General features: G+C 37.2%; 1 protein-coding gene across 3 annotated transcripts; it reads right to left on the minus strand.

Annotated features, from left to right (window-relative positions):
• Positions 1 to 498: 498 nt before the first annotated feature.
• Positions 499 to 32007, minus strand: LOC131153624 (pentatricopeptide repeat-containing protein At1g26460, mitochondrial). Of its 3 annotated transcripts, XR_009136289.1 has the most exons (8): positions 31175 to 32007; positions 8945 to 9167; positions 8368 to 8850; positions 3484 to 3690; positions 2857 to 2994; positions 2550 to 2738; positions 980 to 1030; positions 499 to 853 (listed from the first exon to the last, which is right to left on the minus strand). XR_009136289.1 is itself a non-coding variant. In XM_058106056.1 (7 exons), the coding sequence occupies exons 1-6, from the start codon at positions 31789 to 31791 to the stop codon at positions 2553 to 2555; spliced, it is 1854 nt and encodes a 617-aa protein (XP_057962039.1). In that variant the 5' UTR covers positions 31792 to 31989; the 3' UTR covers positions 499 to 853; positions 2550 to 2552. The 3 variants fall into 3 exon arrangements, 2 of the variants coding, with proteins under 2 accessions (XP_057962039.1, XP_057962038.1); XM_058106056.1 differs by lacking the exon at positions 980 to 1030 and having other exon boundaries at positions 31175 to 31989; XM_058106055.1 differs by having other exon boundaries at positions 499 to 1030; positions 31175 to 31989.
• Between the last annotated feature and the right edge of the window lie 40082 nt (positions 32008 to 72089).

Below are 72089 nucleotides of genomic sequence, written 5' to 3' on the forward strand. Positions count from 1 at the left end.
TATGTTGAGGAAGCAAGGATTTCAAATCTGAAATTTAGATTTAAGTAAATTTCAATACAATTTCATATTATATCTTACTCAAATCTAATATAAATCCAAATTCAAAATTCCTGCAAACATAAGATAAATGAATATCTTATATTTTGCTATCCAAATTCCTAATGCTCCAAATCTCAAACAAAATATAAATTAATTAAAAATAGAAATTTGAGATGGGTTCCAACTATATTGCGTGCCATGCAAGCATATGCTTCATTCGTTTTCCTAATGGCAAAAGAAACACAAGCATTTGCAAGCTTAAATTCCATTCTGAACCCTACAAATAGGACCGATGGTGGTTTGCCTGGTTGACAAAACTGTTCTACAAGGTAATGCAACCTTTTACAAGCTCATTATAACATTAAAGCTGAAATAAAATGGGGGAAGCTGGAAAAACACCAAGACTCCATCAACCATTCATGTACTGTTTCCCAACCATTACAACATAGCAGGATAAAATTGAACCCAAAAAAATAAGTGAGCTTAAAATTAAATTATGAATGAAAAACTACACCAAGCATCTTTGGTAATTTTTAGCATCGTACATATATTCATTCAAATATCTCATGCAGATTGACATTTCCCTGCAACTTTTTCCCCCTACGGAAGCACAAAAATGACTACACAAATGAAAAGCGAATCATCATACAGCTATGAACTGCTAGGATCCTAACACTCGTTCACCTTCCCAAGACTCAAAATTCAGTAGAATAAAATAATTTACAAAGGATGAAGGTTTGCTTCAAAACATGGGGCCACAACATGAGAAAACTTGAGTGTTGTATTTCTTTTTATGCTCCAGACAGACGCAAACCTGCTAGATTAAAATAAGATTATTGCTGAAATGTGTAGCCGATGTACTCTAATATATCCTGTGCAGAACTCGGCACTCTAAATGCATATATGAAATTAAAATAAAACAGTGGCGTAATCGTTTTACCAGGGTCAAGCGCATTCAATCTTTTTTTCATCCACACCATTATGGCCCCATCTACATAGAAATCAGCATTTTAGTTCAGACTTCTTCTAATGCCACAGAAAACAGGTAGACAGAAAATCTATAAGAAAAATCTTCAAAGCTGGGAAAAGGGAAGAAACGGATGATTTTAGGCTCCATTTGTTTGGACAGTAAATATTTTTCAATGGAAGATTGGGAAACTAATTTACGAGGGAAAAATTGTAAAATTTCCTTTATCTTTCTTTGCTTGGAAAGAGAATTAAGACATAGGGAATGTTATTTTCTGTTGAAAATTTATTTCTTTTATGTGTGGCACCAACCTGAGGATAATGAAAAATTTATTTTTCAAAAAATATATACATCCCTCGACCAAATGGAGCCTTAAGCATCATACATTCATCCAAACAAATACTAAAGATGGCAATTATCGAACTTCCCGGCCTAGTGAACCTCCTAAATAAGGGATGGAAAAACGGGTTCACGGGCCGGATCCGGGCGGGTTGGAAACGGGTTGGGTCATAAACGGGCCGGGTCATAAATAGGTCACAACCCTATAAACCCTAACTCGTCTGTTTAATAAACAGGCGGGTCACGGGTTACCCGTTTAAAAAAATCAATTATTTTAAAATTTAAAGCAAAAAAAATTAAATTATCTCTCATCACTCATCACTCATCACTCATCACTCATCTCTTGTCTCTCATCTCTCATCAGGTCTCTCTTAGTTGGAGGAGGAATCAAAATCAGATTTTTAAATCTTGGGGTTTAAAACATTAAATCAAAATCAATCCGAAGGAGACATGGAGAAAGAGGAGGAGGAAGAGGACCTCTGATCCATCCACCATGCTCTATTCTCCTTTTGTTGTTTAAAGCCGTCTCTGTTCTCTTCAACTATTCGACTCGTAACCCCTACCTTTCTTCTACCTCGCGATTTGATTTAATGCCAAATCTAGGGCTTGCTTCCTGCCACTTCCGGCGATGACAATGGCGATGGCGATGGCGATGGCGATGGCGATGGGCGAGTGGCGCAGCTCTTCCTACCAGAGCCTCCTATCCAAGCACTCGTCGGCACACTCGAAGTAAGCTTTCATCATGGTCGTCACTCATGGAGGGAGAGATTGAGGAGGGGAGTCTGGAGCCTCGAGGAGGCAGTCGCAGCGAGGATTAGGAATTAGGAATAGGATTTAGTCATTTAGGGTTTTAACATCAATAGTAGCCAAGTAAACGGGTCACCCGGCAGATGACCTGACCCGACCCGAACCCGGGTGACCTATTTATAAACGGGCGAGTCATGGGTTGACCCGTTTATAAACGGATTGATTTTCATAGACCTAAACCCGTTTTAACCAGGCAGGTCACGGGTGACCCGTCGGGTCTGGGCCCGTTTTGCCAGGCATATACCTAAATGTACAACATAACCCTAGTTTTCATTTTTCTGAAAAAAAAAAAAAATGTTAATGTATCATGCATGACAACAATTAAGTGGTACATGACAATACAGCCATCTTCCAATTCTTTTGTTATTTATTTGAAGAAGATATATGCAAATTTTACCTATCAAGAGTAACCAGTGCTATATTCAAGAGTAAACAGCGCGTCTCTACGAGCCTCTATGCCCAATCGAATTTTAAACTTTTTAGCCAAGGAATCCACCCGATCATCACTATCATAGTCCATCTCACGAATACATCGCCTTCGGACCTTCTTTAATGTCTCTCTCGATGGAATAAATCCAGCAGATACCTGCCCCATGGTTTTGCATGAGCAGAAATCAAAAACAGGGAAGCAGAGCAATATCAATAATAATAGAAAATGGAAGAAACAAAGATCAACTTAATAATAATCGGAACAATGCCATTACCATCTCATCAATCACAGAAAGAGCTGCCTTTTGGTCACGGTTAATGAGATGAGCATCAACAAGTAATGAATATGATATTGCATTTGGTTTAACTCCCAGACTTGTTAAGTGATCAAACACCCTTGAAGCCTCATATGTCTGCCACAGGAAAATGTCAGGTAATGTGGCTAATTTAACTGTTTCAGAGAACACAAAGTTTGCGCTTGTGCATGTTTCCTTGTGTGCTAGTGCGCATGCACGATACACATGAGGACCCTTGAAAACGTATGTTCCAACCCAATCCTTAAGCAGCCCCCATGCCAAAAATCGCTCCCTAGGACCACTCACAATTGCTAATAAATATTTTTTTTCCCCAGGTCAACAATGATACAGTGACATGGCTATAGGGCAAGTTTTTGGGGTGGGGACAAAAGAAGGGGTGAGTTATTGCATGCATCATTGCTAGGAGAACCATGTGCAGGCAACAAAATGGCATGATGCACATCAGCACATGTAAGCAAACAGATACAAGCATATGTGCATAGAACACATGTGCATGTGCACGTGTACATGTGCATTTTGTGTGTGTGTGGTGCATGTTGAGTTGAGAGAAGAGAAGCAAGAGGAATGCAGTCACCAAATATCCACCTTCCTGAGCTTCCCAAATGCATACATCAAAGCATTGTATGAGTGAATATTTGGAGTCGATCCAAATGAGGCACTAATTGCCTCAAAAGTTTGGTATGCACGATCAAGATCCCATATATTTGCACAACCTAGAATAATACAATTAAGTGCAGCAACAGACTTGAAGGGAGGATCAGCACAGCTCAAATTTTCCAGCTGAAAATAGACCTGGGAATTTTAAAATGGAGATCAAGTCAAAAAATTACAGATAAATAGTGGGTAAAAGAAGTTTCAGAATGCAAGACCTACACAAGATAAACAACAGATAACATTCTATCTACTCCATAAAACAGTATATCAAGGTAAAGGAACACCATAATATGCTTCTTGACATGCAGAAACTACATTTTTCTATAAAAGAAAAACTTCCATAAAGGGAGAAAAGATAAACAAGATACAATGTGGAAAATACATCCTCCTAAAGCATGCAGAAGAACAGAGAAAAATAAAAATAAAAATAAAAATAAAAATAAAAAGCATATAAACAGATGCAAATCAATCAATAGCAACTGCCAGTCCAGCTAGAGATCTGAAAAACAAGTTTCTTTCAAGCAAACAGCAGAAAAAACCCATAAGAAGGGATGAAAGAAAAAAACCACACAATGTAGCAGCAAAAGGTAAAGAACGATCTTGAAAAAGCAGAGCAATCCTTTCCAAGCAAACACCCCCAAAAACAGTAAAAAAAACGCACAATCCACAACACAGTAGCATCCCTAGCCCTTCCAAATCCTCCACATAAGCATACAAAAGCTTCTATCAAATCCAGGCAGTAACAATTTTAAGACGTGAAAATGGTCAAAGATTACTGTAACGCAAAGATCAATTGAATTGTATATTTGCTGCATTGTATATTTTCAACAGCCATGGTCCATGTGTATGGACATAAAGGCAACCAATGTCAGATAACACAAACTCTCATTGATTTGCAGCCAAGAGATAATGTAGGGAAGAGAGTGGAAGAAGAAAGAAGGGAAGGAGATACAAGGGAGAAAAACACATGTTCACATTAATTGAAATTTCATCAATAACCAATTCCAACATGGCTTTCACACTATTTATAAGGCAATAATACAAGAAATTACACATACCCCTAAAACTACATGAAAATACAAACAGAGTCCTAAAAATACACAAATATTACAAGCAAGCCCCCAAAATACAGAATCCCACTACAAGTAAACTAAACACACACACAATAAACAATTAATTAAACATATTTGGGTTTAGGACCCAATAATCCATTGACCTTGTTCTTGGACATAGGCCTCCAAATTGGGTCAAAATGATCCATCTAGTACCTGCTTCTCGTCCTACATTTATTCCCTCCTTCCGAAAAGAATAGTACCGATAAGTCCATCACCATGAATAAAATCATCTCCCTTCAATTTGGCGAGTGGGGGCATTAACTTATGCTTCTTGTCGTTGGAGAAGGAATAAGAATTTTAATACCCACCATGCTTAAACCTCCTATCAAATAACCATGGACAGCCCAAAAGGATATGACAAATCTTGAGAGGAAGGATATCACACTACGTCAACTCCACAATTGAAGGTGACCAAGCAACTTCTACAACAATCATGGACCTTCAATTTTAAATTGTTCACCCCAGCAATTTTGTGTGGTTCAATTAGGTTCAACTCCCAAATTCAACTTCTTCACAGCTTCTTCAGAAACTACATTTATATAACTACCAGCATCAATAACTAAAAAGTACAAAGCTGCTCTTGACAAATCACCTAAGTCTAAAAGATGTTAGTATGCCTCCAATCTTCTTTTTCTTCAACCTTGCGGGAGAGAGAATATGTTGAAGCACTAAACAAATTTTCATGTACCCATCATCATTCAAGCCACTTGAGATTTATATTTCACTTCCAACTACTTGAAAGCCATCACCATCATCTTCTTTTTCTGCTACAGCGATGACTTGGTTAGGACATTGTGAACCTGGATGCACAAAACGTTGACATTTGAAGCACTTGATTGATGATTGCACCTTAGGAGATGTTCCCGAATGCTCAAGAATCTTCCAAGGGGTATTAATACAAACTCCTTAATTGCCCAATTGAGTTCTCTCGACAGCTTTGCTACTCATCTAAAACCAAAGGATAAACCTAGCTCTAGGAGGATTACTCTGCATATCCAGCTCAATCTGAGTGGCAACCTGTACTGCGTCCCCAACTATAGTGACAACATGCAGCAAGCTTGGAGTTAATGGCTGGCTTCAACCCTTTCTGAAACAAAGCTATCATTACATCCTCTTTCCATTCTACGTTGGCACAAATAGCCAAATGATAGAACCTACAAGTTTGCTTTGTCACTGTCTTTTCTTGCTTCAAATCAAAGAGTCGCAGATAAACATGTTGCTGGTAATTGGGAAGTACAAATTGCTAGAACATGGCTTGCTTCATCTCATCCCACTACTATATCTCACCAAATATCCTTTCTCCTAAAGGCCTCCTGCTGTTAAATCCATCAAATTCGAGCAGCTCCCTTCAATTTTGATTCAGCCAAATACAACTTTCTAGCCTTGTTCATGTCATACCAAAGAATACACCCAACTATCAAATTCGTCAAGACAATCATCGCCATTAAATTATGAGACTTCTACTTAACTCCATACTCAAATGATCATTTCAGCCTGTTAGATTACCATTTTACCTAAAAGCTTAAGCTGTTAAGCTGTGGGCCAATGATATATATCAAGCTTTAAGACTACCCAACACGTGCAGCCCGACAGCACGTAGAGTGATACACATGATAGATAACACCCATTAAAGGGAATATAATAATTTGTCAGTAAATGCAGCAATGAGACTAGAACCCAGGACCTCCAAGTAACCAGCTCTGGTACCATGTTAGATTCCCACTTTATCTAAAATCTTAAGTTGTTAGGTTGTGGCCAACGATGTACATCAAACTTTAACATGACCTTCACGCAACTCAAAACTATCACCAGCTATACCACTTTCTTGTTTGGTAGGAAAATCCATGGGCCACTTACCTAAGGCTGCAACTTCAAATGTTAGTCTATTCAGAACATCAGCACTAAGTCTCCAAGGCATTCTCCATGTAAGGTTTCCTACTGGACAACAATTCTACCTTTTGCAGACAACTCAACATTAGTCACCATGTTGCAATTATTTACAAAAGACCTTTAAACAATTTCCTAACAATCCTCAATATACTCATGCAAACCACAAACTACTCCCAATTTTCAAGGAACCATCTCTATCTCACCTTTAATCCTGAGTAGCATGCAGAAATGAAACAAATTCACTTAGAATATTCACAAAATGCAGCAAAAAACCCTGATTCTTGATGCTGGCCGTGACAATTTATAGCTTTTCTAGTTTTCCTAAAAATTGTCGTGCTTGCTTGCAAAATATCACGTCCCCAATGAAAATATCACGTTGCAGATCAAAATATCATGGAAAAACCCAAAATCTCGCAGCTAGAGCAATTTCTTGTGAAACTGGAAAATGCAGGGGAGACTGGCAGTTTTCCTCACACATGTTGCTGATGCATTGGGCGCATGAGCCACCAACAAGGATCCTCCGGCAATGAAATTTCAGGCAAAGATAGATCAAGGGGTGCGGATTGCAATGGTGGTGGTGGTGTGCAAAAACAATCCCAGGAACTAGGAATTTCAAAGGGAGTCTTGCTCGAAAATTTTCAGGTGCATGTGGGCCCACCATGCTCACTGGATGGAGATAGAATGTTGAGAATGGGCCTTTTGGAAGTGTGTCTTTCTAATAGTGGTAGTGGTTTTGCAAGCTGATGTCTTGAAATTAGGGTTTCAAGATCAGCGGCATGACCAATTTTTTTATTTTCTGGCAATGAACAGGGCTGAATTGAGAATAGAGAGAGAACTGAGAATTGAGAGAATTGAGAGAATTATGGAAAAGAGACAGAAAGAAGAGAAGATAAGAAGAATGAAAAACAAGGGAGAAGGGACGAGACCTGTTGATAGCAGTGAGAAAGAAGCAGAAAACAGGGAGAGAATAGAGAAGAAACTGAGATGGAAAAGAAAAAGAAAAATTAACAAGGGAGGAATTGCTGTAGGATGGAAAGTGCTGCAACAGAACAGAATAAGAGACAAAATAGAGAAGAAGAAAAGGAGATGAAGGAAGAAGAAGAAGAATGAGTGAGAGGGGGAATGGAGAATTTAAATGGAAGAATGAAGATCGAATTCAGGCTCTGATACCAAATGATGCAGAACGGCATCATGTATTTGCAGCCAAGAGAGAATGTCGGAGAGATAAGCGAGGAAGAAGAAAGAAGGGAGAGAAAGGAGATACAAGGGACAAAATCACACTCACTTCATTTCAAAATTCATCAATAACCGAATCCTATATGGCTCACACACTACTTATAACAAAGCCAATAACAAAGAAATGACACATATACCCACTAAAACTACATGAAATTACAAACACACCCCTAAAAATACACAAATATTATAAACGGGCGCCCAAAATAAATAATCCTACTACAAGCAAACTAAACACAAATAATAAACAACCAATTAAGCACATTTGGGTTTAGGACCCAAGAATACACTGACCCTATTCTTTGACAAAGGCCTCCAAACTGGGTCAAAATGATCCATCCGAATATCCGATTCTCGTCCTACCTCATCATGACCCAGAATTTTTGTTTATGGGACAATGAAGGCATTTCAAAATCATAATAATTGGTGAAATTATAGATCTATATCTACACTATTATTGATGTCTACAAATGTAAAAAATCCACAAATAAATCAACAGACAAATCATTATATATTTATCTGTTTCTTAAACAATATGATCAGATAAAATCATATTTCACCAGAAAGGACATACCGAATCCAAAGTCTCAAAACCCCTCTTGGAGGATGCCACAACCAAGGGATATAAAGAGGTAAAGGGAGAAAATAGGTCCTCTTCTGCTTCACTAGTGGAATTGCCATAAGCGGTCTCAAATTCACGCAGAGTACTGAAGGCCCTCTGCAAATTCCCCAATGAAGCATAGGCATATATCTTCCCAAGGTAAGATTCTGGATTAGGGGCTTTCTTTTGACGCAACGAACGCCGTAGAATTGCCCAAGATGCATCCAGAAGTGTAGAACTGTAGGTTCTACAGGCTGTTCCAAGTGCTGAAACAACCAGACCTTCATCCACAGAGTACAGAACTGGTGGCCTGGCGTTCTCACCCCGAGCAATCAATTTGGCCATAAATTCCAGGGCATAAAAAGCTAACTTGCTATTATCCCCTTGCATTGCAATATCTGCAATGTAGATGCACAGATTCCAGTTTGGGCAGAGAGCTTTGTTCTGATCCATTGTCTGATAACACCAAGGCCAAAAGAAACAAAGTGATATATAAAGGATAAACAGAAATTCGCACATCAAGAAAAATCTTTGAAAAACAAATACATACCTTGCACCTTTCTATAATTGATACCAAGGCATCCAGCCTCCCCTTATTAACACAGCTTTTCACACATTCAGTAAAAATGCTCATTGACAACATATAACCAGATTTCAGAGTCAAGTCGATATATTTCAGTGCAGCATCAATCTGGTCTGTTAAAAACAGCATGCCAACAACCAGGTCATATGATTCATCATCAGGAAGAGATTCTTTTCCTGTCTGCAGCATCCTGATATCAATAAATCGAGGATCCATTCATCATAAAGTTAATGCAGATTTCAGGACACATACAAACAAGGGAACATGAATGCGCACATGGGCCAATTCATACACACACATACATTGATATAGACAATAAATCAAATGCTGCTGTTTATCAGTATTACCTTGTCAGTACAACAACGCACCAACCAAGCAGTGCCACTATCATGTTTTAGTACCATGTATCTTACACATGCATGAATACCCTGTTTCACCACTACCATGCCACACATGTATACGCATAGATGCGCACACAGGGATGTCCTGCCTCAAGGCTCTATCCAATATCATGCACATGGATGCTGTTAATCCTGCCTCCAGATTTCATGGGTTCTCCCTTCTGTGGCACTGATTGTTGGCAGCCAATTAATATGATTCAAAAGTCTAGCTGAAGCATAGGCACATGAGAGTCAAATTTTTGACATGTTGCCTTTTAATGATAAAATACATTATATTTGATTCTTGATTCGCAAAATGGAATAGCTATTGTACGCGGATACAATAGTTTACAAAACAAGACTGTCATTTCGAGACACATCACGGCACAAAAGTTTGTATCATTCCAACCAACATAAAATGGCACAAATATGCATCACAAATCCCGTTGTCTATTCCATGTTGATTGGAACAATACCAGACTTTGCAAGATCACCATATCTTTGAGAACTATTATATTCCTTCGTAATGATGAAATAGCATGGGAATAAGCAATGTTTCGAAAGGCAAATGCGTAAGACAAGGCATCGGCCCTAAGCTATTGAGGTGTAAGCCTTGGGAACTTAATTTTTTAGATAAAAATAAGTAAACAAATTATTATATTTTTTACAACTACGAAAATTACAAAAATTATACTTCTATAAACTACTTGTTAGCCTAACTTGAATTCATAAAGCACATCATGCCAAAAGGGAGTAATAATATTACAAAGTTCAAATTATTTTAATAATCAAAGATACAACATTCAAAATTATGAGAAGGTGAAGGTTCGGGAGTCGAGATTTAGGGATCAACTCATACTAGGACATTTCTTTCATATAAACAACAACAAGCCTTTAGTCCCACAAGGTGGGCTCAGCTACATGCATCCTTTTTTTGCCAATTCACCCAATCGAGAGTGTTTTCCTCTATTAGATTAAGAGCTATTAAACTCTTCCTCACTACCTCATTCCAAGTTATTTTAGGCCTACTCCTACCATTTTTCATGCTAGAAACAATAACTAACTCACTCCTTCTCACAAGTGCTCTACTAGGCCTACGTTTCAAATGCTTAAACCATCTAAGTCGCTTTTCCTTTATCTAGTCTTTAATTGGTGTTATGTCTAAATTATTACATATATGCTAATTTTTTACTTTATCTTTTAATGTTATACCACTCATCCACCTTAAAAATTTGTATTTCAGAAACTTTTACTTTTTGTATATGCTTCTTAGTTCCCCAACATGCTAAATCATAAAGCACGGCCTTATAGTCATCTCATTAAACTTTTCTTTTAATTTTAAGGATATTCTACGATCACACAACACATCTAACGCACTCCTCCATTTTACGCATCCGTTTTAATTTTATGTACTACATCTTCTTCAATTTCCCCTTCTGCTTGCATAATGGATTCAAGATATCAAAATCTATAAGTGTTATTAATCTCCTGATTATCAAGTTTAATCTTCTCTCTAATACTACTCCTTGCATTACTAAAATTACGTTTCATATATTCTATCTTAGTCCTACTTATCCTAAACCCTTTAGACTTTAATGTAGCTCCCCAAAGTTCTAGCTTAGATTCTATTCCACTCCTACTATCATCAATCAACGCAATATCATCTGCAAACAACATACACAAAAGGATCTCATTTTGAATATTTTGCCTAGTAAGTTCATCAATCACTAAAGTAGAAAGATAAGGACTCAAAGTAGAACCTCGATGTACACTTGTTGTGAATGGAAAATCTCTAGATTCCCCTCCTATAGTCCTAACATTAGTCACTACTCTATCATACATATCCTTAATGACCTCTATATCAACCGCAAACTCCCTTCTTTTCCAAGACCCACCAAAGAACTTCCCTAGGTACTCTATCATAAGCTTTCTTTAGGCTAATAAAAACCATATGTGTTGACTTTTTGAGTCCTATCTCGTTTTTTATAATGACAAATACAAGGTATTTAATGTTTACCATGTTCATGTGCAGGATAAATTGGCAGTATTATATAGTGCACACGACCTTAAAGAAAATGAAGACCCAGCATATTTATTTGTTGTAACTTATATTTCATTTAATTTGGATCTGTAACATTAATTATCTATCAGTCTGTAATAATTGGTGCATATCATGCATGTAAGATCTATAAGTTCAAGACCATAGATGGACCTTAGGGATGGTCGACCGATGCCAGGTTTTTAGGCGTACTTGAAAAGGCCTTAGAATAACCTTAGGTCCTTGCACTTACATGTAAAATAGTCCTCAATATCACATATACTATCAAGGGAATTAATTGAAGTAAAACAGGACTTAGAGGGATAAATCAGTGAGGCTTCAGGCGACCGAATAGTTGTGTTCAAAACACTTCGGGCAATCGAACCATTGACCAGTCAAAGTGTTGACTTGGTTTCGGGCGACCAAACCAAAAGGAACGTAGCGTCTCCGGTCAACCAAACCACAATTCTGACTTTTCCCACCAACTTGGCGGCCAAACTTCACGTTCAAATTACCCCCAGGCTACCGAATACATGAGTTCGGTAAACCAAACTCAGGACCAGGCGACCGAACCTCAGACAGAATGGAAATCGTCTTTGGTCGGCAAACCGAACCATGATTTAGGCACCCGAACTTCAATAATCAACTTTTTTCTATTGTGTCTGTTCGGGCGACTGAACCATGGGTTAGGTGCCCGAAACTCTCGAGTTGTTTTAATTTTTACCGTGGTTATTTTAAGTTAAACAGGATTAATTTTCTTAAATGGTTTTAAAACAAATTTAATAATACGCTACATTTCCCCAACGGTTATAATTTTAACATATTCAATATAGAGGCTCATTTGCTTGGATTAGATGACAATTAGCAAATATATTAAGCAAAAATCCTCTGAAATTTCTTAAGCTCTATTTCCTTATACAAACCCCATACACTCATATACTACCATTCTTTCGAGAAATCTAAGCTCTGTGAATGTTTATTCATTGCTCTATTGTAAGAACCCTCGTTTTTGTATCGCATATTTGATTTTCAATTGGGGGTTAAGCAAAGATTTTTCCCCTTAATTTCATTTAATAAATCTTTGGTTGGGAAAAATCTTATAGCTAAGTGAGTCTTTGCATTATTATTGCAAGACTCATTGGGCTTGTATTTTTGTGTGTGCAAAAATATTTTTACAAGTCGGTCCCAAGCCCAAGTTAAGAAGGAGGGTTGCGTTAGGTAGCTGACAGCCAGCATAAAATTTTTCAGATCACTATGATATGAATCCTTACCGAATATTTGTTGGGGCGACCCTTACGAGCGACGCGTTGCACTTAAACCACCCGGGTGTAGCGAAAAGTGGGTGAGGGTGGGCTAGGTCGTCGCCCCGAAGCGACGCGCCGTGTCAGCGCCTGGGTACGGTGTCAAATATGCGAAGCTTCTTGCATCATTTTGGACGTGGGCAGGTAAAGACATTAGTTCGGGAAACTAGGATTAGATTAGCAACTTGGAATATAGGGACACTTACAGGTAAAAGCATAAAAATTGTGGATACAATGATTAGAAGAAGAATTAATATAATTTTCCTTCAAGAAACTAAGTGGGTGGGGGAGAAAGCTAGCGAAATCGATAAATCAGGATTTAAACTTTGGTACACTAGAAAAGAAAAACATAAGAATGGAGTAGACATTATTATAAACAAAAACTTAAAAGATAGCGTTGTGGATGTAACTAGAGTAAGGGATAGAATTATAAAAATCAAGATGGTATTAGGACAAGAGATAATAAATATCATTAGTGCTTATGCTCCTCAAGTTGGCTCAGTAGAAAATCTTAAGAGACAATTTTGGGAAGATATGGATAGTATTATACAAGGCATACCAGTGACTGAGAAAATATTTATAGGAAGAGATTTGAATAGACACATTGAAAGAGATAATAAAAATTATGTGAGGATACATAGAGGACATGGATATGGAGACAAAATGAGTCTGGGGAGATGATCTTAGACTTTGCTATGTCATATGATTTTAGTATAATGAATACTTGCTTTAAGAAGAGAGAAGAATACTCAATAACTTTTAAAAGTAGACAAAATAAAAGTCAAATAGATTTTTTTTTAGCTAGGAGGGTAGATCGTTTATCATGCAAGGATTGTAAAGTTATTCCAGGTGAAAGCCTAGCCACACAACATAGAGTCTTAGTGTTAGATATATGTATTAAAAAAAGAAAGAAAAAGGATAAAATAAACCAATGTAAGATAACTAGATGGTGGAACCTAAAAGGAGAAAATATAACAAAATTTAAAGATAAAATGATCAAAGATGGGGATTAGACCTTAGAGAATGGGATAGATACAAATACTCTTTGGAATAGATAAGTTAGCTCTATTAAAAAGATAGCAAAAGAGATTTTAGGTGAATCAAGGGGAAGATTCTCAAATAGCAAAGAGAGTTGGTGGTGGGATAAAGATGTACAAAAAATCATAAGACAAAAAGAATTTGATATAAAACGTGGCAAAAATGTAAAAACAGAGATAACTTTGAAAATTTTGAGGCAAGAAAAGATGCAAAAAGGGCCGTTAGTGAAGCTAAATATAGATCATTTAATAGTTTGTATGATAGATTAGGTACAAAAGAAGGAGAAAGAGATATATTTAAACTTACTAAAGCTAGAAAAAGGAAGAGCAAGGACTTAGGAAATGTAAAATGTATAAAAAGTGAGGATGATATTGTCTTGGTTAAGGACGAAGATATTAAAGAAAGATGGCAAAGTTACTTTAGTAAGTTGTTTAACGAAAACCAAATAGAAGGCTTAAACTTAGAAATGTCAAATGAGGAAAAGACTAAAAATATAAGATTTATTCGCATAATTAGAGTTAACGAAGTTAAGTTTGCACTAAAAAAGATGAAAAATGGGAAAGCTATGGGATGAGATAACATCCCAATTGAAGTTTGGAAATGCTTGGGTGATAACGGAATTATATGGTTAACTAATTTATTTAATACAATTGTAAAAACTAAGAAAATATCAGATGAATGGAGGAAAAACACTTTAATACCTATATACAAAAATAAAGGAGATATTCAAAATTGTAATAACTATCGTGGAATTAAACTTATGAGTCATACGATTAAACTATGGGAAAGGGTAGTTGAACAAAGATTAAGGTTAGAAATGAAGATTTCATAAAATCAATTTGGTTTTATGCCTGGGAGATCTACCACAGAAGCTATTTATCTTTTAAGAAGATTAATGGAAAAGTTTAGGAAAAAGAAGGGGGACTTGCATATGATATTTATTGACCTAGAAAAAGCATATGATAGGATACCTAGGAAAATTCTATGGTGGATTTTAGAAAAAAAGGGTGTATGTTGTAGGTATACCGATATCATTAAGGATACGTACGATGGAGTAATGACTAGTGTAAGGACTATAGATGGAGAAACTAGAGAATTTCCAATTACCATAGGTGTACATCAAGGTTCTGCTTTGAGTCTTTATCTTTTTGCTTTAGTGATGGACCAATTGACTAAGAGTATTCAAAAGAAGGTTTCATGGTGTATGTTATTTGCAAATGATATTGTATTAATTGACGAAACTAGGGACGGAGTAGAGGCTGAGTTAGAATTATGGAGAGAAACTTTGGAATCTAGAGGCTTTAGGATAAGTAGAAATAAAACAGAATATATGAAATGTAATTTTAGTAATGATAGGAAGAATATTAGAGACAAAGTTAAACTTGATGATGAAGATATAAATAACACTTGTAGATTTCGATATCTTGGATCTATTATGCAAGCTAAGGAGAAATTGAAGATGATGTAATGCATAGAGTTAAAGCAGGTTGGGTAAAATGGAGAAGTGCTTCAAGTGTGCTATTTGATCGTAGAATACCCTTAAAATTGAAAAGGAAGTTTTATAGGACAGCTATAAGATCAGCCATGCTATATGGATCGGAATGTTCGGCGACGAAGAAACATAATATCCAAAAAGTAAAAGTTGCTGAGATGAGAATGCTTAGATGGATGAGTGGTATAACATTGAAAAATAAATTAAGGAATGAACATATTCGTGGTAAGTTAGATATAGCTCCTATAGAAGATAAGATAAGGGAGGAACGACTCAGATGATATGGACACTTGCAACGTATTATAGTGCACCTGTGAGAAAAAGTGACTTAGTCACTATGGGGGGCAGTAGAAGGGATAAGGGTAGACCTAAAATAATTTGGGAGGAGATAGTGAGTAAGGATTTAATATCCTTGAATCTATCAAAAGAAATGGTTCATGATCGCATAAATTGGCGAAAAAGGATTCATATAGCCGACCCCACTTAGTGGGACTAAGGCTTGGTTTTGTTGTTATTGTTGTTATATTTGAATATCTCCTTGTGCTTTGATATTGAGAAAATTATTTTTGAGATATTCTAAATTTCTATTGGTAGAAATCTTTGAAACCCTAAACTGTTATTGAGATTTACTTCTTACATAGTTTCAAATTTTGGTTTGTTAATACATTTTTGTACTAATTTGAGATAGTCATTACTTTGAGTGTTGTTAGCACACATACACTATTGAGCTTATAGTTCTTACGTTATTGGTGTGTGTTGATTAATACTAGTACAAATCTGCTTGATTGAGAAGCATATATTTTGTACACATCTTGTGTTGTAATTGATTGTATTCCAGGCGTGGACCTGAAGAGGGAGACTTACCGTGATAAAAATCTCAAATTGGCTTTGACCCGATTAGAAAAGCTAGGTGCACCATCCTGGTAAGGCATAGTTGTAGGTTGAGGTCAACCCCATTAATTGACCTGGTTGTAAATGGTGTCACTCCCCCTGTTAAGTGAGCAATAGTGGTAATCCTTGTGCTTGTGAGCCAAGACGGGGACGTAGATAGTATTGGTCAAACCCCGATATCATATCATGTGTTCTCTTAATTTCTGCACTTCAATTTCGTACATGTATGCTACGATCTATTGTCTTGATTATTTTACATACATGGTTTGAATGGTTGGGAAATACTAAGATTGGTTTATCTGTTTCAATATTTGCTCAGTAGTTTTTCTGTGATATTGGGAATAGTTTAGAAAGACCCAAGGTTGCGGTATACTGCTTGTGGATTTGAACATAACCTAAGAAAAGTTTTTTAAAATTCCAATTCACCCCCCCTCTTGGGAATACACCAAAGTCAACAATATGCAAGTCTCTTTTTGTTTCCTCAAACTTTTCAATTAAGCTTTTTAAAAGATAAATAGCTTCTGTTGTTGATCTCTCAGGCAAAAAACCAAATTCATTTTTTGAAATTCTCGTTTCTAGTATTATTCTATGTTCAATTACCCTTTCCCATAATTTCATTGTATGACTCATAATCTTAATTCCACAATAGTTATTACAATTTTGAATATCGACTTAATCTTTTATGAAGGTACAAACGTACTTTTCCTCCATTCTTTTGGAATTTTCTTGGTTTTTATAATAATGTTGAATAGATTAGTTAACCAAATATTTCCTTTATCCCCTAAACATTTCCAAACTTCAATTGGTATTTTATCCAGTCTTACAAATTTCCTGTTTTTCATTTTTTTAATGTCATCTTAACTTCAAGAACTCTAATTTTGCGAATAAATCTCCTATTTTAGTTTTCTCCTTATTTGTCACTTCCACATTCAATCTTTCAATTTGGTTTCACTCAACGACTTACCAAAGTATCTTCGTCACCTCTCCTTCGCCACATCCCTTTTATGTCTTCTTCTCTAATTAAAACATTACCATTCTCATCCTTCATACATTTTACATCACCTAAATCTTTGCATTTTCTTTCTCTAACTCTAGCAAGTTTATAAATATCCTTGTCTCCTTCTTTTGTATCTACTATAGTCTATAAAGTATCATAATTTCTATGTTTAGCTTCACAAATAGTTTCTTTTTGCAATTTTTCTCATCTTTTTATATTTTTCAAGATATTCTATATTTCTACAATTTTGCAATATATTATACCAAATTACTTTTGTCTCAACGGCTTGTTGAACTTCTTGATCCCACCACCAACTTTCTTTACTACCCAAGTATCTTCCTTTGGACTCACCTAAAACCTCTTTGCTATCCTTACTGTTGGCCTAACAAGACTTAGAATCTTGTTTTGATGATAACAAATCAAGGGTGTACTTAACATGTTTGTTCAAGTATCTATCAAGTATTCAAAAAGAGCTTATAAGATCGAGTTCATGTGCTTGAAGAAAATTGATGAAGTTTATACTCAATACAATGAGCTATGATAGATGTCAAAGTATATTGAAGTTAGAAAGCTTCAAGTTGGATATAGAAAGCAAGCCAAAGCATGAAGACTTTGTTCTTAAGATAGAAGTTATTATATATATAAATCTCATGTAAGTACTTCGCAAATTCAATATTGATGCATGAAGCTCTTAGGAAAGTTAAGTGACTTAGAAACCTTATTTCAAAATCATGGAAAATGTTTTAAAGTCTTACTTATGTTTTTTCCAAGATCCAAGCATAGTTTTTGAAATTAAAATTTGAAAAATCACTTAAGCTGAGCGCAAGACGGGCAACTGATGAATCATCATCAAGCGACTGACATTTTTATGTGTTTTTAAGAAAGCAAACAGAAACGAGACAGGCGACTGACCCTTAAAGCTCAGTCGACTGACCCAACACTGTGTTTTCAAAATACGCTGAAATTAAAAGGCTCAGGCGACTAACCTTGAGCATAGTCGACTGAAGTTCGTGTTTTAACTTTTAGACAATGTTTGAAAAGTTCCCACATTTGATTTCTTGGGCTCAATACTTAGACATTACTTGGAAAATACTGCAAGTAACTTGGGGAAAACGTAAAGTAACTTTACTAGTCTATAAATACTTGTTATTTCTACAAATTACACACAAGCAATTAAGCTCATACAAATTACAAATTCAAAGTTTTCCTGCTCAAATATTTTCTGAAGTATTGTTGTGCTTTTGCTGAAACAACCCACGGTTTTTTGATCTTTTCTATTGAAAATTTCAAATCAAATCAGAACCCTGGAGATATTCTACTGAGCTTCACTATTCTATATTGTTTATTGTTGAAGTAAATTGTTTTTCAATTGTACAAATCTGCTCTAACTGAAAGTTATACTTGTACGAACCAAGATTGTTCTTGTTTCTTGATTTCTTGACGATTTAGGATTGTTAGATCGTTGCCTAGCGAGAGGGGATTCTCATTAGAGAGGCGAACTCCACCTTTGAGGGAGAGAAGTTGTAACTTCACCTGGTAACGAAGTTGGAAAGGAAAATCCTCACAGCGTGTTACTTGGGGCAAGGACGTAGGCTTCTGGCCGAACCTTGTAAAAAATCTGATCTTCAGCTTTTCTTCCCTAATCTCTTTACTTTATTGTAAGTTTATAATCTGCGTGTATGTTTATTGAGAACTTGCTGCATATTGGAAGTTGCTGAAATACTGATTTTGTTTCATACTTGAAATCAACAAACATATTTGTTATTATTGATTGGTTTAATAAGTTTAAAGTTGAATACTGATTTTTTTATCACAGCTGAAGTTAATCTTGCATAATTAATTAAAGGAAAGTCTCAGGCTTTATAAAATTTATCTTCTGAAATTATTCGTTGCTGAAGAAAATTCAGATTTTGAATATTGAAGTTCTGAGATTTTAATCAAGCTGGTCTTTAACATCATTCATTCATAAAAGATTGAGTTTGGATTGATCAAAGGATTGTTGATCAATATTATTGTGTTTGTGTGATTGCTGAAAATCAATTTGCTGGTTAATAATCAAACTAAGGAATTTGTGAAACAAAGTTATAAAGAAATTTTAAAACCCATTTCACCCCCCCCCCCATCTTGAGAGTATACCTAAATTCTCACGTACAATAGAATTAGCCATTTTATTTGAATCAGTATTTGCACCTACCTTATCCGCTACAATCCAATCACAGTCTTTGATCATTTTATCTTTGAATTTACTATAATATCTCCGTTCAAGCTCCACCATCTAATCCTTCTGTGTTGATTTATGTTACTCTTTGTCTTCCATTTTTTTAATATGTATATCTAACACTAGGACTCTATGTTTTGTAGCCATGTCTATAAAGTTATTAAGTATTCTTCTCTTTTTATAAAGCAAGTATTCAATATAACCAAATCATAAGACATGGCAAAATCTAAGATTGTATCACCGGCCTCATTTTTATTTCCATATCCATGGCCTCCATGTATCCTCTCATTAGCCTATATTATCCTTCCAATGCGTCCATTCAAATCAACTCCTATAAATGTTTTTTCAGACGCTGGTATCTCTTGTAAGATACTATCCATATCTTCCCAAAATTGTCTTTTAAGATTTTCTGCCTATTTGGGGAGCATTCACACTAATGACGTTCACAATTTTCAGGCCTAGAGCTATGTTGATTTTAATGATCCTATCTGCTATTTTTTAAGATCTACTACATTATCTTTTAGGTCATTGTCAATAATAATTCTCACCCCATTTTTATGTTTCTCTTTTCCAATGTACCAAAGTTTAGATCCCGATTTTTCAATTTCTCTAGCTTTCTCTCCTACCCATTTGTCTCTTGAAGGCAGATAAAGTTAATTTTCCTTTAAACATTGTTTTCACTATTTTCATACATTTTCCCGTAAGAGCCCCCTCTATTCCAAGTTGTTAATCTAATCTTAGTTTCTTGTGCTAACTTATTAGCCCTCTCCCCTCTATACTAATCCGGTAACCTAGATGAATTTGGTAAGAATTCATGATAAAAATATCTAACAAAGTTTTATGCTGACTGTTAGCTACCTAACACAAGCCTACTCCATTATCCGGGCATGAGACCGGCTATGTGTACAAAGATAAATTTGTGTTACACAAGCGAACTACACATTTGAATTTTTTTGTCTTTTTTAAATGCAAACTTATTTCACATATACAATTTTCTAAACCACGCCCTACAACCAATAGAAAGCACACAAACAACACAAGGCATTTAAAAAAAAAATAATCTAAAGCATACAATTTTGGGTGTGAATCCAAGGCTAGACTAAAATTAAAAAATAAAAGTGCAATAGTACCTTTTGAAAAAGGTTCGTATACTCCAAGACTTGCAAATGGAAAACAGAAAAACGCATATATTAAGCCTACAAATCATAAACACAAAATCTCCACTACTAACCAACTATTGAAATAATAATAATAATAATAATAATAATAATAATAATAATAATAATAATAATAATAGTACTAAGAAAAGAAATAACAGGAGGAGAAAATCTCACCGGCAGCTAAAACTAAAAGGTAATGACAACCGATTGAAAATACTACAATAAGTACCCTTTGGTGCCGAAAATTTTATGCTGCCAATGAAAAATCAATCAAAGAATATTGAAGCAACAAGGAATTGCAAGAATGCGTCAATCTAAATTCAAGATTCACATTCAAGATTGGCGAAGGAGTACAATAGTATGTGGTACCAACACAAACTCTCATTTGACTCATGCCCCCTCACACATAACCTTGATCAAGGTTGGATGTTCTTTTTCGACATGATCTTGAGCTAATATGTGCAATCTTGCGTATTTTTAGTTGAAATTCTATTGACTCGAATCCTTTGGAAGAACTCTTAATTTGGTGTTTCAAGAGAGATGAAAATACATAAGCACAAAAAGACAAAGAAAATTTGAGGATTTGATTCCTTTACTTCCAAGAAAATAAAATTCAAGAAGTAGGAGTGTGTATGTAACCCAAGATTTCATATTAGACAAGTCGGATGACGAAAAAAGAAAGAAAAAAAAAATGAGAGAAGCTCTGCAAGATGACCACTTTCATATAAACATGTGGCTAAAATTTTCTAAAAGCAAACTTGAGCTTCACACACCCAAACTGCATAAGCCCCAGCTAAAAAGGCGCAAAAGACATACGTTTTGTACAAATGCATAGCCTAAGTGCACAAGGTATTGTCCTTTCTAGGATTTGGTATTTTAAATAAAGTCTCACAACATTTTGGACATGCCTCGTCTTAAGGCAAGCCAAAAGGGGAGCCTCAACTAGGCCTTCTAAGACATTGGGAATTAGCATTCCCATCATCCTATGGTAAGACTTGAGAATAATCATTCCTTCCCTATTCTATGTTGTTGGAACAATACCAACTCTATCATGGTCATTTGCTCGAAAAAAGTAGCACCACCTTATTTTTTTTGAAACTATTATACCCATTCACGGTAAGGTTAATCGGTCACAAATTCGAGTACAAGGAAACAGCCTCTCTTCATAAAAACAAGGGTAAGGCTGCATATACTTTAACGACCCTCCCCCAACCCTCACAAAGCGAGAAGCCTTGTGGCCCGGGGGCGCCCTTTATTATACCCATTCACACCCATTCCCAATCTTGGTCCTCCTCAATAGAATAAGCTTGCAACTTTGCATGCATTGTAATTTCTGCAAAGATTGCTTATGCAATGCTTTGTGTCATAACCATTCCATATATAGCCAACCCAAGCTTGTGTAGAGAAGGGTTGCATAAGATAGCTAACTGACAACAAAAAATGTGGTCAGCTCTTTATGATAGCTACATAACCTACAAGCAAGGCATTTCACTTCATCAACTAAACATGGCTAAAAGAGGCAAGCACTCTACAAAGCGATCCAAAGGTGATGACACAAAGGCTCCACACTATCTAGGACGCAGAGGGATAAAGGAGTTAGTTTATTTTAGAGGTTAGAAGACCCTATTAAAGCCCTCAATTCAAATCTTTGCATGATGGGTTGTCATTCTAATGAAACAAACATCCTCTCTTTTCTTAATTGTTGGGTGGCAAACCAACTATGGAATGCTCTTTTTTCTTGCTTTGGTGAAGCGTAGGTAGTGCCTTAGTGGTCAATATGTGGGTGATTTCTTGCTGTTGAGATAACAATGCTTTGCAAAGAGTAGATGACGAGCTTTACAGACATGTGCTACCTTTCCTACACTATGAACCCTTTGGGTTCAAAGGGATGCAAGAACTTTTAAGGGTTAAACAACCTCATCATTTGTCGTGGGACAACGGTTTTTTGGCCTCTCTTTGGCTCAAATTTTCGGGTTCTGATGTAAGACGAGATAGGGTGGCCTAGTCCTACGGTTTCAACCGTCACACAAGCACATACACTCAGTATACTTTAAATTAAAAATTCAACTATCCGAACATAAACACCATAAATCAGAAGACATTTCACATGTTTTGGGATTTTGAAAGGGTGTATGATGTTGTCTAGAAAATAAGTCTCGAGTTCTTTCACAAAGGAATCAAGTTATATGCAACAAAGATGTTATTCAAAATTTCAAGAATTTAAGTTCTATTGATAGCAAGCAATATTCTCACAATTGATTTTAAACTAGCAAGAATCAATATTGAAGTCAATGGATTCAAATGTGGTATTCAAGTATGGAATTTCAGGCTTTCAAGCAAAGGCATCAATATAAGCAAGGGTTTACAATATATATATAGCAAGGATTCAAACACAAGTACAAAAATTACCAAGAAATTGTTTGGATGACTTGACGTTGTTCAACACAAGTCTTAGACCACGTCAAAAAATTCTTTGGAACAAGCTTTAAAATATTGAAACAAACGCAGCAATGTAATGGAGGGGAAGTGGTCGTGTGAATGTATTTGGTGTGGCCGTGTGGATGCGTTGGAGGATAGTTAGAACTCGTCTGAAGTTCTTCGTGCACACTTTGGAATATGGATATAAATGCAGCAAATGAAATGATGGATTGGCGGCCTTGGTTGTAACTTGGTGTGAATGTATTTGGTGTGGCCGTGTGGAAGCGTTGGAGGATAGTTAGAACTTGTCTGAAGTTCTTCATGCACACTTTGAAATATGGATATGTATGCAGCAAATGAAATGATGGATTGGCGGCCTTGGTTGTAACTTGGTGGTAGCAGTGTGGGAGATGGAGGGAACTCGTGAAGGTGGGATAGGGATGGAGTCGCTAAATAGAATAGTGATCTCTCACCACCTAATATCCGAGGAGAACGACGTAGCCTCTTACTACACAATCACAAGGATTGGACAAAGCTTAACAAGCTTCAACAAAGGAATTTCCTTTCAATATCAATACTTCTCTCTCTACATAGTTCTTACAATGAAGGGGTATATATATAGCTAGCATGGGAGGACAAAGCATTAATAAGCTTCGCTAGCATGGGGGGACAACGAAATTAATCAACTAACAATTCCCACACAAGCATGGAAAACACAAATAATAAAGACACCAACTTACTAGACAAATTAATTACTCTTACAAGTTACAAAATAAATGCTCCAACTTTCTAGACACAATAAACACTTAGCACAACTTACTAACACTCCAACTCACTAGACATACTCACACAATTTCCTAACATACATATGCAAGCAAGTTGCTTTGCATGTTTACAAATTAAATACAAACAAAAGTCAAAGGGAGGCCAAATTTGTATGGGCCCAATGGAGCCGTGTGGGGCCCACAAGGCCATGTGGGGCCCACAGGTCTTGAATTTGGACTTGTTTTGCCATCTCTACTCGAGCCTTTACCACACTAAAAAGTCTTCAAAACAAGTCTTCAAATAATCCATTCAAAATCTACAAACAATTATGAACTGATGTGGACATCGAGAGGTCGTCCACGTGTCATCATGTCGTCAAAAGGAAATGTGGACATCAGGGGGTCGTCCACGTGTCAGCATATCAATAAAGAAAATGCGGAAATCAAGAGGCCATCCACGTGTCACAACATCTGAAAATGACATAGGTAGGGCATGCTGATCCCCATCATCTCTCTCGAGCCCAAAAGAATTCTTCTTCGAAGAATCAAAGGTGAAGTATTGGGAGTAACATTCTAGGTTAAGATGAAGGAGGTCTTCCTTAAAATTCTAGCTCCTTTCAAGAAGTGGTTCACCTCTCCACTTGACCAAGTACTTCTGGCATGATCCTGCTTGTGTGAACTTTGTCTTGTCATCCAAAATTACATCAAGGTTCTTGGGCATGGGTAGGGGAAGAGGCAAAGGCAATTTCAGTTTTTCAGGTTCAAGAGGAGTGGGAATGGAGTGGGATCACCTGCAGGGTTAAATTTGAAGGTTCCACAAAAGAAGATGCTACAAGAAATGGGGTTAGATTTTCAACATTAAAAACATTGCTTATGCTAAAATCAATAAGAATATTAAGCATGTAAGCATTAGAACCAGTTTTCTTTAAAATTTTGAAATGATCCATCTTGTTAGCATGTAACTTCCTCACCTTTCCTATAGGAATCTGCTCAAGATGAATACAAATCATAACCATATCACCCTTTGAAAATTCTTTCAACATGCAATGTATATCAGCATGAGATTTATAATGTTCAAAATTCAAATTAACCTTCATTCTTATTTTAGAGAGTAGATTGTGTATATGCTTTGCAAAAACATCAGTCGGCTCACTCACTCTAGACTTAAGTGGTAGTGGAATAAGATCTATAGGCTTCCTAGGACTATATCCTATGATAACCTAAAATGGGCTAAGGCATGTGGTCCTATTCACTACATCAACTTGCCAATTGGTTTGTGGGTGATAAGCACTAGGACATTTAAGTTTGGTGCTTAACATGGTCCTTGAGGCTTTCAAGAAGTAACCTATGAGTTGTACATCTTCATTGGAAACAATGATTTTGAGAAACCTATTCTCAATGACAATCTTGTTGGTTGCTCTATCATTGATGAATGTGCTCAAAGTGTTATCTTTCTTGGAATTAGGGAAAGTAGGGCAGGCAAGTGGACCTAAACTCTTCTGAACAAAGTCATGTTCCTTCAATTCATTCACTTGTTTCAGCTCCTCATGTTCTATCGGAATCACTCTATGATGTAATATATGAGGCAGAGATGAATAAGGAACAATGTCGGTGACATGTTGATAGTCTCTCATGGGAGATGACTGGTGGCTCAGATATGACATCCTTAAACTTAGAAGGTAGGGATGATACTTCTAGTGGTGTTTCCTTCTCAGGAAAGGGTATTTCAGTCTCCTTAGTAACAACCAGATTCACTTCCTGTGTATCTTGACTATCCTACTCACACAGCTTTTTCAACGATTCTCCACTAGTTTCTTTCTTTTCCTTCTTCTTTTTCTCACTATCTTCCCTTTCAAGTGCTAGGTTCCTAGTGGGACATTGTTTGGAAATGTTTCCTTGTTTATGGCACCTGAAATACACTGCACTGCCAAAACTCTAGTGAGAGGATCCAGTCATGGGTACCTTTCCTTTGTCTATAGGTTGTTGGACTGTGGAATTGCTCCCTCAGGAGATAACTTGACCTGATTGCGCTGGTCGGGACTTGTCATAACTATGTTTCTTTCAAGAGTATGACTCATTTGAAGAGGTATCAAACCATTTTCCCATGGGCCCTTTAGTCATTTGCTCAAAATTATGAGCTAAATTATAGGTCTGTTCAAGGGACTCAATGTGATGGGAAAACAGTTTTCCCCTCAATTCAGGCTTTAATCCTAGGCAGAATCAAGAGATCTACTGACTAACAGTCTCATAGACACCACATCTTATAGACAACTCATCGAATTGACTCATGTATTCTGTAACAGTCATGCTACCTTGATGCAAGCTGTAAAGCTCATCTATAAGGTGCTCTCTATAACTAAGGGGTACACTTCTCCCTTAACCTATCTTTCATTAGATCCCAATGCTCAATGGGTCTATGATCTAACCTTACTTCCTGCCTCTCGAATTTATCCAATAGAGCTTGGCTAGCCCCATTAACTTCATTTTTGCAAACTTAACCCGATGAGGGTCAGTCATCTTACGCCAATCAAAATAGGAATTCATCCAAGTCAACCAATCTTGGAAGACTTTAGGATCTATCTACCCATCATAAGTGGGGGCTTCTATTCTCATTACATCCTTGTAAGGATCACGATGGTCCCCTATGGTAAGGTCTCCTAATGTGAAAGTCATCAACGTCATAGTCCTCATCATTTCAATTTTGGGCATAGGGGTCATGACATGGGGGTCTCTTAGCAAAGTCATTTTGACAATTCATTCGCCTTTGTGGAAGAAGGGGCGGTCTTTCTCTAGGAGGCATAGGTGGTTATCTTTCATCATTAATCATACAACCTAGATAAAGATTCCTAACTTGAGTAGACATCCTAGGGGTTGGGGAAGGATTCAGACACACTAGGGAAGCCCTTGGAATGGTGTTTGGTCACACAAAGTATGGTCAAGTGTAAACCTAACCAACCTAAGTTCCAAGTATCCAAAATTCAGAATATAGGTGGACTGTTCTGGGCAAAATCCTATGGCTGTTCAGTCTGAAACTAAAATCCTGCGAGCTAAGGAAATGAGACTTTGAGGGTTCAGCCTATTCTAACCTAGGCTCTGATACCAAGATGATGTAGGACGGGATAGGATGGCCTAGTCCTACAGTTTCAACCCTCACACAAGCACATACACTCAATACACTTTAAATTAAGAATTCAATTATCCGAACATAAACAACATAAATCAGAAGACACTTCACATGTTTTGGGATTTTGAAAGAGTGTATGATGTTGTCCAGAAAATAAGTCCCAAGAGTTCTTTCACAAAGGGATGGGTGGACAAAGCATTAATAAGCTTAGCTAGCATGGGGGGACAAAGACATTAATCAACTAACAATTCCCACACAAGCATGGGAGACACAAATAATAAAGACACTAACTTACTAGACACATTAATTACTCTTACAAGTTACAAACAAAATAAATGCTCCAACTTTCTAAACACAATAAACATTAAGCACAACTTACTAACACTCCAACTCACTAGACATGCTCACACAATTTCCTAACATACACATGCAAGCAAGTTGTCATGCATGTTTACAAATTAAATACAAACAAAAGTCAAAGGGAGGCCCAATTCATGTGGGCCCAACGGAGCCATGTGGGCCCCACAAGACTGTGTGGGACCCACGTGGGTCTTGAACTTGGACTTACTTCTGCATCTCTACTTGGCTCTTTCCCACACTGAAAAGTCTTCAAAACAAGTGTTCAAATAATTCATTCAAAATCTACAAACAATTATGAACCGATGCGGACATCGGGAGGTCGTCCACGTGTCATCATGTCAGCAAAGGAAATGTGGACATCAGGGGGTTGTCCACGTGTCAACATATTAGTAAAGGAAATGTGGACATCGGGAGGCCGTCCACGTGTCACAACATCTGAAAATGACATAGGTAGGGCATGCTAATCCCCATCAGGTTCTTTTGGGGCATGCCACTATCTGACCTTCAAAGGGATTGGAGGGCAGCACTATTGTAATTGTTTTATTTGTTATTTTGGAGGATGTCTTGTCTCCACACATTCTACTTTTGCCTATTCTCACTTACTAATTTTTTCTTGCCTGCAAAAAGAAAAGTTAGTTCAAGAAACTAGCATTAGGCTAGCAACTTGGCAAATGAAAAGCTTTACTGGTAGAAGTATGGGACTAAATGACACAATTATGAAAAGAAAAATAATTATAATTTTCACCTATACAAAGCTAAATGGACATGATAAAAATCTAGGTCGATTAAAACTTGGAACATAAAAACACTATACAAGTAGAAGTATGGGAATAAAGGATACAATTATTCAAAGAAAATAATTATAATTTACCTATGCAAAGCTAAATGGATACGAGAAAAATCTAAGGTAATCGAAACTGTTGGGTTTTAATTTTAGCATGCTGATAAAGAAAAAAATTATAACAAAGTAGACATCATTGTAGGCAAAGATCTAAAGGATAGTACTGTAGATGTTAAAAGAATAGGGTATTAATGACAAATATTAAGATGGTTTAAGGACAAGTGAAAATAAATGATATTAGTGTTTTATGCTCCTTAAGTAGGCTTCAATTTTGGGAAGCTATGGATAATATTATACAAGGGATAGCATGGTGCAAAAAATCCTTATAGAAGTCATTTAAGCAATTACATAGAAAAGGACAATAAAGATTATGAGAGCACACATGGAAGTCATATATATGGAGACAAAATGAGTCATGATGTGGTCTTAAAGTTTGCTATGTCATATTATCTTCTAACAATGAAAATGTGTTTTAAGAAAAAGAATGATCACCTAATAACCTTCAACACTAAATAAAATAAAAGTCAAATAGATTTTCCTTAACTTAGAGGGTAGATTGATTATATTGTTGGATTGTAAAGTTGTCCTAGGTGAAAGTTTAACTACTCAACAAAGGATGTCAGTATTAAACATTCATTAGAAAATGGAAGAAAAGGGGTAAAATAGATCAATGTAATAGAACTAGGTAGTAGAGCTTAATGGAAGAAAATGTGCTAAAATTTCAAGATAAAACAAGTTTTAAAGATATTGAAAAAGTATAAACAATCAAAATATTTATCAAAGATGAGGTAAAACACAAAAACAACATTTAAGAGCATACAATATTTTTTTAACAAGACTCAAAACTAAAGATTGGGATAAAGGCGTATACAAACTTGCTTGAGCTAGAGAACGAAGGGTATTAGGGCGAGAGAAAGAAACAGCAAGGACCAAAAGCATTACTAAATGCACAAAAAGTAAATCAGACAACGTATTAACCAAATAAAAATAATTATATAAAGAAAGGTGACAAAATTACTTTAATAAGTTATTTATTGAAAATGAGGTAGAAGGCTTAAACTTAAAATTCAAAAAATTAGATTACATGAAGTGACCCCCAAGGAAGCAGCTCAGGGATCAAGAGAGTTGGTTTAGCACCTTGAGAGGTATAGGCCCTTGGTTTGAATGCCATCAACTAATAGATAACTCCTTCGGACAACCCCAGAGACAATGAGGCCGCTTTATCCAATCTCAAGTGTGGGAGTTATGTGAACCCAGGGTAGTGGAATAATTTAAGTCACACTCTTCATTAAAAGAAAACAAAAGAATTCATGGAGTAAGCGTTAAAAAAAAAATACAAAATCAGAAGTTCTAGCACTAAATGACATTCCCCTATTGAAGATTGGAAAATCTTAGGAAATAATGAGGTAATATGATTGACTATTTTATTTAACAATGTTATAAGAACTAAAAAAAAATTATTAATACCCAAAAGGAAAAATACAAGATGTTAAAAATTAAAATAATTATTTTGGAATTAAACATGTGAGTCGTACCTTGAAAGTTGCAACTTTGTAAAGGTAAATCAACGAAGGAAAAAGCTAGAAATGAAGGTTTCAAAAAGCCATTTTGATTTTAGGCCCATGAGTTAACATTGAAGATTCGAAGGCAATATATCTATTAACAAGACCAATGAAAGAGTCTAGGGAAAAGAAAAAAGATTTGTGCATGGTTTATATAAATCAAGAGCAAGCTTGTGTTGAGGAGCCAAGGGAAGTTTTGTGGTGAGTTTTCAAAAGGAAAGGAATAGGTGCTAGATATACAAACATCATTAAGGATATCTATGATGGGATTATGTCTAGTGTTGTGACTATAATGGGAGAAACTAAACAATTTCCAATTACATTAATTTCACATCACTGTCTCCTTCAAGACCTCACTTTTTTTGTTTTTATACATTAACTTACTAAGCATTTAAAAAATGAGGTTCCACAAGCCATGCAGTTTGCGGATGGTATTGTACTCATTAGATGAAACCAGAGATGGAGCACAATTTAAACTAGAATTATGAAGAGAACAAATAGAAATTAGGATACATGAAATGCAATTTTAGCAATTTTGGGAAAAAATAATGAAAAATGTTAAAATCAAGAATTATGCACAATAAGTAGAAGAGAAAAAATGTGATGCATACAATTAAACTTGGTTAGATAAAATGAAGAAGTGCATCACGTGTAGTACATGATTGTAGAATATTCTTTAAATTAGAAAGAAAAAATTTATAGGACAACTATAAAACCACTAAATGTTAAAGATCGATGGGTAGTATAATTTTAAGACATAAAGCAAGGAATGGCATATGTATTGGTAAGTTAAGCATGCACTTCAAGAAAATAAGATACGGGAAATATAACCAAACAATGCTCTCACAATAAAAGAGTGATTTAGTTGACATAAGAGATTGCAGGAGGATGAATGCACTCACACTAACTTGAACCAGAGATAGCAACAAAATGTTAGACTTCATGCAAGACTGCAAAAAAGGATTCATATCTCACACAGTGGTGATGAGGATGGTGATTTTTGGAGTGATGCACTATACTCCTCCTTGCCCATGTAATGTTTATGCCTTTATTTTTCTCTTCTTAGTTGTGAATCTCATAGAGTCATAGAGCATGTCTCAATCGTATTATCACCATCCTTTTCTTTTTACTTAATGCCTATATTTTCTACTTCTCGCCTTCCAATTAAGTACATCAGGAAAAACATGCCTCATTCACAAAACATACTATTATTTATTTTTTAAAAAGAAAAATTGACGCACACTATCAAATAGAACAAGGAAGAATGCAACTTAAAATTGCAATGCTACTTGTTTTCCAGTGGAAAACTGCGACTTAAAAGCTTTGTTGCAACATGCACAATATGATGCTTCTAATAGTCATCTGACTAAACCTAGTTCGAATTTGCCAGCTACTTGTTTGGCTGTGTAATAAGGGTACATACCCACATTAGCAGCATGTGCAATTCATTCAAGCATCGAATGTGCGAGCTATATTCAAGTTTCAATATTTTCATTAACATGAAGACACTGTTTTCAGTCTCAGGAAAAAAATAAAAGCAAACAAAAATGAAACGAAAACAAAATCAAAAACAATAATTACTTATAGTGAAGAAAATAATAGTCGATGCTAACCGTTCGAGCAACTTCTCAGCAGCCTGTGCCTCTCTCGCCTGATACATTGCCTTCAGCACCAGATTAAACGAAGCCGTATTGGGCACAATATCATAATCCTCCATCTGCGCCACCAGATCAAGAAGATCCCCGGCGTGTGCTCCGATCATCAGGTTCGCCCTCAGGTAATGATTATACAAGTTCACATCAGGCTTGTTCGGCTTCCCATTTCTATCCAGCGACCTAATCCAAAACTCAAACAGCTGCTTCATATCAGCCCACCGCTGCGAGGTCATCCAATCGGCAAACACATTCAACAAGCTCTGCACATCCAGAGTCTGCGACAGCGCCTGGATCCGGGAAGACGCCGACTGCATGAACCCCAGGGGGATGAGGGACTGAGCGAGCGTCGCGTTGGGGATAGGGTTTCTCCAATTCTCGCTGTAGAGAGGGCTGCCGGAGGCGGGGTTGGGAGGCAGAGGACTCGACGGTGACGGCGGCGGCTGCGGCTCCGAGGGCTCAGCCAACTGGGGCTCTTGGGCGAGGAAGGTGTAGGTGGTGATGTGCTTGAAGGAGTCGTGGTTGATGGTTTTGAAGAAGGTCCGAGTCCTGGTGAGGATCGCCATTTGCGACGCCATTGATGAGGAGCTCCGTGGGAGTAGGAAGTGAGAAACGGGTGGCGCTGAAGCTGCCAATGGCTATACCAGCTCGAGCCAGTGGGCAGGATTCATGGAGACAACGAAGGTAAGAAAGCTAGGGTTTGGTCATTAGGGTCATTTCTGGGGTTTTAGCAGGGGAGCTCGGGGAACGGGATGGGTATGGCCGAGTGGCTGCTTCTGTAGGGTGTTTTGGTAATTTCGAGTGGAGATGGGCAATTTGGATATTATGGGGAAATGAAGGGGCATGGACCGTTGACTTTTCTGGGTTGGGCCTCTAACTGCCGATTGATGTACCGGTAGTTTTAGATTGGATCTTTGACGGTCTACAGATCCAACGGTCGACTAAATTGATCCGACGGTCGAAATCAAATGGTCTGATAAGCAAAACATGGGATCCGCGCGCCCACTACTGCCATCATTTTTTATTGTTGCTTTGGCAGTTGAATTAAACTTGTATAGATTTAAATAAAATAAGATATTAAATTATATTAAATTCATTTTAAATCTATAAAAGTACAAATTTAAATTTTGAAATTTTAAAAAGTTATTGAAAAAAAGTACTATTGGTCCTTAAAAAAATAGTATTGTCACTTCACATTTATTTTTTATGTATTAAAAATAACAACTTAATTCATTGACTTTCATTTTTACAGGTGTAAAGGTAAAAGAAAAAAGAGTAAATTTATCATTTGCTTCATTTTGAAAATTAATGGGTAAAAATATAATTTCTTGTATGAAAAAATTAAATGTGGAGTGCTTTTTTGGAGTGTTAATAAGATCTTGCTACTGGAGTGAAATTTTCCTATTTATAAGTGACATGATTCATACGTGATGACATTTTCACAATAAAATGTAACATCTCTCTCTCTCTAATAACAAAGCTCGGTCCATGGTTACATGACTTCTTCCACTCTTTTTCAAAATTGTTAAATAAAAAAGATTGTCTTAAAAAGCATTTAAGGTTGAATCTTTTATAGTAAACTAGTGTTTGATGTTGGCGTGAGTTGTCTTCCAAGAGATTGTAGGATTGAATTTTGGATACAAATCCCTCAATTATAGGGTCAGCCTTCAATTTTGCCTTGACATATGTATAGCCAAATATAGATAAGTTTCTCTATTATATATACCAATTCATCCTTGTAAAGAAATATGTGAATATACGAAATTTTCATATATTTTGTCATGGTATTAGAGCCAGGTCGTAGGACCTTTGCTTCAATTATCTAGTGATTAAAAAAAAAAAAAGGAAATTTATGTTCATCGCCGAGAGCCTTCTGCACGGGCATCTCTCGCCCAGAGGTCGACGATGGCAACATGCTTGGACACACCCACTCATCACTGAGAGCCTTGTGCATGAGTATCTCTCGCCCAGATGACAACGACGACGGCACGCTCAGACACACCCAATGTTGTCGAGACTCTGTCATACCTCATGGCAAACGACGGCTTCTTCTTCGCGACCACCGATACATATCTGAGATCAGTCTCCAAGGTTGCTCGACTCATCTTTCTCGTTGAAAAAAATAGAGATCGTCATCACGAGAACCACCGTTCTCACTAGGTCAGGCGCCCAACGCATTAGAATCAACAGAAGCGACACCGAAGGATAATGAATCAATCAATCATTCGCTATCAAGAACAAAAGAAACCATGCTCCCTGCTCCTAATCCTTTTTATGGCTTCTAATCCCGATTTTTTTACCTATCCTGTTTTTCCTCTTCCTTCCACTGTAGCTACACACCCACTTTCACAGACGTGTGCCGCACACCCACTCTCGTAGGTGTGGGCTGAGCTCCTCTTCATTCCGGGAGCACGTGTGCATGATAGGCCTCATTCTAGCTAGTTCCTCAACAACCGCACACCCTCCCTCCATGGCCAATACAGACTTTCATACCGATGAATCTTCGTTGTTAGCCTTAGTGGCTAAGGGCTTTCATTCCAGCTTGATTTGATGACAACAACCCATTAGCAGTTCTTTAAGTTTACTAACATTTTTCCTCAAGCTCAGTTCATACACACAGGATAACTCTAAGACAGGCGTGAGGGTCAAATATATATATCGAACAAGCATATGATCATCAACAAAGACCAACATACAACACATCCAAAACTCAGCCACTTAAGCAAGGCATTCATGACTTCTACATATATGTGTTGGGGTGTGCGTAAGAGATTTATATTGTAACTACCATGCATATGGTGTGCTTCAAGAGTATCTTGCAAGAGACAATAAAATCATGCATGCATATTGTTCATAATAGGTTAGAACATGATTTCAAGCTCACACATGAATGTCGAGTCACTTAAAACGCATAAGATGTCAAAATGGCTTTCAAACATGTTTTATCAAATCAAGACATCTTAAAATTGGTAAAACTTAATTCTGGACAAGATAAAACCTTTACTTGTACGAAAACCAAATTTTGAACACATTCGAATCAAATTCAAGTAAAGGGTTCATCAACGAATACAGGGGATTCATCGACAAACACAATAAGGAATTTCATTGACGTACATAGGGGATTCGTCGCCGCAAATATACTGTGACCACCTAAAAGTTCAGAACGATTTCGACGACGAAGACACGGTAGTGGTTTGTCGACGTACATAGGGGACTCGTAGACCTGGCAAAGCGAATCGGGTCGGTTTATCCGTGGCGGATAAGGCGGATTATCGAGTGAAAAAATCATAATCCATATTCGACTCGTTTAAGTGGCGGACTAGGCGGTTTCGGGTCGGATAATTCATGGTGGATGGGCTGATAATCCGCCATTCTCAAATATAATTTTATTAATAATTTATTTTTGTCATAATAATTTAAATTGTATACGATAACTTGTAATTAGTTTGTGTATTAACTTTTTTAGTAACTATATCAATCATTCAATCATTTATACTAATTAACAACTCCTAATTCATGCAAGTAAAGTTGTAAGCAATAAAACACAATAAATTAATCTCAATCCAACTCAAAATAAAGACTCAAACTGTGTGACTCGTGTGAGTCTAAAATCTAAACATTATAATTGTTCTTACAGCATGTGAGTTTCTTTAAATACAACTATTTTCAAATCATGTGAATCTCTCAAAATAAAACTATCAACAAACTAAAAAAAATCTCAATCCATCTTTCAAATAACTTCAAAATCATTTGAATGCCTTGAATTAATTGAAATGCTTTCATTTATGACATCAAAGCTTTCATCTTCTTCTCCTCATGTGCCTATCATGAAAGAATTCAAAATATAATTTAAGTTATGAATCAAATAACATAAATTGAACTTATTAATTAACATCTCAAAAGTTACAAGTTATCAAACTGGAAAAAAAATTAAAAATAATTTATTCAACACTACAAGTTAAAACAACAAATAAACAATAATTTATCGACTACATAATTTTCAAAGATAAATAGAAGCACTAGCTGCACAACCTGTGCTAGTGTAGTAATATTCAAATAAGGTCAAATAAAGCAAGATGATACACTAGATGAGGTACGACCTGCTCTTTCAGCTTGAGCAATATCTTCAGCAAGTTCTTCCTTATCTACAAAATCTTCAACTGCATTCAAATTTTAAAATATAAATAAATATTGCATCATACATAGTATTTATAATAACATAGAAATATAATTAAATAAGCATACCTCCTCAACTATACAGCCAATCACGAGTTAAAATGATAGTTTCAGCATTATCAGGCATAAGAAAACTACATGACATATTTATCACTTTTCCTCCAATACTAAATGATGATTCCGATGCAACAGTTGATATTGGAATTGATAAGATATCTCTTGCCATTCGAGAAAGAATCGGATACCTATATTCATGACTCCTCCAAAAGTCCAAAATATCCAATTCTTTATCACAATCTACCATCTTCTCTCTAAAAAACATTTCTAGTTCTGACATTGGAGCTTCTTCATCTTCCTTAGCAAAAGCTTTAAAACCCTAAAAACAAGTATATAACAATAGAAGTATAAAAATTCTATAGATGTATAATAAAAGTAAATAAAATTTGTACTTAAAAAAAAATCTTACTTTTAGTGTCACGTCAACTGATGTTGCAATAGGTGTCATATGACCACGATCATGACTAATAGTTGCTTCAAAGGAAGGCATTTTATTAGAAGTCGAAGGGGAGTGGTGCTTCACATACTCATCAAAAAGTGAATGCATCTCAAACTGGATGTCGTTTACTCGATCTTTCCAAGACATTGGTTGCACTTCTTTTAAACAAAAAGATACAAATTGTATCTTGAAACGAGGATCCAGAATAACAGCCATTGCCAAAATTTTACTATAATCTGACCAGTATTTGTCAAATTTCCCTTGCATTTGAGTAGCCACATTCCTTAAAAAGATATCATCGCCCAATGCTGCATTAAGTAAAGTTACTTGTACCTTCCATACTCCTTGAAAGTACAAATTTGCAGTTGGATAAAATGTCCCAGAAAAAAGATTTGTCAAGTCATAAAAAACCTTCAAGAAACTAGCAATTTTCTCAATTTCCTTCCATTCATTATCGTTTGGGCAAAACTTGAAATTCTCCTCACTAAACCTGAATTGGCAAATAGCATCTCTATAGTATAAAGCACTTTCAAGCATCATATAAGTAGAATTCCACCTAGTAGGACAATCTTGGCGAAATCCTCTCACACGTGGCACTCTCACCTTTTCACAACATTCATGAAATCTAAACTTTCGATGTTGTGAATGCTTCACATATTTGACATAATCTCGTATTTTGTCCACTAGTGAAATGAGATAATTTTAGGCCATCTTGGACAATGAGATTCAATATGTGAGTGCAACAACGAACATGAAAAAATTTTCCTTCCCTTACCAAAGCATTTTTCAAGTTCAAATTAGACTTCAAAAACTCTACAAAACAGTCATTGGTTGTAGCATTGTCCAATGTTATGGAAAATAGCTTCTTGTCTATACCCCAATTCACCAATAAGTCCATGACTTTGTTACTAAGTGCTAGACCAGTGTGTGGAGGAGGCATGCTTGAAAAACTCAATACTTTCTTCTGAAGCTTCCAATTTTTATCCACAAAATGTGCAGTTAAACATAAATAGCCATCAGTATTTAACGAAGTCCATAAGTCCGAAGTAAGAGAAATTCTATTAGAATTATTCAATAAAAGCTCACGAATGTGCTCTTTTTCCTTGAAAAAAACCCTCATAACGTCAGCTTTTGCAGTATTTCTTATCACAAATTTTGTCTCTGGATTTAATTCTAAAGCCCATTCATGAATTCCTTCATACTCAACAAAAGAAAATGGCAAATTGTGTCTCACAATTGCCATTGCCAACTTCCTACGTTGTATAACTTGATCAAGTTTTCGTGTCTGCAAAGACAACTTTCCATCACCTTAACTCATTAGCATTTGTTTCAGATCATTATTTTTCTTTCCCATGCATTTTTTCATATGACAATGTAAGTTTGATGTCCTAGAGTTCTTACTATGGTAGAGATATTTCTTAGGACAATACTTACATTGGGCATATTGTTTATCTCCACTTTCAATCAACTCAAAATCTGTCCAAATACTAGATGTTTTTTTCCTAGCTCTTTTTACCTGTGGAGTTGTTTCTTTTGTAGGTTCTGTGTTTGATGAATCTGGCAACTGAACTTCTTCTTCACTCATTTCATCATTTTGATCAATTGAATTTGCTATTGACTGAGACATTTTTTTTCCCAAATCCTTGTAATGCACTACAAAAAATTATGAAATGGGATTAAATGTTTACATTGCCCAGCGAATGATTAAATTCATCTTGAAACAAAAACAATGCTACTATGCAGGCCTACAACAATAACAAGGCAGAGATGTCAAAGTATTTAAAATGACAAAGGCCTACAACAATAGCAATGCAGAAATGTCAAAGTATTTAACATGACAAATAATGTAGTTGCTAGAAGTATTGGCTTAGAGCTAAAAATTCATATTTTCACTAGCCTCCACTAACTTGAACATTGGTCTGTTTTTCTATAAAGGAGGAATTAAATAGAATTAAATTTCTTCGATACCAAGGCTATAAAGGAGGAATTAATGCTTTTACTAAGGACTCCATTATCAAAGAATTGCACTCAACCTATTAGCTAAGACTTTAGTAATAATCTCAAGGTTGATAGATGCATTAAGAGAACTTTTTTTTTAAAGGCCTATATATATATATATATATATATATTATATTGTTAATTTTTTTTATGACAATAACATGTTTTCTATGAACAGTACAATTTTTATATTATAATTGTTTGAGCAACAGACACTAACCATGCATAGGATTTATAGGAAGAGCATGGATTTTTAGGACATAGATTTGGATATGCGTTACTTTGAACAAACCATAATACAAAATTGTGTTGAATTTATTTCAAAAATCCACACAAATTCAATTCCATGTTCTAAAATCCATGCTCTCAACACTATCCTTGCAAATCAAAGTTTGGTTCCCGAAATATCTAATCTTAAGAATAGAATAAAATAAGACAAAAATTATAGAAAACATTTACTTGCACAACCTAAAATATTGTATTCTTCTCATTTTTATTCTCATCTTTACCCCCATTGTCATTGTCATGCATGCATGTTATGGTTTATTGCATGTTTAGTACATAAGAATATAATGAAATCAAGCGACATGAAATCATATTTATTACTCAGTTTTGTCATTCTCTTCATTTACATTTTTCATTCCATCCAACTCTTATCAATTTACACGACAGTATATTTAGTAATGTTTTGTAATGTCAAATTGTATTTCCTGTAAGTGTCTATGTTTTACAAAAATGAGTTTTTATTTTCAAGAAAGCTAGAAAAGGATTTCTTCTATTATTGTTTTCCAGCTTTTCTGCACAAATACTAGAAAACTACAAAGCAAGGTATGTCATCTTTTGTAATTCTTTGAAAAAATAAAAATTATTTTTCACAACTGAATGGTCCCTTAACTTTTTTCAATGACTGGATTGCAGTACCAAATATGCCCACAACGGGAAACATCCATGCATAATTAGGGGAAAACATAAACACTTGTTGTGGCAAGCCTGAGTTAGAGATCCACTAAGATATTGTTACAATTTGCAAATACCAATTCTTTAAACAATTTGCAAGGAATCAATATTTAATATATTTAAAATTAAATAAAAATAGAAGCATGGCTCATGGATGCATGAAGAAGAAAAGTAGAAAAATAAAATAAAAATACAATACACAGTGACAGTGGAAGTGTGGACTGTGGAACAGACAAACAGGGGTGGAACTGTGGAACAGTGGAAGCCTAGAAGGCATAAACCAGAGTGGAGCTCGGAGGGACTACCAGTAACCAGACTACCTTCTGAGTTCTGAGTTCTAAAGCCCCCTCCTGATGGCTCGAAGCTCCTCGCACCTGCTGGTTCGAAGCTCCTATTAGTTCGAAGCTCAAAGCTCCTAGCACCTGCTATGGCGATTGCGTATCCAAAGACTGGTTCAAAGAATCGAAGAAACTCACAACTCGGAGGGCCGAGGGCAGAGGGCTTCAAAGGGTCGAAGAAGAAGGGTCTTGTGGGGGGCCGACTGGTTTCCACTTCTCCTTATCTGAGTGATTGAGTCTCTGTGTCTGTGGCTAGGGCTCGAATGGGCGAATCGCGAATGGGGCTGACCTGGGTGGGGGCTGGGAGATTGGGAGCCTGGGGCTGGGAGTCTGGGAGGGCCGAGGGAGACTCAAGAGTCAAGAGGGGCAGGCATGTGGGCTGTGGGCGCTTGGGCCGGGGCATTAGGCCTTTGAGTTTCGGGCAGTGCCTCAGTGGGCTGGAGCGTGGAGCTGCTGGACTGGCTAGTTTAGGCCTTAGGGGCAATGGGCAGTGGGCTGCTTTTATGAGTTAATATTTAAGCGGGTTAGCGGATATCCGCTGGATAAACCCGACCCGACCCGACCCGCTAAGGGGGCGAATATGAAAATTAAAACTCATATTCGACTCATTTAACAAATGGATGATCATGAGTCGGTTAGAACGGGTCGGATATGGTTCAGATTAACGTATTTTTATCCATTTTGCCAGGTCTAGGGACTCGTCGGTGAAAAGAAACTGAGACCCACTTGAATTCAAAACAGAAAGTTTGTCGAAGAACACAAGGTCTCATTGACAAAGGCATTCATAGAACTCGTCGACAAAGGCATGAGCTCGTCAACGAATGTCGGGCTGCAAATAGCATTTAATGCATAATAACGACTAGTTTTTAAATTGTCTTATGTCCATTAATGTCCAATGGCTCTCCAACGCATTGCTCGTCCCTTTGGCCTTTAAAATGAGTCATTTGAATTTATTTCAAACAAGTTAAGCACTTTGGTTGTGGAGAACATTCATTTAAGCATTCATTCTAGGGTTTCACTAGTTTTGTCAAGCTCTCTTGCGCCTTACTCTTGTTTACATATCATTTTCCAAGAGGGAGTAGTGTGAGGTGTTGGTATATCTGCTCAAGAAGGAGCATTTTGTTATTGTATCTCATTGTTTTAAATTCATTGTGTTGAAGGGTTCTTTGTGAGTCTTTGTAAGGTGACCCTTGGTGAGCACCTTGTTGTAGCTCTTGGTGAGCAATTAGATTGTAAAGGCTTCTTCGCCAGTGAAGGAGGGTTGCTTAGTGGATTTGGGAATCCTTGAGTTGGTCTCAAAGCGTGGACGTAGGCTTGGTGCCGAACCACGTTAACATCGTCGTGTTAAGCTTTTCGTATCCTTCCTCTTTCATATTGCTTGCTTATGTTTATTTGCGTTGAATGTAAATTGTGATATAATACTCTTGCATCTTGCCAAGATAATTTTGTGATTGTAGAAAATTTTCATATCCATGAAAAGTGTGAAAAACACCTATTCACCCTCCTCTAGACGTGTACCCGGGCCGACAATTGGTATAGGAGCATCAATCGCTGGATCTTCAAAATAACATCTAGGCACAAAGATCAAATGGTGGATATGTTTGCCCAAGGACAATCCATTGATCGTCCACCCAAGTTATGTGGTGTCAACTATCCGACATGGAAAGACCGTATGTCAATCTTCATCTAAGCATATGACTACAGAATGTGGAACATAATCATCAAAGGAGACTACGTATTCAAGGACGACCAAGGTGAGGTCATACCGATTAGGAAACTCCCAGAAGTCGATGCAAAGCTAGCACAACTAAACTTCAAAACGAAAAACTTTCTTTATTGTGCTGTGAACGATGAAGAATACAACTGAATTTGTGAATGCGACATGACTAAGGACACGTGGGAGAAGCTTCAGGTAACGTATAAAGGCAAAACTTAGGTGAAAAAATAAAAAAATATATATATATTAGTGAAAGAATATGAAATGTTTAAAATGGAGGAAGGTGAGTCGATTACTTCCATGTTTACACGTTTTACTCATATAATGATTGGATTGAAAGCACTTGGTAGGGAATATTCTATGGAAGATAATGTGTAGAAAGTCCTCTGTTCATTACCAAATTCATGGCATGCGAAGTCTGCGATGATCAAAGAAGCAAAAGACCTTTCTAAGGTCACTCTCGATAAGCTCATTGGGTCTCTCATGACCTATGAGATCAAGAAGAAAGACGCCTCAACTGAAGTAGAAAGGCCCAAAAAGACAATGGACATGGCTCTAAAGACCACAAACAAGAAGGAGATTAACGAAAAAGAAGAAGAGTGCGATAACGAGGAAGAAGTTGCCCTCATCACCAGGAGAATCAGAAGTTTCTTGCTGAACAAGAAGGGTAAGCAAAAGAATAAGGGAGAATCGAGCATAAGGTGTTATAACTGTAAGAAGCCTTGTCATCGAATGGTTGAATGCCCCCTATTCAAAAACAAAGGGAATAATCAGTAACGAGATAAGAAAAAATACAAAGCCATGAATGCAACTGAATGGGACGAGCTCAATGGACTTTCTATTGATGAAGAAAATAAGGAAGAAGTCTCAAATTTTTGCTTCATGGAAGATGAGCAAGATGAGGTAATTTTTGATGATGAATACACTCCCTCATATGATGAATTAGAAGATACTTGTAGAAAACTCTATAATGAATTAATTTCCACTAAAAGAAGAAATAAACAGATTGAAGAAACTCATTCAAAATGCAAGAGAAAAGAAGTATGTCTTTGCTTTACTTTAAAGGAGGAAAATGCATCTTTGATTACAAAAATTGATGATCTCAATGAAATTTCATGAATTGATCATGAGCTTTTCCAAAAGAAAATTGAAAGTTTGAAAAACCCAAATTGAATAAAGTATTGAGGAAAACTTGTCTTTGAAAAAAAAATAAAATTGAAGACTAGTGTAATATCATTTACAAGTTTACAAATGGAAAGGAAAACTTTGACAAATTACTTGGAGCTCAAAGATTTGGGATCTTTAAAGAAGGTTTAGGCTATGGCTTTTCATCATCCAAATCTATTGGTTTTACAAACCTTGGTGTCAAAAGAAATTCATTACCAAACAAAAATCCAGCACCTAAACCAAACCCTTTGCATGCAAATAAAACTTGCCTATATTGTGAGAGAAAGGGTCATGTATGCTTTACCTGTCCTTTTAGAGGAAACAGAGGAAAAGGAAAGAAATATGTATGGGTGGTCAAGAACACTAACCCCATAGGACCCAAGGTAAATTGGTTACCAAAACAAATCACCTAATTCTCTCTGCAGGTTTGCTTGAAGACCTCCATGATGAAAAACAAGTGGATTCTTGATAGTGGGTGCTCAAGACATATGACGGGGGACGCAAGCAAATTTCTCTCACTCAATTGTGTTCCCAACGGTCAAAAAATCCTCTTTGCCTATAAATACCTAATCATTTGTCGTAATTAGTAAGGATTAAAATTTTGATTAAGGCAAAAATTCTCTCAATTTCCAAAACCCTATTTTAGCCTATACTACTCCAAAACACCTATACACTTCATTTCCCTTGATCTTTCAAGTGTTGTGAGTATCTCTAAGGCTATTGTGCTTAATCTTACTAGCTAGAACTCTCACTTGTATTATTGCTTGATTTATTTTCTTTGAGAGTTTAGCATTAAAGTTCTTCCATCGATTTCACTTGATAAATCTTGTGTGGGAAGACTTTGAGGGTTGTGGTTCTTGCATTGTCATTGCAAGACATCTAAACCTATATTTTTGTGTGCAAAAATCATTTTCGGAAGCTAGTTTTTCAAACAACTCCATTGTACTTTGTATATTGAAATATCTTGTTGAGATTGTTTGAATCAACTTACTTAAGCATATTTGAAACCCTGATATGATTTTGTATCATTTACGTGTTGTGTTTCAAATCTTACTTTGATATACACTCTAGACTTGGACTGATTATCATACTTGATTGAGTGTTCAGCACACATTAGAGCACTGAGCATATTTACATATCATTCGTGCTTGCAATATTGATTGAGCTGTATTGGTGCACACATCTGTCTGTATAGAAGTGTATTTCCGTGTACAAATTTTATACACATTGGTTGTATTCCAGGCGTGGGCCTGAAGAGGGAGACTAGCCCTGTTGAATAGTCCCGGACTGGTTTAGACCCTGTTAGGAAAATTAAGTGCATCATCCTGTTAAGGCGTGTTGGTTGAGGTCAGCCCCTTTAATTGACCTAGTTGTAATCAGTGTCGCTCCACCCGTTAAGTGAGCTTTAATGGAATCCTTATGCTGGTGTAGCCAAGGAGGGGATGTAGGCAATTTGACTAAACCTCGATAATATATTGCGTGTATTGTTTATTTCTTGCACCTTACTTTTACTACACGTATATGTTTATTTGTTGATTGCGTAGACTAACCCTAGGCTGTATTACACTGTTGATAAAACCAATTAACCTAGGCAATAAATTTTAAATACCCAATTCACCCCCCTCTTGGGGATGCACCAAAGTTAACAAACATGTAACACCTAGTCATCTTATTGAAGGGACTTGCGGAATAGCCCTAAGATCCGACTGTAGTGCATACGGATAACCAAAATAATAATCTGATAATGTAAACCCTAATTTCATGATTAGGATTATACCTGCGAGATTTGTCTGGTTTAATCCTGAATTTGCAAGTATGAAAACGTGCTATTAAAAACGACTAGGAATCTTCTACTGTATTCCTTGAACACGCCTTGCTCTTGAGAGAGTGGGCTTATAAGCGGCTGTTAGGGTATTCTTCTCTCCCCAAAAATGTCTGCCTCTGTGAGAGTTCACTCGTCTTACCCTAGCTGATGAATGGAGCGCATGTATATAGGCACAACAAGGACCTTTGGGCAAATATGACTAGGGCTTCCCACGTAATTAATAATTCCTAATCTGACCCGAATTAATCCTTAATTATGTTAATTATCATTCATACCACTAAAGAATTATAATTACACTCCCTATCATATTCAAAATTAAATTTTGAGCTCCTACTATTTAATGCTTAATCATCCCCCCACGTAAAGATTACGGATTCCCATCTACTAAATTAAATTACTAACAATTTAATCAATTGCCATGTTAATTCCCTGAGACCTTCCACTTAACTTATTTAATGTGTCGGATTCAAAATCCACCTGCAGGGTTTGACATAATCAAAACTTATAAGCTTCCTTAAGGGGGTATCATCAATCCCGATACCGGGACATGGATTCCATCAATAATTAATGTTACCATACACATAATGTCATCACCTAACTCACTGAGTTTTTTGACCCATAAAGAATCTCACTTTTCTATGAATCAAAGTAATAAACAATATATGCACGTGTTCAATAATCATATTACGATTAAGAGCATAAGCACTTATAATAACCATGAAGTATTAATTGTTTTATATAGTCAGTATAAAAACAATTACCCCAAGGCGATCTCGTTCAATACACACAAAGTGTACTAGCACAAGGAGTTGAAACTGTACCATTCCCAATAGTCAAGACAGACCTATTAAAACCTTGTGCTACAGTCCTACCAATGATGTGTCCAATTTTATTTAAGACTGTGAACAATAAACTTATATTTTATAAGAACATATGATCTAATCTTCTATATATAAGTCATACTCTACATGCTAGATCACCTACTATATAGAATAAAAGACACATATGCATTATCATTAAATAAATAATGTCATGCAAAATTTGCTCACAAAGATTCTTATTAAAACAGGAATAACTGAAGTAATTAATAATTACTAAAACTGATTACATAAAGCATTCTTTCAATATAAATCCCTAACACTTATCAGCATGCAAACACAAATTCTACAACAGTCTTGCAGATGACATTCTATACAAGCATGCAATCCAGTATTTCCAATCAATATAGTCAATAATAGTTTACAATACCAGATAATAATCATCCATCAAATATAATTGATCATTTAGAGCATCATGGATAAAGCATATAAGTATTAACACAAGATAAGAATGTGAGAATGTTTAATTTTTAGAGCCATAGAATTTTTCAAAATAATTTGCTCCCCCTCAGTTATGTACTTTATTCATCTCCATGGGATAGGCCTAATTTATCAAATAATCTCTCAAGTGTATCTAGGCAACATCCCTAGTGTGCAGTAAGCCTAATTCACGTCAAATCTGTATAAATTTGTCCTCCTGAAGATGTTTTGTGAATATATCGGCCCATTGTTCATCAGTGCACACAAACTCAAGTTTTATGTCCCCCTTTTGCACATGGTCATAAATGAAATAATGTCTAATTTTTATGTGTTTAGTTCGTGAGTGTGATATGAGGTTTTTTGAGATATTTATTGTACTAGTATTATCACATTTTATGGGAATGGTGTCATAGTGCAATCCATAGTCCATAAGTTGTTGCTTCATATAAAGCTTTTGAGCACAACAACTCCCAGTGGCTATATATTTAGCCTCGGCTATGGACAGTGCATCTGAGTTCTATTTCTTGAAAAATTAAGAAACCAGAGATTGTCCTGGATAATGACAACTGCAACTCGTGCTCTTTCAATCAACTTTGCTACCAGCAAAGTCTACATCAGAATAGCCAACAATCTTAAACGAGGAATACTTAGGGTACCATAATCCTATGTTAATGGTCTCAATAAGGTAACTAAGTATTTTCTTGACTGCTAATAAGTGTGACTCTTTAGATGTAGCCTGAAATCTCGCACACATGCACACACTAAACATAATATTAGGCCTACTCGCAGTTAGGTACAACAAGCTATCAATCATACCTTGGTAGGGCTTGACATCTACCGGTATGCCTTGCTCATCTTTGTCTAATTTGGTGGAAGTGCTCATAGGTGTTCCTAGAATTTTGGAACACCTAGCTCATGTAGCTTTCTCCGGTGCATGTGATTTGCCATCAATATGAGCCACATCCTCAATAATCTCCACCTTGGTGAATATCCACCACCTTGGAAATCTAAAAGCATAACCACTTCTACACTCGAGCCTGTAGATTGAGACTTGCCTCCCCTCTAATACCCGGAGACGTAAAACAAGTCCAAAACACGCTTGAAATTGATTGTGGTAACATGAACTCCACCTAGCTGAACACCCAGTTCCTTGAAAGATCCTCTGAACTACAATACTACCTTGGCAGCCTTAACCACTGCCAAGAACTCCAATCCAAATGTAACCAGTGCACCTTGAGATTGTACCCCATACTTCCAACAATTAGGCCTTCCCACAACGTACCCCGTTGCAAGTCTCTAGTTATCCAAGGCCCCTATGTAGTCTCCATCTGCAAACCTCACAACTAGCGGATCCCTCTGTTGCCTACCGAAGTACCCAACTGCACTCGCATAGGAAACCTTTGATATAACCTGAACATCACCATTCGTTCTCGAGTACTGAGTGGTAGACTATTTACTTAGATTTGTCAACGGCATACCGGTGACTAATTTAACATCAACCATGATCCCAAAAACCACCTTGAGATAACCATAATCTCCACGTAGTTTTTCTATACAGCCACCCTGAGATAACACCAATCTCCTTGTAGCTATGACTACAAAGTCACCCTGAGTCAATCCAAATCTCCCTGTAACTTTAACCTTGCGAATCTCCAACCTAAGAACACTTTTGGTAGCACTCAACACCTTCATGTCAACTTCCTTTCTAAACAAATTCCCAGACTGATTTACCTTAGTTGGAACCTTTCCAGCAATCGACATGTCACTCACATAAAATAATAGAATACCTGCCCACTTGCAGCTAATCTCTCTCTCCCCCCCCCCCCCACCTTTAGGAGCACCAACAACCTACTTGCCAGATTCTTATATGGTACTTTCATCTCCTTCATCATGGCACCTGTCCGCTTACCCTTCTCCTGACCATGCACTGCCTTCTGAAAGGTAGCAAGATCCTCCCTAGTTGTAATGGTTGTATAAGACATTAGATCACACACGGGCAGTGGCCTAATAGTGCCTTTGAGCCCATTGTGATTATGCCGGTCTCACGAGTTTGAACTTCCTACATTTCTGCTCTAAGTCTGAAACTTCATATGCATACAATCTCATTTTTTATCTAGTCTATCTTGTGATACTACAAGTCGCCTGAGTTAGAACTCCCAGCACTTCTGCCCTAAGTCTCCAACTCCACCTACACAACATGCTCATTGCTGTTATTGTAGCTTTCTGACACCCGTTTCTCTTCATCTACTTTAGTACGTTGTCCCATGATTTTAACACCTAAAACCATGTCTCCACCAATCGCTACCCTATTTGCCATTGGATCACCCAGCTTGAACCCATCTTTCTTATATACCAGAAAGATGCGTTGTCTAGACATCAAACCAAGCCTACATCCCACCTCATTAGAAACGTGCATGGCTAGACCTCCAAAATCTGTTACATAACCAGTCCAAGCCTCTCCTACAGCTCTCCCATCTAGTGATTCCTTTGATGATCGATTAACCGAAAAACACATCATACTCGCTGACTTCACCAAGAAGTCCCTTGCAAGCCTTGCATACTCCATGCCTTGCTCATAAAACTCCTTGAACATTAGCATACTCAGCACCGATATTTGACCTAAGGAACTCTCTCCCAGTTTGGTACTCCACCTTAAACACAAGTAACACCTGACAAACATCTCCAACTTGTGCTACATGAGAAACCCCCAAACCTTTCATGATAACCTCACAAAATACCTATGTCCAACCCGTGATATTTCCCTCACTGATGCCCAAACATACACACCAATGTAGTTAAGAATACCCACCATTTTGTGTGTGGTTACATTACATAAAATAGTATTTCCTGACTTAGAACTCTCAGCTGTAGCTCCACCTACAACTGTGTTACCCTGCAATGTATAGAGGTTCCTTGCTATCCTATGTCCCTTCATCACCATCAATACGCCATCACACGCCATCATCATCCTGCCTTTGGACTTGTAACTATACTCGTTACAATCCAAAGGACCCAATGATATCACATTCTTCCATAGATTGGGTACATACCTTACCCCACACAACATCCTTACCACACTGTTATACATCTTGATCCTGATATCCCCCATTCCGATAACTTTGTAGACCGCACCATTTCCCATTAGAACAAAACTAGGACTCACCAATCTATAAGTGTTGAACCAGGCTTTGTTGGGCTTCATGTGAAAAGAATATCCTGAGTCTAGAATCCAAGAACCCGTGAGACGTTCTAAACCTGATGAAATAGTAAGCATCTCACAGTCACTAGTCCCCGAGTCCCTTTTTCAACTACATTCATCGATTTTAACGAACCCTTTTGAGCTTTTGCCTTCCCTTTCTCTCACTTCAGACATTCCGATTTTATGTCCCCTAGTTTCCCGCACTTAAAACAACAAACATCCTTCTTTCTCTTAGACTGAGTTTTATTACCACTCAATCCACTCCAAGACTTGCCTCACCCATAATCTTGATTATCCTTCGTCACAAGCCCCTTCACCATCGGAACCCTCATCGCTATCCTTCTTCCTTTGATGGAACCCCAGTAATGCACTCGTGATGTCCTCCAACTCTAGGGTTTCTTTCCCCCAAGTCAAGGCTGTAACTAGATTCTCGTATGTAGGTGACATAGGTAGGGAATTCAGCAGCATCAACATGTTGTCCTCCTCCTTGAACTTCACATCAACTCACCCCAGATCACTAATGATCTGATTAAATGTGTTTATGTGCTGAGTCATGTCTGAACCCTCCACCATCTTAACCCAATAAAGCTTTTGCTTAAGATACAACTTGTTCGTAATCAACTTAGAGATGTACCAGCGCTCCAGTTTTAGCCAAACTACCGTCGGTGAGTCCTCATCCATGACATGATACAACACGTCATCGACCAGAAATAACATTATAGTCGACACAATTTTCACTTCTAGCTCATTCCAACTTGTGTCATCCATGCTTTCCTACTTCTTTCCATTTAAAGCCTTCACCATCCCTTGCTACACCACCAAGTCCTTCACCCTCTTTTGCCACAACCTAAAGTTCCCCATTCCATCAAACTTACCAACCTCAAACCTTGTAGAAGAAATCCTAGCCATTGAGAACCAATAGCTCTGATACCACTTGTAGTGATTCAACTCCCACCAACAAGCACTTGGTTCAGATACCAATTGTTGTGACAAGCAACTAGAACCTAAAACCACTTGTTGATGTTTGTGGGTGTGTAGTGGAAGCACACTCTCACTCACTCACGAGTCAAACAAACAACTAATGTAAGCACTCAATGATGAATTATACAAACCTAACAATCACTCAACAGTGAGAATCAATGAAAGCAACAATCAAAACACAATAATTTGCGTGGCTTGGCAATTTGCCTATGTCCACGGGAGCAGCAACTATTTTCACTATCAATGATGAAGCTTAGAATCTTAATCCCATCTAGGGTTACATAATAAAGTTTATATAACAATCGATCTAGTGTGTACAAAAGACCTACAGTTGATTTAAAACTCTTTTGTCGCAATCCACGGAGGAAATTCCTCTGATAAGCCCAATCTACTAGCCTTCGTTTTGAATTTACATGATATGCACCGACAGAAACCAATGATGATTTAGCAAAGCCATCGATGGTTTGGTGTTAAGAAAAACATACTCTACATTCTGCCTGAAACTGTCGACGGTTTGGCCAATCCATCGACAATTTGCCCTCTGGCTTGCATACTTCTGTCATGCCATTGCCCCTCGCTTTACATAACATTTTTTGATATATGTGATATGCTTTGAATATGAGCCACATCCCTAATATTTTAAAAAATTAATGTTGTAATAATAATCGGATATAGGATGCACAGTAGAATAAAAATGCAACAAGAAAATCAATCACAACTAGTAAACAAGAAATAACAAGCACAACAATAAGATTTACGTGGTTCGACAAAGCCTACATCCATGGAAGTAATGACACAAGAATTTTACTAAAGAAATATTGAAGTACACAATACACTTCATAAATGAGCACTCTCGTTGTCAATACACGCCTAGAATGACATATATAACAGTCCCTCGAAGGATTCCCTCCAATTACCCAACCATCCCAACATTCAAATTCAAAATTCAAAAAACTGCTTGCAGCCCAAAAACACTCGTTGACGAGAACAGGGGATTCATCGACAATGAAATGACCTGCTAAAAAAATAAAAATTTTCCCCCATTTTAATATCAATGTTAACCTAAACAGCGGAAGGCTAATCATATAAAATAAATCCACACATAATACAACCAAAGTGTCAAATCAACCCACGATAAACAACCATCACTGTTCTCTCGAAACTACCCTTGCTGATACCAAGGGTTTACAAAAACATGCCATCCAAAAATACTCCCTCTAAAAAAAAAAAAAATAGTACAACAACCCCTCTACCTACGAGCCTGCTCCGCTCGCCTAGCTGGTTCACCTGAAAAACAATTCAACACTAGGATGAGCCAACGCTCAATAAGATGAAATATGCTATTACTAGTGTGTGGCTACTAAGTTATATTTCTATATAAATAATCTGCTTTAAAAAAAATAATATCATGGATATCTAAAATTGTAAATGCTGGTATAAATAACATACATGAAAACTATATAAATTTACTTATCATAATACTACTACTATTTTGGAAATCTACATGTACTTGTAATATTTGAGAAAATTTCCCTAGATGACTGTATGTCATGATTTAACCCCTCATGACAAGGTCGTGCGGCCCGAAGGCGGGACCTATCCTAGCTAGCCGACCAAGGTAAGTCAACTGAACTCCGACAGTCTGATCAGCCCCCACAATCCATATCTAATGGAGAGCTTGTCGCGACGTGGGCATGATCGACCTCATACCATTTACTATCTGAGTAAAGTAGTTGCACCTTGAACTGAATATCTATAGCTACGGTACCGTACTCTGCTGTCTGATCCATCAGGGTCTGATACTATATAGGTAATTGATATCTGTAATATATACTGTTTTTACTGTGGTTTCTAAAATAACTATAATTTGTAGAATTTATTTGAAATTCTAAATAAATTGACTGAAAATCTGATTTCTGTATAACTGAATTGCTGTCTGAATATCTGTATATCGGGGTGTCATGGTTCTGATAAACATGTTATTCTAAAATTACTGAAAATACATATTTCTGAGTATACTGTACACTGAAAAATTCATCATTCTAGAAACATGCAAATATCATGGTATTTCTGTTAATAACTATAAACATGATATTCACAAATTCTATTATTATAGTACTGTTCTGTTATCAACTTAAGCCACACAAATTAATATTAATATTATCAGGTTCTAGAAATTGTAAATATAGATAATCTGAATAATAATTTGATAAAAACATATAGTTCGTACCGAAATCATAAAAGGTTTCCTAGCATAGCATATTTCCCTTACCTGACTATTGGAAAGTCCCTATGGTATACTGGTCCAACACCTACAAGGCTTCCTACTCAACACCCTGAAAACAACATTCTCTAGAACAGAATATCATTATTTCTTTGTCTCCATCATTTCCTACAACTGCCAGAAAGCCAAAAACTGACTAAAAGATCTTACTCTGATTCTGGGAAGAAATTCAACTCGATCCCATCGACGATCCGCCCAAGTAAACTTGGAGAGAACTTCGCCAGGAGCGTCGTGGTGGCCTCAGATCGTCGATTCTATGACTAACAGGGTTGGAATCGAAGAGAGAAGAGGGAAGGACCGTAAAGGAGAGAAAAGGAAGAGTTTTGCTAAATTTTCTATATAAAAATCCGAGGTTTACACTATTTATACTGCGGCTTTCATTGACAAGCCTTGTCATCTCGTGGACAAGTCTAATAGGCAATTCGTCGACGAACTCTCCCCTTCGTCAAAGAAATTCAAAATCGCCCAAAACATTCTCTCAGTATCTTCTCGTCAACGAAACATACCCTCATCGACAAGACCCTCTTGTACCCTCGTCGATGAATCCCCTATGTTCATCGACGAGGCCACGAGAAAATTCCTTGGGTTATTATATCCAAAGTGCAATGTTGTCGACGAATACTTTTACTTTCTCCTTCTGTTTCTGTTCTCATTTCCCTCCCTCTTTATTATTTAAATAACATTATTCTTCAAGTCGTTACATTCTCCCCTCCTTATAAAATTTTGTCCTCAAAATTTTCTATTTATATATCTCATCATCCTTTAAAAGTAAAACAGTTTACTTATTTTATTACTTGCCCTCACTTATGGCGGAGGAATACCATGGTTACATGGGTAGTCCTAGGAGATTACAATTATGAAAGAAAATTCCCCCAAAACCAAAATACTACCTATCCTATACACTACATTACAATTACACTATGTTAAACAAAATAAAGTTACTACTACCCTAATCTATACATCACCGCTATGTTTACTAAATAAGTGGGGATATTTTTGTCTAATCTCATCTTTAAGCTCCTATGAGGCTTCTTCTATCGCATGATTCATCTACAAGACTTTCACTAACGGTGTCCTTTTGCTGCGCAATACCTATTCTTTTCTATCTAGAATTCGCACTGAAGCTTCTTCGTATGCTAGATCACCACTGAGTTCCAATTCTGCATAGCTAATGATATAGGAAGGATCTGTGACGTATTTCCTTAACATAGAGACATGAAACACGTCGTGAATCCTGAATAAAGATGGTGGTAGAGCTAGCCAATAGGCCACTGACCCAATTTTCTCAAGTATTTCAAATGGGCCAACAAACCTAGGGCTCAACTTGCCCTTCTTCCCAAATCTCATGATACCCTTCAGTGGTGCTATTTTCAGGAACACATGATTACCCACTTTAAATTCCAGTTCCTGGTGGCGAGTATCTGCATAACTTTTCTGCCGACTCTGTGCTGCACTAATTCTATCTCGAATGAGTCAAACTTTATCGCGCTCTTGCTGAACCATCTCTGGACCCAAAACTCCCCTCTTGCCGACTTCATCCCAAAAAAGAGGAGATTGACATCTTCTACCATATAACGCCTCGTATGGTGCCATGCCAATGCTAGCCTGATAACTGTTGTTATAAGCAAATTCAACTAGAGGCAAAAATTGAGTCCAGCTACCCCAATAATTCAATACATACGCTCGCAACATATCCTCAAGTATTTGAATCGTTCTCTCTGTTTGGTCGTTTGCATAAGGATGGAAAACAGTGCTGAATGCTAGTTGAGTCCCCAATGCCTCCTGTAAGCTCCTCCATAACCACAATGTAAAACGTGGATCATGGTCCAAGACTATGGATACTGGAACTCCAAGGGGTCGAACAATCTTCCGAATGTAAATCTCTACTAATCTGCTCATAGGGTAGCTAACTTTAATGGGCAGAAAGTGAGCTATCTTTGTCAGCCTATCAACAATTACCCAGATGACATTCTGACCATGCGGCACCGTTGGTAGCCCAGTAACAAAGTCCATGGATATGTGGTCCCACTTCCATTCAGGAATGAAAAGTAGCTGCAACTGACCAGCCAACCTTTGGTGCTCAGCTTTAACCTGCTGGCACATCAAACATTGCTGTAGAAATTCTGCTATTTCCCTCTTCATGCCACTCCACCAGAAATATTCCCACAGATCCCTATACATTTTCATACTGCTAGGATGAACAGTGTATGTAGATCTGTGTGCCTCTTCTAGAATCGTCATCCTGATGCTATCGTTCCCAGGCACACATAATCTGGTGCGAAATCTCAAAGCCCCATCGTTAGAAATACTGAATTCCTCTCCCTGATCATCTTGTATTCTAGCTATCACCTCCACTAATTTTGGATCATCCCCTTGAGTAGCTTTAATCCTTTCATAAAGTGTAGGCTATACAACCAAACTGGTCATGAATGCCTGAGGATCATCTACTACTAGTTCCACACCGAGCCTTTCCAAGTCCATCTGAATTGGGTACTGAACTACTGCTGCTAGCTATGTTGTATCCTCTGATTTACGGCTCAAAGCATCAGCCACCACATTTGATTTACTTGGGTGGTAACTGATGGTACAATCGTAATCCTTAATGAGTTCTAACCATCTCCTTTGCCGCATATTCAACTCTTTCTGTGTGAAGAAATACTTTAGGCTCTTGTGATTAGAAAATATCTCACACCTCTCACCATATAAGTAATGTCTCCAAATATTTAGTGCATGTACAACCGCAACCAATTCCAAATCATGAGTAGGGTAGTTCTTTTCATATTCTTTCAACTGCCTAGACGCATACACTACCACCCTACCATGTTGCATCAGTACACAACCGAGCCCTTTCAACGACGTGTCTCTATAGATAACATAACCATCACTTCCAAATGGAATCGTCAGGACTGGTGCAGTGACGAGCAGCTACTTTAATTACTTAAAACTCTGCTTGCATTCTTTATCCCACACAAATTTGGCATTCTTCCTGGTCAAACGTGTGAGAGGTCATGATAAAACTGAAAACCCTTCAATGAATCGACGGTAATAACTTGCCATCCCTAAGAAACTCCTGACTTCCTGCACATTCCTCGGCCTGACCCAATTCACCACCGCGTCAATCTTGCTGGGATCTACTGAAATACCATCTCCCGAGATCACATGGCCCAAAAATGCAACCTTCTCAAGCAAGAACTCACACTTACTAAACTTGGCGTAAAGCTTCTCTTCGCCGAGTGTCCGTAATACCTGCCTCAAATGCACCTCATGATCCTCAAAATTCTTTGAGTACACCAGTATATTATCAATAAAAACCACTACAAAATAATCTAGATACTGATGAAAAACTTTATTCATCAAGTCCATGAACACAATTGGGGCATTTGTCAGACCAAAAGGCATAACGATAAATTCATAGTGCCCATACCTGGTCCCTGAAGGCTGTTTTTACAACATCCTCTGCCTTTACTCTCACCTGATGATACCCTAATCTGAGGTCGATCTTGGAATATACCTGTGTACCTTGGAGCTGATCAAACAAATCATCTATACGAGGTAGAGGATATTTATTCTTGAGAGTAACCTTGTTGATTTCTCTATAATCAATATACATCCTCAAAGACCCGTCTTTCTTCCTTACAAACAAACTGGAGCTCCCCATGGCGATACACTGGGTCGTATAAACCCCTTGTTCAGCAAGTCCTGCAACTGCTCCTTTAATTCTCCCAATTCAGTTGGAGCCATATGGTAGGGAACCTTAGAGATCAACGCTGTCCCTAAAGGCAAATCTATAGGAAAATCCACCTCGCGTTCGGGAGGCAATCCTAGTAGTTCCTCTGGAAAAATATTTGAAAATTCCCGCACGACTGGGGTACTGTCGAGCTTCAATTCATTTTCTAACACTTTCTTTATAAAAGCCATGAATCCTTAACTTTCGTCCTAGAGTAATCTGCTTGCCTGTATAGCCGACACCAGCTGCGGTGGAGTACGTACCCGTGAACCAACAAATCTGAATTCTTGCTCACCAGGGGGTTTGAAAATTACTTCTTTTTGAAAACAATCAATGCTAGTGTGATTAGCAGTCAACTAGTCCATACCCAGTATTACATTAAACCCACACATATCAAATACAATCAGATCTGCTGGTAGCACTCTCCCCTGAATTTCTATTAGATGGCTTCTAAGTACCCTTTGACATCTCATCACTAACCCTAATGGTGTAGCTACTAACAACGTTATATCTAACGATTGGGTCTTACTTCTAGATAATTTAACGTAAGATGCATAGACAAAAGAATGAGTGGCACCTGAGTCAAATAAAACAATAACTAGATATAATAAAATAGTAAATGTACCTGTCACCACATCCGCGACAGTCTCAGCATCACCCAACGTTAGAGCATAAACTCACGCGAGGGCTAAATTCCTCTGCTGGCCTCCACGAGGCGCCTGATATCCTTCTCGAGCTGCCTGATGTCCTCCCCGATAGGGCCTGGGAGCTGGAACTTGGTCTTGTGGCCCTGGGCATACACGTGCCATATGGTCGGGTCTCCCACAACGATAACATACACCTCTACCTGCCAGACACTCCCCCGAATGACGTCTCCTGCATGTCTGGCACACTGGAAAGGTCTGTATACCCTGGTACTCCTGAGGTCCTGTTGTCTGCCTCTGATCTCCTCTATCATGACCTCTTCTGCATGGACCCCTACTAGAGCCAGCCTAGTAACCCTGAGGCTCCGACCTCTTCCTCTAACTCTGCGTTGCTAAACCCCTCTAAATATCATTCTTAATAATCGCAACTCTGTCTACAACCTTTGTAAATGTCTGAGCTCTGAAGCTAATCACCTGCTCAAACAAGTTCTGCCTCAATCCCTCTTCAAATTTCCTTGCCTTTTTCTTTTCATTAGGTGCTAGATGTGGAGCAAAATGTGACAACTTGATAAACCAAGCTGCGTACTGGGATACCGACATCTACCTCTGTACTAGGTGCAAAAACTCTGTTGCCTTTGCACTCCGAACGATAGAAGGAAAATATCACTCGAAGAATAGCTCCTTGAATCGATCCCAAGTCACTAGCATTGGAACTAGCCTCTGCACCTCTATCAGTCACGCCGATCTCCACCAGAACTTTGCCTCCCCTGTCAGTTTAAACGCTGCAAATACTACCTTCTGCTCATCCGAACAAGGAAGCACCGCCAATGTCTCTTCAATATTCTGAACCCAGTTCTTAGCTACAATTGGGTCATCTCCTCCAACAAAGGATGAGGACTTCATCCGCGTAAACTGCTTGATCGAATAGTCATGCTCCCTAGAGCCCCTAGCCATCTCAGCCATCACCTGCTGGGTGACGCTGCGTAGTACTGCATCGATATCACCACCCATGCTGGAAGGTCTTGACATGTCTCCTCCAGCATTCGTGTCACTGCTTCCCGGGTCCATCTTGAAAAACAAGGACACACTTAAGAACCTTATCTCCTGCACAGACTGAATCCATTTTATTCTACTCAAATCCTATATTAATAATTAACTACCCTCCCCAATCTTAATTTAAAATCCAATTCTGCCACCTAGACACACGACCCGATGATAGTTTACTATGGTTTTCCTAAAATCGTCACCCCAGGAAAAACACAGAAACCACCACGGAAAATCTTGTACCCAGACCACAGAACAAACCTCAAATTCTTCCGTATATTCTGGTATTGCTTCCGCTGCATTCTAAAGTTTACAGAACCTAGCAACTTAGGCTCTGATACCAAATTGAAACGACCTGCTAAAAAAATAAAAACTTTTCCCCCATTTTAATATCAACGTTAACCTAAACAGCAGAAGACCAATCATATAAAATAAATCCACACATAATACAATACCAGAGTGTCAAATCAACCCACGATAAACAACCATCACTGTTCTCTCGAAACTACCCTTGCTGATACCAAGGGTTTACAAAAACATGCCACCCAAAAATACTCGTTGTAAAAAAAAATAAAATAGTACAACATCCCCTCTACTTGCGAGCCTGCTCCGCTCGCCTAGCTGGTTCACTTGAAAAACAATTCAACACTGAGATGAGCCAACGCTCAATAAAACGAAACATGCTATTACTAATGTGTGGCTACTAAGTTATATTTCTATATAAATAATCTGATTTAAAAAAAATAATATCATGGATATCTAAAATTGTAAATGCTGGTATAAATAACATACATTAAAACTATATAAATTTACTTATCATAATACTACAACTATTTTGGAAATCTACATATACTTGTAATATTTGAGAAAATTTCCCTAGATGACTGTATGTCATGATTTAACCCTTCATGACAAGGTCGTGCGGCCCGAAGGAGGGACCTATCCTGGCTGGTCGACCAAGGTAAGTCAACTGAACCCCAATAGTCTAATCAGCCCCCACAATCCATATCTGATGGAGAACCTGTCGCGACGTGGGCACGATCGATCTCATACCACTTACTATCTAAGTAAAGTAGTTGCACCTTGAACTGAATATCTGTAACTACGGTACCGTACTCTGCTGTCTGATCCATTAGGGTTTGATACTATATGGGTAACTGATATCTGTAATATATACTGTTTTTACTGTGGTTTCTAAAATAACCATAACCCCGTAGAATTTATCTGAAATTCTAAATAAACTGACTAAAAATCTGATTTCTATATAACTGAACTACTATCTGAATATCTGTATATCGGGGTGTTATGGTTCTGATAAACATGTTATTCTAAAATTACAAAAAATACATATTTCTGAGTATACAGTACACTGAAAAATTAGTCATTCTAGAAACAGGCAAATATCATGGTATTTTTGTTAATAACTATAAACATGGTATTCAAAAATTTTATAATTATAGTACTATTCTGTTATCAACTTAAGCCACACAAATTAATATTAATATTATCAAGTTCTGGAAACTGTAAATATAGATAATCTGAATAATAATTTGATAAAAACACATAGTTCGTACTGAAATCGTAAAAGGTTTCCTAGCATAGCATATTTCCCTTACCTGACTACTGGAAAGTCCCTATGGTATACTGGTTCAACACCTACAGGGCTTCCTACTCAACACCCTGAAAACAACATTCTCTAGAACAGAATATCATTATTTCTTTGTCTCCATCATTTCCTACAATTTCCAGAAGGCTAAAAACTGAATAAAAGACCTTACTTTGATTATGGGAAGAAATTCAACTCGATCCCATCGACGATCTGACCCGATAAACTTGGAGAGAACTTTGCTAGAAGCGTCGTGGTGGCCTCAGATCGTCAATCTGACGATTAACGGGGCTGAAATCGAAGAGAGAAGAGGGAAGGACTGTAGAGGAGAGAAAAGGAAGAGTTTTGCTGAATTTTCTGCATAAAAATCCGAGGTTTACACTATTTATACTGCGGCCTTTATCGACGAGTCTAATAGGCAATTGGTCAAAGAACTCTCCCCTTCATCGATGAAATTCAAAATTGCCCAAAACATTCTCTCGGTATCTTCTCGTCAACAAAACATGCCCTCGTCGACGAGACCCTCTTGTACCCTCGTCAACAAATCCCCTGTGTTTGTTGACGAAATCTGCTGCCTCCTTTTGTTTCTGTTCCCATTCCCCCCCTCTTTATTATTTAAATAACATTATTCTTTAGGTCGTTACAAACAAGACAAAGAAGGACACTCGTTGACTAGTCTAGCCACTCGTCGACGATCCTTTAAATCTCCACTCGGTATCTTAGAAACTCTAAGTTTTTTTTGCTCTTGAGATCTACTCGTCGATGAGTCCTTGCTACTGCTATACACCAAGAATGCAGCCATATGTTTTTCTTATCTTTGTTTATAAACCCATAAAGTATAAGAGCCACACTATCCTCCTACAAGGGTGTAGACATAACCCGTTGTAGACCTTCTGTCATCCATATCTCCTACATAGTCAGCATCAACAAACCCCATAACTGAAGGACAACCCTGTTGCTTGCCGAACATAATGCCATATCCCGATGTACCTCATAAGTATATGAAAATCCAATTGATAGCTTCCCAAAGTTGTCTTCCTAGATTAGAGAGAAACTTACTCACCACGCTCACAGTATGTGCCAAATCTGGCCTTTTACACACCATGACATACATTAAACTCTCCATTGCACTAGCGTAGTGGATCTGTAACATGTCCCCAATTTCCTCATCCGAACTTGGGTAATCTGCAGTAGATAACTTAAAATGACTCGTTAGAGGTGTACACACTGGTTTTGCATCAGTTATGTTAAACCTCTCAAACACCTTCTGTACATAACACTATAACCTCCCTGCACTACTGTCCCGGCAAATCTCCATCCCAAGTATTTTCTTAGCTGAACCAAGATCCTTCATGTCAAACTCCTTATGCAACAATTCCTTTAACTAATTCACCTCAGTTAAATCTTTTGCAGTTATCAACATGACATCGACGTACAATAACAAGAAAATAAGAGAACCATCATCAAGTTTGTTCACATATATGCAACAGTCATGCTCACACCTTTTGTAGCCAATCTTGTTCATATGAGAATCAAATCTTTTATACCATTGCCTTGGAGACCGTTTCAACCCATAGAGAGATTTCTTCAATTTACAAACTAAGTTTTCTTTTCCTAGTTCATTGAATCCCTCCAGTTGTACCATGTAAATCTGTTCCTCCAAGTCACCGTGAAGAAACGCTATCTTCACATCCATTTGTTCCAAATGAAGATCATAATGGGCTACTAACCCCAACACAATCCTGATAGAAGTATATCGGACCACAAGTGAAAAGATCTCATCATAATCTATTCCCTTCTTCTATGAGTATTATTTTGCCACCAATCGTACCTTGAATTTTTCTCCTCCCTTTTCTGAAATTGCCTCCTTCTTCCTATATACCCATTTGCAACCTATCGGTCTCTTCCCATCTGAAAGCTCCACCAAATCCCAAGTTTGATTTTTATGAAGTGATTCCATCTCTTCAATCATTACTCCCATCCACCTACATTTTCTATTGGTCGTGCACTGCCTCTTGAAATGTAGTTGGATCGTTGCAACTAGTAAAAAAAGCATAAGACACTAACTCTTTAAACCTATACCTTAGCAGAGGCCTAATAGTGCGCCTAGATCTCTGTATAGGAAGATCATCAACTTTCTGGTTTCCCAAGCTAGAGCTCCTTACAACCATAGGACCATGATCATTTCTGTTGCCCTGAGCTTCCGACTCCACCTGCACAATATGTTTATCACTGCCCCAGTTTTCTGGCTCTTGTTTTTGTTCATAACTTTCTTGAGTATGCTTCACTATAGCCTTCTCATCAAAGACTGCATCACTACTGATCACCACCTTATTTGCCACTAGGTCCCACAACTTGTACCCCTTTACACCTTTTAGACATCCCAAAAAAATGCAACGACGAGACTTTAGGTCAAGTTTAGACCTCTCTTCACTAGACACGTGAACATAGGTTGGACACCCGAATACTTTCAATTCGGAGTAGTCTACTACACTTCCCGTTTATACCTCTTCTATCACTTTACCCTCCAGTGATGCCCTTGGCGATGAATTTATCAAAAGACAAGTCATACTAACTACCTCGGCCCAGAAGTTCTTCAGTAGCCCTGCATTAAGCTTGAGACACCCAACTCTCTCAGTCAGAGTCCAGTTCCTTCTTTCCATCACACGATTTTGTTGAGGTGTCCAGCGAATGGTAAAGTGTCTCTTAATGCCATGATGCTCACAAAACTTCATAAACCGAGAATCAATGTACTCGGTCCCATTGTCTGACCTCAAGTATTTGATTCTCCTCGCTGTCTTTTTTTCCCCTTCAGCCTTCCAAATCTTAAACATGGCAAATGTATCAAACTTATACCTCATAAAGTATACCTAGACTTTCTATGAGTAATCATCAATAAAACTCACATAATACACATGTAAACCCTTTGATGCAACTCTAATCGGGCCCCAAACATCAGAATGCACATAATCAAGAATACTTTTTGTCTTGTGAACAGCTGACTTGAATTTTGCCCTGTTTTGTTTTCCAAGCACATAAATCTTGCAAAAGTCCAGCTGACATGATTTCAGACCTTTCAAGAGTTTCCTCTTGTGTAATTGTTTCATACCATGTTCCCTCATATGTCCAAGATGCATATGCCACAAGACGGTCTCATCAGATTCATCATCTACGGCTGCAACTCCACCTACAACAGTAGTTCCCTACAATGTGTAGATATTCCCATCTAGCTTTTGCCCTTTCATCACCGTCAGATTTCCTTTCCATACTTTCATAACTCCACTTTTAGACTTATAATTTAAACCATTACAATCCAAAGTGCCAAGTGATATCAAACTCTTCCTTAACTCTAGTATATGTCTTACATTGCTTAAGGTTCTCACAGCACCATCAAACATTTTAATCTTAACACTTCATATGCCAATGATTTTATAAGAAACATCATTACCCATAAGAACTGAACCTGAATTCCCTAACCTGTAAGTGTTGAACCACTCCTTATTTGGAGTGATGTGGTAAGAATATGCCGAATCAAGTATCCAAGAGTTTGTAAGATTATCCGACCCCGATGAAACTGAAAGAACATCACCATCTCTACAAACTAAACCTCCTTGAACTACATTCACTGATTTCGAAATCCCTTCTTGCTTTTCAGCATTTCCTTTCTTCCAATCCGGACATTCTGGTTTCATATGCTCCTTTTTACCACATTTATAATATCGAATTTCATTTTTCTTCTTGGATTGACTGCAGAATTTCTAACTTGACCTATTTTTAAACTTTCCTTTGCCATGCTCATTGTTACCTTTTACCACAAGTCCTTCTCCTTCATCACATATTTTTATCCTTTGATGAAAATTCAATAAGGTACTTGTTACCTCTTCTAGATCAAGAGTCTCTTTTCCCTACGTAAGAGTGGTAACGAGATTTTCATAGGTACGAGTCGATGGCAAGGAGTTTAGCAACATCAACGCCTTATCATCTTCATCAAATTTAACATCAACTCTCATCAAATCACTTATGATTTGATTAAAGACATTAATATGTTGATCTAAGTTTGATCCTTCAACCATTTTAAGCCAATAAAAACACTGCTTAAGAAAAAGTTTATTATTGAGTGATTTGGACATGTACCGGCTTTCTAACTTTTGCCATATAGCCGCTAGAGAATCCTCGTCCATCACACGATAGAGAACTTCGTTGGCTAAACACAAGTGTATTATAGAAACAACCTTTGCTTTCAAATCTTCCCATGTTACCTCATCCATTCCTTCTAGTTGAACGTCAAGTAAAGCCTTAGCCATTCCTTGAAGCATAAAAATATCCTTGATTCTCCTCTGCCATAAACCAAAATTTCCAGTTCCATTGAATTTGACAATGTCAAATTTTGTAGAAGATGATCTCGATGCTATAACAACAATCCCTCTAATACCAATTTGTTGTAATAATGATTGGATATAGGCTGCACAATGGAATAAAAATGCAACAAGAAAATCAATCACAACCAGTAAACAAGAAATAACATGCACAACAACAAGATTTATGTGGTTCGATAAAGTCTACATCCACGGAAGCAATGACACAAGAATTTCACTGGTCGACTAGTCTAGCCTCTCGTCGACAATCCTTTAAATCTACTGTGGATATCTTAGAAACTCCGAGTTTTTCTTACTCTCGGGATCTACTTGTTGATGAGGACAGGGCACTCGTCGACGAGTTCCTGCTGCTGCTCTACATCAAGAACACATCTATATGTTTTTCTTCTCTTTGTTTATAAACCCATAAAGTATAAGAGTCACACCATAAACAACACTTAATATCAATTAATTCATACTCTTTGTTTAATGCAAGATTTGTGACTTGGGGAGAGAAGGGGGGTGGACGTCCTACCCATTTGCATGTCTTAAGGGGAAGGAATTTAAATTGTTAAAAAAACATTCATACATAAGTAGCATGTAGTCGTGTTTGGAGGAAAGGAAATTGAAAAGTGCAAAATCAAGGTATGCTAATGTCAATAGTTTTTTTTACATTGATTAATAATGACATATATCAATCTATTTTTATATTATTAATTAATCGTGCTTAGATCAGTCAACTCGATTTATCAAAATATGATTGATGTCTTTACTTTTCAAATTTGTCATTGATAATTTTTTTTTTTGATTTTCTTTTGTGAGTCTCACTGTGTTCACATGTTTGACATGTGGACATACCAATTTTTATCTTATTTCTTATTTGTGGAGCTTGATCGTCAAATGATGTCAGTATGAAACCCATAATTTAGTTTGCAACTTTAAGATGCTCATGCAACCTCTTCATAATTTTGTAAGACTCGCTCTCATCGGCATTTCAAGGTGCAAATAACTTTTTTTTTTTAGTTTTTGTCTTGACTTATTATTATTTTAAAATAATATATTTAATAATACCTTGTTCGGGAAAATATTTCCTAAAATGATGCTCACGTAAACAAATCTCGCTGGACCAAGCAGCGAGATTTGCCACGAGCAGGGCTTCCGGCGGTGACGCGTGACATTGTCTTCCTACAAATCTCATTAGACGAAACAACGAGTTTTGCTTCGAAAATAATTTGTGAGCTGATGCATGGCAAATCTCACTAGACCATCTTGCGATATTTGCTTCGGCCCTTTAACAACCCTTTCTCCTTCACTTTTGTACACGAACAGAGAGTAGAGGGCTACACAGACGCAGAGAGATTGGAGAGGACTGGAGGTGATTGTTGCTGAGGGCAGAGGGTAGATTGCAGTGGCCGGACATGTGGTAGGTGACCGTTGCTCGCCGAATGGTCCTCGTGAACGTTGAGGAGTACCTATATAAATGGAGGAGATGGGGTAAGTTAAAATGTATACCGTTTGCTCTTTTATTTTGAAATTGAAATTCATATTTTTGATTGAAGAGTTTGTTAGTGTAATTGATCAAATTGTTAGTGTGCCTTATAAATTACTACATAGCTCCTTCAATTTGTTGATTGAAGGCTTCATTTGGAAACGCCCAAATTTAAGGTTAGGGTTTTTCTTGGTTCATTTCATTTGTTATGTGTTATGTGAAATATAATTTTTAGTATGTTGTAATGTAGTTTTATTAAGATAAGTTTTTCTTATCTGTATGTTGTAATGTAGTTTTATTAAGATAAGTTTTTCTTATCTGTATGCTGTAATATAGTTTTCTTGGTTTCTTTCGTATGCTGTATGCTATAAGGTTAGGGTTTTCTTGTATTTTTTAAGATAAGTTTTGATATTTTAATTTTGGTAATTCTGTTTGCAAAATTGCAATTTTTGGATGCCATATTTGTTATGCTACTTAGATTTTTTATTGTATTGATTTGTTATTCATTGGTCAACTTTTCCAAAATTACATGCTTTTATATGCTCTCAAAAAATATCTATATATCTATCCAAAGATTGTATGGCTTTTACTAATAATTACTTTTATATATTTTTAAAAAATTGACATTTAAAGGTTTTCACTATTAATTATATCATGTAGTATAAATATATAAGTAATAATTAATTTTGACAAATTATTGTAACTTTTAATTTTTAAAATATCTCATAACTCCATATTTTTTAAAAATCAAATAGTTAAGTATTTCTTTGCCACCAACTGCAAATTTCTTAGGCAAATATTGGTTCAGTGTTGTAGTTTTTTGTTCTTTTTGGTTTGTTCTAGTTTAAAATAATATTGTTGGTTACAATTTTATGGTCAGTGAAGTTTGATTTTGAATTCCACATGGTGTTGGGTGTATTGTGGGCGCAGTGTTTAAACGATATGAATAAATTTAAACAAGAACAACTATCTGTTTTTCAATAATTTCGTGCAATTGAGATTGTTTTGCATTAAGACTTTGTCAAATGACAGTTTGCTACATCATGATTTAAGAATCGTACTTATATTTGTTGAATGTCGTTATGCGAAACTTCATACAAATATGATTTAATAATATTATTGCAATACAAGCATTAAATTTGAATTTATGTCAATTTGAAGAAAATAGTATTCAAACTTATATTTAGTTTTATCTAGAGATTTATAGATTCAAATACGAGTCCTGTAATTCATGGATACAAAATTATTTAACATCAATTAAAAACACAAATAAAACAAAATATTAGGAAAAATCACATATTTTGCTCATGTGGTAGTGGCTCATTGGTTCCTTGTAGAGAGAGGAGCTACACCTTGACTCACCAGGCGCAAGCTCAACTTATCCCCTTCCATTCCCATTCGAAAATTCTATTCTGCGTCGAATGCCATGACCAAACATGGCTTCTTCCTTGCCAAGCTGCTCTTTCTACTATAACTCTCCACTATTGTCTAGACCCCCCTCTTCTAAACAAATTAAGTAGCTCAATAAAGATTGAAATTGACTCATTAATCACTCTTTCTTGTTATTTTCTAGCTTATAAACCCAAAATACAGCCTTCAATATGAACTAACTCAATTTAGTTCCTTAGGATTGCATGTTGATTGACTTGAATGCCACCTGCATGGTTGATACAGTTGTTGACTTTTTGGTCACATCCCTGTTTTGATTATGACAAATCACAGTATCTCATATGTGTGCTTTGAGTAATTGAGCAGGTTTATGTTTTAGTTAGCACAGATGATGATGCAATGTGGAAGCCATAAGAGCGCCTGAACAAGCATACCCCGACGTATTCCATGGAGTTGTAAAGGAGTGGCGCATAAAGATCAATTTATGTTTCAAGTTGTATTATATTTTTATATTTATCATTTTAGGTCTATAATCTTATATGGTATGTAATAATAAATGCATTGCATGCGTGATAGGACTGATAAGCTCAAATGACCATAGGGATTCGAATGACCTTAGGGCACCCTTCGGTCGATCGACGCTAGATTTTTAAGGTTATCTCTCAAAGACCATAGATTGACTTTAGGACCCCAAAATATCACATGAAAGATCCCCTATAACTTAGAAATGAGAATTATGTGACAAGGGGTGACTTTATATAGAAATCAAAACTTAAATGCATAGTTTTTGTATGTTTGGTCTACTGAATCAAAATATATTGAATACCTTCGGTCGACCGAACCTCGCTAAGGTTGACCGAACCACCTTGGGGGATGTCCCAATGCTCTGGTCGACCGAACCTTTAAGTTCAAAAGACCTAGGTTGACCGAACCTCAGAGATCTAAAATTACCTTAAGTCTGGTTGATCAAACTCCTAGTTCAATTTTTACCTAGTAGACCGAACTGAACACTACGTTCAACCGAACCTCAAGTACGGTCGACTGAGCCTCTCGGGTTGTTGAATTTTTATCGAGAGTTAAACTGGGTTAACTTTAATTAAACTTACTTAATCTTTTTCAAAAATACCCAGCGTGTCCCCAACAGCTATATTTTTTTCCAAATTCTATCTATAGCCCTTCATTTACAAAAATTAAGCATTGATTCGAATTTAAGATTAGGAAAAATTCTCTAAAAATATTTTTGTCCAAAATCCTTATACTTTCATATCTCTTCAATACTATTGCCAAAAACCTGCCTTTTGTAGTTATCTAGCCACTTGCTTTGAAAGAAGGTAGTGTTTTCATATCATTCGTATAAGCTAAACTCTCCCTTGTTTATATTTGATTATATGTTGATTTTTTGGAGAGTTAGCTAAGGTTTTTCCCATAATATTTCATTCATAAATATTTGATTGGGAAAAACCCTTGTGTGAGTTTTGATCTTGCATCTTCATTACAAGTTTTCATAAGCTTGATTTGTGCTTTGATGAAAACATTTTTAGCAAGCTTAAAAACCCTATTATCTACCGTGTTTTGCATTTGATAAATATTTTTGTGATATTTATTTAGGGTTATAGAGACTGTTTGATTGTGCACACTAGAAACATATTAGCTTGATATTAAAAGTCTCACTCTCACATACTCACATTGATATATATCCTACTATGAGTTAACACTTGATTAACAAAATCTCACTTGAGCTTAATATCCTCGCATATGTGAGTGCATTATTTGGTTGAGTATATTGGTACAAATTTGCTTAGTGTAAGAAGCACTTTACTTGTACGCAATTTATATTGAATATTTGTTGTATTCTAGGTGTGAGTCTGAAGAGGGAGACTAGCCCTTTTGAATAGTCCTAAATTGGTTTAGACCAGGTTAGGAAAGTTAGGTGCACCATCTTAGTAAGGTGTAGGTTGAGGTCAGCTCCGTTAATTAACATGGTTGTAATCGGTGCCACTCCGCCCGTTAAGTGAGCATTAGTGGAATCCTCGGGCTTGCGAGTTAGAGACGGGGACGTAGGCACAGTTGGCCAAACCCCGATAATATATCCTGTGTGCACTTTACTTTTCCATAATTTATTTTCTGCATGTGTATATTATTTTATGAATGTTGCGCATGATTTAATTTCCGCATATTATATGCACATTTAGGTTTATGTGTATATAGAAAGACCCTAAGTTGTGAAATACTGTTGTTGGATTAGCTAAACCTAGGACAAAATTTTAAATACCCAATTCACCCCCCTTTTGGGAATACACCAATTCCAACAGCAGTGACTTGTGAATTGCATGTCGTATAAACTCATAAGATATCTGGCGCATGGTTTGTGATATGTAGGATGGGAAAATATCAAGTTTGTAGACAACATGCTGTTGAATTGTTGATAACAATTTTTCCAAAATAATCAAAGTGTATAAACTATATGTCGAATGATTAACAAATGCTGCATGCTGAACTTTATTTTAAAGGATTACTGCATAATGAATTGAGTCATGATTATAGTTGATTAGCTTAGCATAAATGAACAGATATCTTATGCGATGTGCTGATATATACAATTCTGTTTTTTATAGGTCTTTACTATATCTTGAGGGTTAATCTAAATGGCTAGAAGCTCAAGCAGTGTTTCGATGATAGTGTTGTTGTATGTGGGGGGCGGGGGGAGAAATTATCACCCAAGTAGAAAGTGTTAGTTATAGTTCTAAGCCAGTTCGACCAATTTGAATTTTCCATAGGTGTAAATTAAATAAATTGTATATAAAGATATATAAATATTTGCATATTGATCCAGATCAATATGCATTGCAGGTGACCGCAAGATACCCTATGCGAGGATTCAATGATATAATCCTCTATGAGGTTATTCTCATAACTGATGATTATGGTCCGCACATTGTGTTGGGTGCACACTGCGTAGGTCCGACATATTTAACTATGCAATTATATGTTGAAACCATTCCTCAAATGGGTGTCACCGCAGATAGGCAGCCGAAGGCGCCTGCCGAGTATTTGGCTGAAGTCAAGGAAGACGGCCAATAAACACGTCATTATGATATGAGTGCGGAGGTTGGTGGTATGCCTGCGGTGAATTTCAACGAATTTTCAGGATCATCATTCGAGTTGCCGACGTACAAAAGACCTGTTCTTGACACGAATGATTAGGGAGGTTGTGAAGAAGTTTTGACAGAGGGTCCAGGATCGTTATTCTCCATTGTGAATGATGCATTAGACAAGGGGATGAACATTAGTAACGATGTTACTCTTCAAGATGAAGACACGTACGAGTAGGAAACATGCAAAGGGTTAAATGAGTTCCCCGATGATGTGAACCCACACCCCGGTGAAACAAATTATGCCACGTACGAGGCCCAGTTTATGGAAGAACCTCCGATGTATGATCAAATTGATGTAGATGCTGCTGATTTATCTATGGAAGAGGAGCTTCTTACATGGGCAACTCGTTGGCATGAATCATTTGAGCAGAGTAGGGGGTGCTATTTGGGTCGAAGGATCAGTTGATAGCGGCAGTGCGAATATATCACGCTCAAACCCTCCATGACTTCCACGTTGTGCGGTCTACCCCAGTGTTATGCGTTGCTAGGTGTAAGGAGTTCGATTGAGGATGGAGAATGTGTGCAATGTATCAGATGAAACACCGATTATTCGAAATCACCCAATATGGTGGTCCACACATGTGTTTGAACGAACTTCTCTCGCAGAACCATAGCCAAATCACATCGTCCCTTATTTCCAGGGAGATAGTGAATATGATAAGGGGGGATGCATCGACATCAATCACCACATTGAAAGAGTTCATAGATCGTCGCTTTGGCTATTTGATCTCGTATAAGAAGGTTTGGTTGGGCAAACATAAGGCAATTGCCCAAGTATTCCACTATTGGAAGATGTCCTATCAAAAGTTACCAAAGTGGATGGAAGCGATGTGCGTGTACAATCCTGGGACTATGAAAAAGAAGGTGTATTCCCAAGAGAGGGGTGAATTGGGAATTTAAAATTTCTTTATACCCTCTTGTTAACTTTGGTGCAACCCCAAGAGGGGGGGTTGAATTGGTATTTTAAAATTTATTGCCTTAAGTCGAACCACTAACAACCGTATTATACAAGCTTAAGGTCAATCTAGTGCATGTAAAATAAATCAATGTAAATATACAATGGAATTTAAACTGCAATAAACGTTTAACCAGGCATGCACAATAAAGCAATAAAAGAGACGACACCCAGAAATGTTATCGAGGTTCGGCTAAATTGCCTATGTCCCCGCCTTGGCCAACAAGCACAAGGATTACCACTATAGGCTCACTTAACGGGTGGAGCGGCACCTAAACAACCAGGTCAATTAGCACAGGGCTGGCCTCAACCTTAACCAGGTCAATTAGCGGGGCTGACCTCAACCTACACGCCTTAACAGGACGACGCACCTAACTTTCCTAACCAGGTCTAAGCCAATCTGGGACTATTCCAGGGCTAGTCTCCCTCTTCAGGCCCGTGCCTGGAAATACAATAGATTTGAAATACAATCAAATAGTACAGTGATTGTACTTTCGTGTAAAGTAGATATGTACCTAGTTACGCACAGTATAATCAATACACTACCAAAAGATAGGATTTGATAAGCTCGATGTAGTTTAAGTGTTTACTCTCAAATATTTATGTAAATATAACAATCAGTGCATGAGAGTGTAAATGGTATGATCTTTGTGTCAAAATAATATTTCAGTCACAATGCACAAACAAAGATCACAAGCACACTTCAAATATCTCAACAAATATTATTTCTCAATATAACCACAAGAAATATTCAAAGATGGTTTGCAAAAATATTATTTGATCTTTGTATTAAGAAGATATTCTCAATCAAAAAGTATAGTAACAAAGATCTTCAGCACGCAAGCAAATATCTCAAAATATTTTTCTCAAGATAAATCACAAGAGATATTTGAAAAACGATTTGTAAAATATTTTTCGCAACCAAAACTCAATATGAATTCTTGAGTATCGCAATGAAAATGCAAAACTCAGAAGCCCAAGGGAGTTTTCCTATGGAAGGCTTATTTATGAAGCCCCCTAGGAGAACTTGTAGCTTACTCTCTATGAAATATAGATCACAAATAAAGCAACCAAAAGAGAGTATAAGCTAGGTGAGATAAGCACAAGAATACTCTTACAAGGAGGTATTTGCAATATAAATGAGTAAGAGTAGGAGTTTAAAGTTTGAATATGAAATATGGGCTTTTTGAGATTGAGAGGATTTTGGCTAATTATATTTACTAATCTCTTACTAATTATTCCAAATGAGGAGGTATATATAGACTACCCTTAAAATATAACCGTTAAGGACACATATGGGATTATTAGGAAAGTTTTATTATATTTTAACCAAGTTAACCCTGTTTAAAAATATTAACCATGGTAAAAATTAAGGGGCAACCTGAGAGGTCCGGTCGACCAGAATTGTTTCGATCGACCAGGACTCAAATGGTTCGATCGACCAGGGGGATTTTGAACTGAAGGCTCGGTCGACCGTATATATGTGTCAAGGGCAATTTTTTGAGATTCGATCGACCAGGAGAAAATTGAACTAAATGGTCGGTCGACCAGGATAGGCAATTTTTCAAATTAGAGCGGTTCGGTCAACCAAGAGATTTTGAACTAAATGGTTCGGTCGACCAGACCGTTGGGGCATCTCCCGAGGACCCTCAGTTGACTAAGTAGTTGGAGTACAAAAAGGGTCGGTTGACCAGATGGTCACACTTTTGACCCCAGTAGGTTTCGGTCGACCAGGGCCTTATGACCTACTTGGTTCGGTCGACCAGGTGGTCAAACTTTGACCCGGGAGGGTTTCGATCGACCGAGGATTTTGAACTATAACGGTTCAGTCGATCGTACTGTGGTCAAACGATTGACCAGGTCCGGGTTCGGTCGATCGGGCGTATTTGTACTGTGAAGTACGGTCGACCGAAAGTACCCATTTAGAGCATTTTTGTCCCATTTAAGCATGCAAACACTCTATTTAAATGAACATTCATATATATGCATGAGTCAGTGTCCTAAGGTTATTTTTAGGCCTTTTTCAAGACACCGAAAAAATTCGGTGTCGGTCGACCGAAGAGTGTTCCCTAAAGT

This window comes from Malania oleifera, chromosome 4 (assembly GCF_029873635.1).
Source record: "Malania oleifera isolate guangnan ecotype guangnan chromosome 4, ASM2987363v1, whole genome shotgun sequence".
Taxonomy (NCBI): Eukaryota; Viridiplantae; Streptophyta; class Magnoliopsida; order Santalales; family Ximeniaceae; genus Malania; species Malania oleifera.

Coding starts and splice junctions, on each gene's coding strand:
- LOC131153624 (XM_058106056.1), bottom strand. CDS start 31,791: ATGGCGTCGCAAATGGCGATCCTCACCAGGACTCGGACCTTCTTCAAA. Junction 8,851..8,944: donor CAATTATAGAAAGGTGCAAG/GTATGTATTTGT, acceptor TGGTGTTATCAG/ACAATGGATCAGAACAAAGC. Junction 2,995..3,483: donor CATTTGGGAAGCTCAGGAAG/GTGGATATTTGG, acceptor TTCCTGTGGCAG/ACATATGAGGCTTCAAGGGT.